The sequence below is a fragment of the Prinia subflava genome, chromosome 20 (assembly GCF_021018805.1).
Source record: "Prinia subflava isolate CZ2003 ecotype Zambia chromosome 20, Cam_Psub_1.2, whole genome shotgun sequence".
NCBI lineage: Eukaryota > Metazoa > Chordata > Aves > Passeriformes > Cisticolidae > Prinia > Prinia subflava.
In genome coordinates, this window is record NC_086266.1 from 7798039 (window position 1) to 7858986 (window position 60948).

General features: G+C 57.7%; 3 protein-coding genes, 2 long non-coding RNA genes and 1 other non-coding gene across 18 annotated transcripts; 4 read left to right on the forward strand and 2 right to left on the reverse strand.

The window, feature by feature from the left end:
* Positions 1 to 3193: 3193 nt before the first annotated feature.
* LOC134560515 (uncharacterized) lies at positions 3194 to 5776 on the forward strand. The gene is made up of 2 exons (XR_010082750.1): positions 3194 to 3863; positions 4499 to 5776. It is a non-coding gene; the product is annotated as an uncharacterized LOC134560515 (long non-coding RNA).
* A 1948-nt stretch (positions 5777 to 7724) lies between these two features.
* Positions 7725 to 7796, reverse strand: TRNAE-UUC (transfer RNA glutamic acid (anticodon UUC)). The gene has a single exon. It is a non-coding gene; the product is annotated as a tRNA-Glu (tRNA).
* A 284-nt stretch (positions 7797 to 8080) lies between these two features.
* LOC134560513 (ras-related GTP-binding protein A) lies at positions 8081 to 19117 on the forward strand. Of its 3 annotated transcripts, none has more exons than XM_063416597.1 (10): positions 8087 to 8377; positions 8918 to 8951; positions 10794 to 10893; positions 11946 to 12012; positions 12635 to 12857; positions 13280 to 13375; positions 14115 to 14237; positions 16545 to 16636; positions 17438 to 17553; positions 18638 to 19117. In XM_063416597.1, the coding sequence occupies exons 2-10, from the start codon at positions 8925 to 8927 to the stop codon at positions 18733 to 18735; spliced, it is 942 nt and encodes a 313-aa protein (XP_063272667.1). In that variant the 5' UTR covers positions 8087 to 8377; positions 8918 to 8924; the 3' UTR covers positions 18736 to 19117. The 3 variants fall into 3 exon arrangements, with proteins under 3 accessions (XP_063272669.1, XP_063272667.1, XP_063272668.1); XM_063416598.1 differs by having other exon boundaries at positions 8183 to 8314; XM_063416599.1 differs by lacking the exons at positions 16545 to 16636; positions 17438 to 17553; positions 18638 to 19117 and adding an exon at positions 15026 to 15333 and having other exon boundaries at positions 8081 to 8377.
* A 3362-nt stretch (positions 19118 to 22479) lies between these two features.
* KLF8 (KLF transcription factor 8) lies at positions 22480 to 27542 on the forward strand. Of its 6 annotated transcripts, XM_063416595.1 has the most exons (6): positions 25215 to 25405; positions 25490 to 25663; positions 25841 to 26036; positions 26608 to 26734; positions 26840 to 26973; positions 27157 to 27542. In XM_063416595.1, exons 1-6 carry the CDS (start codon positions 25328 to 25330, stop codon positions 27336 to 27338), a joined length of 891 nt encoding a protein of 296 aa, XP_063272665.1. In that variant the 5' UTR covers positions 25215 to 25327; the 3' UTR covers positions 27339 to 27542. The 6 variants fall into 6 exon arrangements, with proteins under 6 accessions (XP_063272662.1, XP_063272663.1, XP_063272664.1 ...); XM_063416592.1 differs by lacking the exon at positions 25215 to 25405 and adding an exon at positions 22480 to 22569 and having other exon boundaries at positions 25490 to 26036; XM_063416593.1 differs by lacking the exon at positions 25215 to 25405 and adding an exon at positions 24524 to 24648 and having other exon boundaries at positions 25490 to 26036.
* A 4431-nt stretch (positions 27543 to 31973) lies between these two features.
* LOC134560510 (Krueppel-like factor 5) lies at positions 31974 to 60302 on the forward strand. 5 transcript variants are annotated; one of them, XM_063416587.1, is made up of 7 exons: positions 31974 to 32248; positions 32824 to 32863; positions 33390 to 33433; positions 46370 to 46417; positions 49762 to 50659; positions 53476 to 53535; positions 57230 to 60302. In XM_063416587.1, exons 1-7 carry the CDS (start codon positions 32225 to 32227, stop codon positions 57406 to 57408), a joined length of 1293 nt encoding a protein of 430 aa, XP_063272657.1. In that variant the 5' UTR covers positions 31974 to 32224; the 3' UTR covers positions 57409 to 60302. The 5 variants fall into 5 exon arrangements, with proteins under 5 accessions (XP_063272657.1, XP_063272659.1, XP_063272658.1 ...); XM_063416589.1 differs by lacking the exon at positions 32824 to 32863 and having other exon boundaries at positions 31978 to 32248; XM_063416588.1 differs by lacking the exons at positions 32824 to 32863; positions 33390 to 33433 and having other exon boundaries at positions 31978 to 32248.
* LOC134560514 (uncharacterized) lies at positions 35587 to 46286 on the reverse strand. Of its 2 annotated transcripts, XR_010082749.1 has the most exons (4): positions 42987 to 46286; positions 40109 to 42812; positions 39838 to 40014; positions 35587 to 39671 (listed from the first exon to the last, which is right to left on the reverse strand). It is a non-coding gene; the product is annotated as an uncharacterized LOC134560514 (long non-coding RNA). The 2 variants fall into 2 exon arrangements; XR_010082748.1 differs by having other exon boundaries at positions 40109 to 46187.
* Positions 60303 to 60948: the final 646 nt, after the last annotated feature.

A 60948-nucleotide genomic window follows, 5' to 3' on the forward strand; every position in this document is an offset into this window, starting at 1 on the left:
AAAGGGAAAGAGGTGGAAAAGAGAAAGGGAAAGAGGTGGAAAAGAGAAAGGGAAAGAGGTGGAAAAGAGAAAGGGAAAGAAAAGAGAAAGGGAAAGAGGTGGAAAAGAGAAAAGAGAAAGGGAAAGAAAAGAGAAAAGAGAAAGGGAAAGAGAAGAGAAAAGAGAAAGGGAAAGAGAAGAGAAAAGAGAAAAGAGAAAGGGAAAGAGAAGAGAAAAGAGAAAGGGAAAGAGAAGAGAAAAGAGAAAGGGAAAGAGAAGAGAAAAGAGAAAGGGAAAGAGAAGAGAAAAGAGAAAGGGAAAGAGAAGAGAAAAGAGAAAGGGAAAGAGAAGAGAAAAGAGAAAGGGAAAGAGAAGAGAAAAGAGAAAGGGAAAGAGAAGAGAAAAGAGAAAGGGAAAGAGAAGAGAAAAGAGAAAAGAGAAAGGGAAAGAGAAGAGAAAAGAGAAAGGGAAAGAAAAGAGAAAAGAGAAAGGGAAAGAGAAGAGAAAGGGAAAGAGAAGGAAAAGAGAAAGGGAAAGAGAAGGAAAAGAGAAAGGGAAAGAGAAGGAAAAGAGAAAGGGAAAGAGAAGGAAAAGAGAAAGGGAAAGAGAAGGAAAAGAGAAAGGGAAAGAGAAGGAAAAGAGAAAGGGAAAGAGAAGGAAAAGAGAGATGTAAAAATAAAATTTAAACCAAAAATATATGTAAAGACAGAAAAAGAAAGACAAAGAAAAATAAGAACAAAGAAAAATAAAAAGAGAAAGAAAGAGAAAGCAAAAGAGAAAAGATGTAAAGGAACAAGAAGGTGGAAAAAATGATGCTTAAGTGTTATAGAATCTCATTTAAATTAAATCAGAAGTTTATGTTTGCTCTAGAGATGGAACCAAGGGTAATAAATGGTTCCAGGTGACAGGAGAGGAACAGGATTTTCTGAGTGATCCCTGGTGAACTGGATAAAATAATGGAGCAGAAAGGCATTTTAGAGAATATCACCAGAAACTCCTCCAGAAGGAGGAAAAAATCCTGATTAAATTCCAGCCATGGGGTGTTGTGAGGTGTTCCTGCCTCAGCCTCATCAGTCTGCTCTGGGCTGTGGGATTGGACAGAGCCAGCCCTGCAGTGCCTGGGGGCTCACTGAAAAGGGATTATTTCACTAAAAACCACCAAATGCCTCTTTTGGTGCTGGGACACCCCCGAACCCAGCTGTGGCCAGCTGTGCAGGGCAGCTCCTGCAAAGCTTCTTCCCTCTGCTGCCTGTGCTCATTCCTGGCTTGGAAAAGCCTTCCCAGGCCCAGCACCCTCCTCCCAGGCCTGATCCTGATCCTGATCCTGATCCTGATCCTGATCCTGATCCTGATCCTTATCCCGCTGCTTTGCCCAGAGACTGGAACAGAAATTGTCCCATTTTGCCATTTACTGCTCAGCAGTCACAAAAATGTCCCTGTCACCAGCGGTGTCACACACAGCACCAACTGCCTGCAGCATGGGGACCTCTGGCTGCCACTCAGCAAATTCCTGCTCTTCTGGGAGGGAGGGAGGGATGGAGGGATGGATGGAGGATGGATGGAGGGATGGATGGATGGATGGATGGATGGATGGATGGATGGATGGATGGATGGATGGATGGATGGATGGATGGATGGAGGGAGGGATGGATGGAGGGATGGATGGAGGGATGGAGGGATGGATCCAAGCACTGATCCCTGCACTGACAGCCACACCTGTGAGGTGCAGCCCACTCCAGCAGAGCATTTGGACACGTGAGGGATTTGCCTGAGTTTTCCTACCTCTCCTAATTATTCTGTTTTATATGTGCAGGGAGTTAACTTTCTCTCTGTGACTAATTTTCTATTCTAAATTTTCTATTTCTAGAAACACACGTTCTCTGGGTTAGAATTACACATTTCCCTGTCCCTGGGACGGGCACAGGAGGTGGGTTGTTTCTTCTCAGCATCCTGTGTGGCATTTCCCAATGCTTTTCCTTTTTTTCAGGCCATTCTTTGGGATGGAATTTTGCCTTTGTGCCTCATTTCAGCCCTCCCAGGGTGCTGCTGTGCTGGACCTGCAGGAAAAGCTGCAGCCCATGGACAGGGTCAGGCAGGGTTAAAAATTTGCTGGTGGCCAGCCCAGGGAGGGGTGGGATGGTGGGAATGGTGCCACATCCAGCTGGGGCCAGCCTGGTGTCCCCAGGGATCAGCACTGAGCCCAGTGCCGTTATCTTTATTGATGATCTGGGTTAGGGGATGATCATCAGTAAATTCACAGCTGGCACCGAGCTGGGAGGGATGTGGATCTGCTGGAGGGCAGGGAGGCTCTGCAGAGGGATCAGGACAGGCTGGATCCAAGGGGTGACACCAGAACTTGGTCAGCAAGGCCAAGTGCCTGGTCCTGCCCTTGGGTCTCCATGGAATGCTCCAGGCTGGGGGAAGAGGGGATGGAAAACTGGGCAGGGCCCCGGGGGTGCTGGGGACAGTGGCTGGACACGAGCCCAGTGTGCCCAGATGGCCAAAGCCAAGGGCACCTTGTGCCAGCAGCGGTGTGGCAGCAGGGCAGTGCCCATCCCTGGCACTGCTGGGGCACCTCAGTGCTGGGGACAGCTCTGGGACACTCACAGCAAGACCTGGAGGGGCTGGAGCGTGTCCAGGGCAGGGAACGGACCTGGGAAGGGACTGGAGCCCCAGGAGAGGCTGAGGGAGCTGGGAAAGGGGCTCAGCCTGGAGAAAAGGAGGCTCAGGGGGACCCTGTGGCTCTGCACAGCTCCTGACAGGAGGGGACAGCCGGGGGGGCCGGGCTGTGCTCCAGGGACAGGGACAGGGACAGGAGGAGAGGGAACGGCCCCAGGCTGGCCCCGGGAGGCTCAGATTGGATATTAAGGACAATTCCTGCATGGAAAGGGTTGTCCTGCCCTGGCATGAACTGTCCAGGGCAGTGGGGCAATTACTGTCCCTGAAGGGATTTAAAGGCTGTGTGCATGTGGCACTTGGGGACAGGGGCAGTGGTGGCCTCGGCAGTGCTGGGGGAATGGTTGGGCTCCAAGATCTGAGAGGGCTTTTCCTTCCTCAGTGATTCCGTGATTCTCTGATTTTATGGCTTCAGACAAGGATGCAAATTTGGTGCGGTTTAAACACAAGAGAGGGAAGTTCAAACACAACAGCTCTTTAATTGGCTCGGGGGGACCCTGTGGCTCTGCACAGCTCCTGACAGGAGGGGACAGCCGGGGGGGCCGGGCTGTGCTCCAGGGACAGGAGGAGAGGGAACGGCCCCAGGCTGGGCCAGGGAGGGGCAGGGTGGGCACCAGGAGGAATTTCCACATGGAGAGGGAGCTCAGGAATGGGAACTGCCCAGCGGGGTCTGGAGTTCCCATCCCCGGAGGGGCCCAAGGAACGCCTGCAGGCGGCCCCGGCGCTGTGGGCTGGTGCCGAGGCGGGGATTCCTCACAGGCTGCACTGGAGGGTCCCGGAGCTTTTCCCGCCTCAGCGATGTGAGGGGAGCGCGCGCTCCCGGGGCCGCGCCCCCCGCGGCCGCCAGGGGGCGCCACCAGCAGCGCGCCTCGCGCACGCGCAGCGCCCTCTGCCGTCCGCCCCGCTCGAGCCCCCTCAGACACCGCATGCGCGGTCGGAGGGGCCGCACTGCCCGACCGGGAACACCGGGAGCAGGGGGAACACCGGGAGCAGGGGGAACACCGGGAGCAGGGGGAACACCGAGGGCACCGGGAACACCGGGAGCGGCGAGAGCGGCAATGCCGGCACCCAGCAACGCGGAAGCAGCGGCGCTTTAGCCGCGGCAGTGCGCAGGCGCGGGGTCAGAACCGACGAATCGCAGCCGGCGGCGCTGCGGTGACGTCACAGGGGCTGTGAGGGGGCCGCGCTCCGGGAAGAGGCGCGGAAGGGTCCGGGAGCGGTTTTGGGGTCCGGGAGCGGTTTTGGGGTCCGGAGGAGTTTTGGGGTTCAGGAGAAGTTTTGGGGTCCGGAGGAGTTTTGGGGTCCAGGAGGAGTTTTGGGGTCCGGAGCGGTTTTGGGGTCCGGGAGCGGTTTTGGGGTCCGGAGGAGTTTTGGGGTCCGGAGGAGTTTTGGCGTCCGGGAGGAGTTTTGGGGTCCGGGAGCGGTTTTGGGGTCCGGGAGCGGTTTTGGGGTCCGGGAGCGGTTTTGGGGACCGGAGCGGTTTTGGGGGCCGGAGGAGTTTTTGGGTCCGGGTCTTGGGCCGAGGATAGCCGGGGTCACACGGTAGCTTTGGTGGCCTTTAGGAGGGTCAAAGGAAGGAGTCTGCGGCTGAGGGTGAAAAATCTCTGTTGAGGGTGGTGCCCTGGAAGAGGCCGGCGCTGTGCTGGTGCCGGGGAGAGTTTTCCAGGCTGGGTCTGGTTGAGGGCCGTGGGAGAGGCGGCTGCGGTCCTGGTCGTGTCCTGGAGCTGGAGGCAGCAGGAGAGGGGCAGAAACCGGTCACAAATCTTCTCCAAAGGAGAGTTAGAGGTGATCAGGTGAAGGAGCTGCTCCAGGCTGTGATTTATCCGTGGATGACATTCCCCAGATCGTGTTGTGCTGCTGGCTGACAGCTGCTGTCACACTCCCCACACTTCCAGCATGGAGAGGAGGAATGTGCAGCCCTGCCCCTGGGCTGGCGTGAATACTGTGCCGATTTACAGCCGAGTGCACGCTGAGGGTTAAAGCAGACACTCTGCTGGGCATCCGGATCTCGACAAGCTCATTAGCAGCTCTGTGCAAGCTGCACTTGCCCTGTGTAATCCTGACAGCTTTTCAGAAGGATTCTGCAGCCTTCAAAGCAGGAGATAAGATAGGAATGTTGCAGGAAACGAGGATGATTAAGGCTGGGGACGGGAGGGAATCTCTGTGTGCTGCTGGAGGCTCCCTCTGACAGGCTCCCTCCTGTGCACACACCTCTGATCATTCCCCGATTCCCTTCTTTTCCCCTGCACGCGCTGCTTGATCATTGGGAGTTCCTGCAAGACAAGACATGAGCAGCTGAAGAGGGGATTACAGGGACTGTGGAGCAGCAGAGCAGTTCCTGTCAGCCTGAGCTCTCTGCACAGCTCTGTGACATCCACACATTCTTAGGGAGTGCCACCCTGGGGCAGTGGAAGGTGTCCCTGCCCGTGGCAGGGCTAGAACTGGATGAGCTTTAAGGTCCTTCCCACCCAAACCAGTCTGGGATTCTGTAATTAATGATGTTGTGCTAATTACCCACAGCAGCACTGGCACAAAGACTTCACCCCCTCAGCCCACCTCACCTCACCTTCTTCAGAGGATTTTGCTGATTTTGGGGTGTTGGAAGGACTGAGAGCTGCACACAGGGCACTGCTGCCCTGGATTTAAATAACATTTATTGATCCCCTGTAGTCAGGGTGGGGCCAAGGAGACAAAGGGCGGCCTGGCTGGTGACTTCTCCTGTTTAAAACCACCCATAGCTCTAAAGGTGCCTCATTTCCCTTGGCATGGATAGGTGGGAACGCTGATAGCCCTTTGTGCCTGTGTCAAACACCTTCCAGCTCATTTGTGGCTCTCTTCCACAAAACAGATGGAAACATTCAGTGTGTGAAGAAAACCCTCCAGTGAAGGCAGAGAGAGCCTTGGAACAAAGAGTCTAGGCATTTGCTGAGCCCTGAGTACAACTTTATCAGAGAGCAGCGACCCTCAGGCTGCTTTTTGTGCACATTTTACACAAAATGTTTTGGTCTTCAAGTTTTGGCAGCTCAGTTTGGGGTTTTTCTCCGTGACAGTAATGATGCTGTGGGTCTCTGATTTATTTCAAAGCAGTACTGAAGCCAATTAAACAATACCTGGTGATGAAGTTATTTTTGTCTTGTGAGCTGCATTAAAAAGTCGGGATATTTTTGGGAGTGAGCACAACTTCCTGCCTGCTTTCCTGTGCTGCTGCTGGAGATGATGGGCGTGCTGGGGCCTTTATCTTTTTATCTCTGTGCAAACAGCCCTAAATCCCAAATCCAGGGCGCTCTGTCAAGGAAAGAGTGGAGCTTCCCCCCTTTCAGCTCCTTGTGCTCTGCCACAGTCCCAAAAACAGGAGTTTGAATGCTCAGAGCTTGTTCAGGGGGTGCAGTTGGCTCCTGGAGTGCGGGGTTATCTCTGCACAAGCTCCTGAGCTGCATTTCCTACAGCTTTGGGGTTGTTAAGTGAAAATTTGGCCAATAAAGCTTCAAAAATTAACTTGAGTGTGGAGGGTCTGTGAGCAGAAGGCTCCTGCTGAACAAGGACGGCTCAGAGCAGCTGCTGGCAGCAAGTGAATGTTGTCATTGTGCAGCTCAGTCAGAAACCGAGTTCCAAAATTGAAGACAAGTTGTTCTCCTACAAGAACATCAGGGAATTAGACAGATTTATCAGAATATTCCGACTTTGGACAATTTGCTTTAAAAATCTGCTTTAAAAATAGAGGAGAGGTCCAGAAGGAAGGGGGGTAGGAGAGAAAAAAACCCCATTTTATTCTTTTCCCCCTTCACAGCTAATCAGACTTGGAATTTTTTTCTGTTTAATTGGGATATCTGAGAGTTCAGCGAGAGGAACAAAGAGGTGAAATGGCTCCAAATTCTCGTGGACCTTGGCACAGTTTAGGGGACACAAAGTCATTGTCACAGCTGCTCCTGGGATTTGTTTTGCGTGAATATAAAATGAACACATATCTGACAAGAATATTTGAAATATAAATAAAAAGTGTTTGTTAAATACAAAAAAGAAGGGGGTGGGTGTTACCTTGACATCTTTCCCGGGTTTTAAAAGAGAAATCTAAATCCATTTTTATGTCCGTGTTAGCTTTAAAAGCTTTAAGGAATGGGAAGAAAAAGCTTCAAAAGATTTAAAAACCTGGAATCCTGTGGGAGCAGCACTGCCTTTCCTGGCCATTAAATAGTCAAAGGTTTGCCAGGCTGGAATTTCCTTGGAGCTGAAACTGCCAGGTACCAGGGCTGTGGAAGGGGGTGACAAGGGTCTGGGAGGGGACACACGAGGGATTGATGGCTGTGAGAAGGGTGACAAGGCTTAGAGGGGACACGCAAGGTGATGAGGCTCGAAGGGGACACCCGAGGTGATTGATGGCTCTGGGAGGGGACCCCGGAGGTGATTGATGGCTCTGGGAGGGATGATGAGGCTCCGAGGGGACACCCAAGGGGACAGGCCTCAGGGGACAGAGAAGGTGATGGCTCTAAGGGGACACAAGAGGAGAATGATGGCTCTGGGAGGGGACACCCAAGGGAATGGCCTCGGCTCTGTGGCAGCAGCTCCAGAGCTCCTGAGGAGCTCCCAGGATTTCTGGAACACAGGAAACCCCAGCAGATCTTTCCAGATCTCGAGTCCCGCAGGTTTACGGGAGCTCCCAGGAATCCCTCCAGCAATAAATGAGCCCCCACATGTATAAATCTATTTATCACATATGGATTTCTATATATTTATCTTCAGCACAATCCTATTTGCCTTGAGCAAGTCAGAGCGGTTTAAAACACACCGTGGGACACAAGCAGGAATTTTCTTGCTTGCGTTTGAGAAGCAGCCTATTAACAGCATGTCAATTAGCTGGGGACTCTGTGCTCCAAAGCACTTGAACATTTAAACAGGTGGGAAGTTGCGTTTGCAGTGACAAAGCGCTCGCACGGCTTCAGGCGTCTCCTGGCCCCGAGAAATTTTGCCGCAGAGGTGCAAAAAAACAATGCCCGAAAAGTTTTGAGGGAGAATGTGCAGAAAAACGGGAGAGGAGGGCTGGGACTTTCGGTATCCGGCAGAAAAAGTGAAACTTCCCATACCGGGAGTCGAACCCGGGCCGCCTGGGTGAAAACCAGGAATCCTAACCGCTAGACCATATGGGAGGCGCTGAAAGGCATTGCGCCCGTAAGCCGTAAAAGCTTTTACCAGCGCCGTTGCTCGCCAAAGTAGCTTCGTCAGGCCCCGCTCCGCTGTTCCGTGGGAGCCGGGAATAGCCGGGACTCACCGGGACCCCCCAATAAACGTCCCCGCTTTGCCAGGAAGGCGCTGCCCTCACCCAACATGGCGGCCGGAGCTTCGGCCGCCCCGCGCCCGCATCACGTGACGCCGGGGGGAGCGCGCGCGCGGGGCGGGCGGGGCGCGCGCTCACGTGACCGGCGGCGGCCGCCGAGCGCTGGGTCCCGTGAGCGCGGGGGGCGGGACGGGGGCACCGCCACAGGCCCGGGACAGGCCCGGCCACCGCCCCCGGCCCCGCCAGGCGGGCACCGCCGCCGCCCCCTGCCCGGGCATCGCCCCCCGGCCGCCCCGAGCCGTCCGAGCCGCCGGGCTCACACCGGCAGCGCTCCCCGAGCCGCCCTGAGCCGCCGGGCTCACACCGGCAGCGCCCCCCGAGCCGCCCGAGGTAGCGGGGGTCCCAGCGGCATCGCCCCCCGAGCCGGCCCCGAGCCGCCCATCGCCGCCGCAGGTAGCGGGGCGCGGCCCGGCCCGAGGGGCGCGGGGGCTGCGGGGAATCCCAGGGGAATCCTGGGGAAGGGGCTGGGGGGAATCCCGGGAGAACCCTGGGGAAGGGGCTGGGGGGAATCTTGGGGAAGGGGCTGTGGGACATCCCGGGGGAATCCTGGGGAAGGGGCTGGGGGGAATCCTGGGGGAATCCTGCGGAAGGGGCTGGGGGGAATCCCGGGGGAACCCTGGGGAAGGGGCTGGGGGGAATCCCGGGGGAACCCTGGGGAAGGGCTGCGGGACATCCCGGGAAGGGGCTGCGGAGGGTCTCCCGGCCCGGCCGCAGCGATGCCACCCGGGCCGGGTGGTTTCGGGAACGCAGGAGGTGGCAGTGGGAGTTCCCCATGGCCCGGAGCAGGGGGAAGGGAGCTGCGGTTGTGTCAGCGCTTCCCCAGTGCCAGGGCTGGAACTGGGACTGGGATTGGGACTGATACTGGGATTGGGATTGGTGAGCAGAGCCTGTGCTTGTGGAAAGCAGCAATCCAAGGTGGGCTTCTCTTGGCAGGTGTGTGATGCCAAGCACAGCCATGAAGAAAAAGGTAAGCACGGGGAGGAGGAACTTGTGTTTTCCTTCCCCATCCACGAACTCTGTTTGTTGTCTCCATCTCTCAGGCTGGGGCTCCAGTGCCTCGGAAGCCTTTCAGAGTCAGCGCTGCATCCTCTGCTGGAGGTGCCAGGCGTTAAAACCGGGTTTAATCCAGGCCTGGGTGTGGGCTGGGTTCATGCAGAGCCTTCCCCGGCAGTTGCTGTTCCCCAGGCGTTGCTGGGGCTCTTGCAAAACCCTCTGCCAAAGGCTGTGCACAGCCCCTGCCCTGGGAGGAGGATCTGCTCCGAGCCTGTCCCTGGGACACCCTCCTAAGGTATCCCAGGAGCCCTGAATTCGCTCAGGGCTCCCAGAAGGATGAAATTTAACACGTGGGGAAGGAGCAGCAGCTCTGGGAGTCGCAGGGGTGTGTGTGTTCCAGCAGGAGCACATCCAGAGCTCTTAAAGGAATATCTGGCTGCTTTTCCGTGGTGAGGTGGGATTGGGTTCCCTGCCTGGCTCTCTGTGCTGCTGTCTGACCCCTCTGCAAGGCCTCTGCAGCCCGAAGTTTGGGAATTGGGGCTGTTTGGGCCATGCCTCAGAGTGCGATTAGGTTTCTGCTTGGGATTTTGTGCTGGTGCTGTGAAATAAGAGCTTGGCTGTTCTCTGGGATCAGCCCAGGGGACAGCACAGGACAGGGCAGCATCCTGGGGTGGCCTGCCCTGCCTTCCTGCATGTGGAACAGCCAGGAACACCCCTTGTTGCCAAATCCTGGAGCCTGTGGGCAGCAGCCTGTGGCCAGGGTGCTCCCAGACCGGAGCTGCTGCAGGAATGACCTGAGCGTGCAGGAGTGGGGAATTCTGCCGTGGTTGTGTCCCGAGGCTGTGGCAGCTCCTGCCCTGCTGTTCCAGGCTGAGGTGGGAGGCTGGGCAGGCACTCACTGCGCTGTTCTCCTGAAATCCCTCCTGCATGAGAGACTTGCAGGGCTGCTGCCAAAAGCTGGATTTGGCTTTGTAACTGGAACTTGTTTAACAGCTGGGTTTTGTGAGCAGAGCTGTGTTGGCTGCCACTGATGGGTTTGTTTTGTTTAATTTTTATTTTTAGATCACAATGTAAAGCCTTGCTGGTGTGACTGTCTCTGGTGTGACAGTCTCCCCTCATCCCCACCCCCAGCATTCCCTACTTTTTGGCTGCCTCTTCTTTCCTCTGAGGTCTGCAGGGATGGGACATCATGGATGAGTCTCCTCTGGACAGGCATCACTGGAGCCATAAGGAGTCTCCCCTGCTCTGGGGACCCTGACCTGAGCTATCTCATCTGCTTTTCCCTTTTTTTTTTTTGGGGGTCTTCTGGCACCTGAAACTGGGAATGTCCCTGGTATTGGGGGAAAAGGAAACCAGTCATGTTGTGGGAAGAGCAGTGTTCTGCTCTAGATCTAGATCTTTAAGGTCCCTCCCAACCCTGCCTGGTTAGGACAGAGTGTTTGGGGTGGAAAACCAGGAGGTGAGGGGTTATTTCTGGTCTGGAGGGGTTCAGACAAAGCTGTTCCTCGTCTTTAAAGTCCTTGGGTGCCACCAAAGCCATCAGGTGGGACGGGCTGGGAATGGGGAGGCTGCTCCGCCTTTTCCCAAGTGCTGTCCATGTTTTTTGAGAAGAGTGACCATGGCCCAGGGACCAAGGACAGGGGGATGGGATGTCTGTCCTGCTTCCCACATACTCCTCTCTGCCTCTCTCCTGGTGCATTCCCAGCTGGAATGTGCCAGTCCTGTGTGTAGTGGCTTTGGCAGTGTCACCTCCAGGGCGCTGGGAAGGACTCGGTGATCTGTGGGAGCTCATTTTTCCTTCTTTCCCTCTCTGCAGGTGCTGCTGATGGGTAAAAGTGGGTCTGGGAAGACCAGCATGAGATCCATTATCTTTGCCAACTACATCGCCCGGGACACGCGGCGCCTGGGGGCCACGAGTACGGAATTCCCAGCCCAATTCCCACATCCCAGCGCTCCAACCCCCTCGTTAGAGGGGCGGGGCCGTTCCCTGCAGCGATCCCGGGGTCGGGTGTGTCCCTGCAGGTCCTCCCAGCTGCCACTCCCCGCTGGGAGCCTCGGGATCAGCCGGGGACAGGCAGGAAGCACAGGGAAGGGAGAGGCAGCACTGGGACAGGCAGCACTGTTGCTGCCTTATTGTTCAGCTCTTATCCTTAACTCCCTTTTTTGGGATCAGGAAGCAGCCTTTGCTGCTTTATTATTCAACTTTTGTCCTTAACTCATTTTTTGGGGAATCAGGAAGCAGCCTTTGGTGCAGTTATACCTGCCAGGGCCTCCTCTGTGTTGGTGGAGCATTCCTGCAGTATCCAGGGATCTCCTGCACAGGGATCCTGCAATGCCCCCATGGTTTTGGCAGGATTATGCAGTGGATGTAATGAATGCATTTCCTTTTTCCCTTTCCAAAGCCTCTGTTGGGGAAGAGCAAGAGGTGATCCCTCTGGAAGGGGGGGATGAGTTGTTGGGATCTGGTGCTGCTGACTGGGAAGGGCCTGTGAGGATTTAAGGTCAGGGATTGGTGTAAATTTCCTCTTTGCCACAAATTTGGCCTCTTCCTGAAGTTTACATTCCCTGTGCTCCTGGTTTATTTTGTTAAGGATGGCTTGGAGCCCTGCAGAGTCGTTCCCACAATATCCCAGGGGGCAGGGAATGTGTGATGGAAGGGGAGCACTTGCTGCACTTCTCAGGAGAGCAATGGGCAGGGAGGCCTGAATTCCTCTGGGAAATGGTGTTTTGATGGAATTTTACAAGCTGGGCTGCTCTGTGGGGAATTCCCATCCCTGGAGTGTCCAGGGCCAAGCTGGGTGGGGCTTGGAGCAGTCTGGGGTAGTGGAAGGTGGCAGGGGCTGGAATGAGGGCTCTAATCCCTTCCAACCCATTCCATGATTTTATGCTGATTTCCCTGATTTTGGGCTGCCCAAGGCCTGCCCCGGGTGTGTGGTGCAGTCAGTGAAGTCCTGCTGTCTCTTTGCAGTTGATGTGGAGCATTCCCACGTTAGATTCCTGGGAAACCTGGTGTTGAACCTGTGGGACTGTGGAGGGTAGGTACTGATTATTGCTGGCCTTTTCCAGCCCCTGGGGGAGGCTGTGGGGAATCAGGGCTGGAGCAGAATGGACTCTCCTCCCCTGGGATGGGGTGGTGCTGAGGGAATGTCCCTTCTCCTGCTGTCCTGAGGTGCTGGAATTGCTCATCTCCAGCTCGGTCCAGGTGGGATTTGTGCAGAGAGGCCATGCTGGAGGTTCATCCTGTGGCTCCTGGAAGCAGCTTTTTTCCAGGAACGCTGTCCCCTCCTCAGCTCTATGGCCTCTGGATCATCTCAGCCAGAGTTAAGGGAGATTCAAATCCTGGGATTTAAGGCTGAGCTGATGCTTTGGGTCAGGTTTCACCTGTTCCTGCTGCTGTGGGGTTTCACAAACAGCTCCTTAAAGCCAGCCTGGGGCCAGAAGCAGCAGGACATGAGGGAAGCTTCAGCTTCCTGTGGGGCTGGGGGGCTGATGCTTTCCAGGAGCATCCAGCTTTCCTTGGGAATGCTCAGGGCACGCAGCTCCAGCCTGGCCTCCCGTGTGGGAGCTGCAGTTCCAAATCCCAGCCTTGCCCCGCTGGCAGGGGGCATTTCCCACAATCCCAGCATTTGAAAGGAGTCTCGTGCTCTGCCCCCTCAGCCAGGACACCTTCATGGAGAACTACTTCACCAGCCAGAGGGACAACATCTTCCGCAACGTGGAGGTGCTGATCTATGTGTTCGACGTGGAGAGCAGGGAGCTGGAGAAGGACATGCACTACTACCAGTCCTGCCTGGAGGCCATCCTCCAGAACTCCCCTGATGCCAAGATCTTCTGCCTGGTGCACAAGATGGACTTGGTGCAGGAGGACCAGCGGGATCTGGTGAGGAGCTGGCAGTTGCCATGGGAATGCATCCCCGGTGCCGTGTGGGTCACACCTCAAGGGCAGCCTCTCAGGGCTGTTCCTCAAAGGCTTTCTCAGACGTTCTCTGAGCTTTTCCTGCCTTTTTTCAAAGTACGTCATCCTAGAATCCAGTGGAGAACAGCAGTGGTGGTTTTTAGGGACAAGAAAAGCCTTTCCTGCCTGTTTCCAGAGCTCCCAGCACACCCTGGCTGCTTCCAACCCAGACAATTTGGGAATTCTGCAGCAAAGCATCCCTGCCCTGCTGCTGCCTGGGAGGGTTCCTGGCCAGTCCCCTGCTGTATCCCAGAGATCCATGTGAAACTCATCCCAGAAATCCATACAGCAAGCGCAGCGCAGGCAGGGACATTTACACCAATCCCTAAACTCTCTTTGTTTCCCAGATTTTTAAGGAGCGCGAGGAAGACTTGAAGCGCCTTTCCCGGCCCTTGGAATGTGTTTGTTTCAGAACTTCCATCTGGGATGAGACACTCTACAAGGTTGGTGCAGCTTCCTCTCCACATCTGCCTCCCCAATTGAGCAAGAGCAGGAGGAGGATCCCTGTAGCTGCTGCTGTGTTCAACTCTGCAGCAGCTGCTTCTGCAGGGTGTCATTTCAACCCAAATTAATCCTGGGTTTAATTAGTTGATTTTTAAAAGTCAGGAGCGTGTGGTAAATATCAGGAACTTGGCAGGCAGGCACCCCAATTATCCCCCTGGCTCTGGGGAAGGGTGAGCTTGGGCACTGCCCCACACCTGGGTCAGGGAGGGGAGGCTGAGCTTGGAAAGTCCAAGTGTGGCTGAGCACAGATGTTGATCCCAGCACCCCCAGTCCCTCCTGGGCTTGTTACTGGCCTGGTGGGATAAGGTGGAACTTTGTTTGGATCAGGGATGAGCTGCCAAGTGTCCATCTGCATGCTGACCTTGCTCAGGATTAAAAATCTCTGGAAACTCGAGTGGGACAAGGAGACAGAAGCATTCTCAACTTAAACCAGGGGTGATTTAAGTCTGTTCAGCAGCACTGTAGTTTCTCTGCCTGCTGGAGAAGAACTGGAGCCAGGGAAGGCACTCTTCAGGTCTGGGCTCCCTCTGGGACCTGGGTACAAAGAGGGGAGAAACTTCTCAGCCTTGCCCAGGCTGTCAGCACCCAGAAGTGCCAGAAATCCGTCTGGGAGCACATTTCTAGGAGAGGCTGAGGAGCAGAGGGGCTGACGGGACGTTTCTGTGTCTCCATGTCCAGGCCTGGTCCAGCATTGTCTATCAGCTGATCCCCAACGTGCAGCAGCTGGAGATGAACCTGAGGAACTTTGCTCAGATCATCGAGGCAGATGAGGTGCTGCTGTTTGAGAGAGCCACGTTCCTGGTGAGTTCCTGGGATGGATTCCCTGGATGGAGCCTCCCTTTCCCTCTCCTCTGCTCTGGAGCCAGGCTGGGAGAGCTGGGGGTGCTCCCCTGGAGAGGAGAAGGCTCCAGGGAGAGCTCAGAGCCCCTGCCAGGGCCTAAAGGGGCTCCAGGAGAGCTGGAGAGGGACTGGGGACAAGGGATGGAGGGACAGGACACAGGGAATGGCTCCCACTGCCAGAGGGCAGGGCTGGAGGGGAGATTGGGCAGGAATTGTTCCCTGGCAGGGTGGGCAGCCCTGGCACAGGGTGCCCAGAGCAGCTGTGGCTGCCCCTGGATCCCTGGCAGTGCCCAAGGCCAGGCTGGACAGGGCTGGGAGCAGCCTGGGACAGTGGGAGGTGTCAGGTTGGAACTGGATGAGCTTTGAGGTCCTTCCAAGCCAACCCTTGTGGGATTCCATGGGGGTTGGGAGGTGCCAGCCCCAGGGCAGAGTGCCCTGATCCTGAAAGGAGCCACTGGGGCCCTGTGGCCCACAGGCCCATCCCAGAACTGCCCCTGCAGCAGCTGAGCTGAGGCTTGGTTGGGGTTTCCTCTTGCAGGCTCTGAGTGTTTCATGTCCCCATTGTGGTGGGACTGCTCCAAGAATCCCTCTCTGCACAGGGCAGGAACCTTTTGTAGCTTCAAAACCAAACCCTTTCACTTCCTCCTGCTGGGGCATTGGAGCTGGCCTTGACTTCTTTTGATTTTTGATGTTCTGCAAATGCAGAGCATGGATGGAGGCTCAGCCATGGGATTGTGATGCTTTTCCAGGTCCTTGTGCTCCCAATCCCTCTGCATAAGTGCTGGATAAACCCACCCCTGGTGCTTGTCCACATTCCTCATTGCTGGGCTGGGCTCTTCACACTTTGCACCAAACTCTTGCTCAGCTGAAGGAAATACATGAATTTTTTGGAGTGTTTTCCTTGCTGGTGATTTGGAAATGATGGAGGGAATTTGGGAAAGGAGCCATGACTTTTCTTCCTCCTTAAACTATCAGAAACAAACACTTGCCATGCCTGGCAAGTTCTGCTTTTTGACCTTTTGGAGATAATAAACAGTTCCACCTTGGGGCGTGTGACAGTGTGATTGTTACAAGGACATTTTTAACTGAAAGCAATTATCTTTGCTACAAAAATTCTGTGCTTAATTTAAGTGCAATGGTGACTTCTTAAAAAAACTCCTCCTTTTTTTTTCCTATATTTAAACATTCCCAGGACTCTCTTCTCTTGAAGGGAAATCTTCCTATGAAAATCTCCTTGGGAAATCTTACTCTAAAACTTTATTCTGAAATTTTGTTTAAATTGTAGTGAAAAAACCTCATCTGGGAACTTTAGGAAGGAAATGGAACACTGGGAATTGCAAGTCTGGAATGTGGCTAAAGCTGTGCTTGTGGGAATAACTGGGCAAGTTTAAAAAGTGATGGGTTGAAGGTAATTAAGGGAAAAAAGAGGAAAAAAAACCCTGAAAAATGTGTTAAATGTGACTCCCTGAACAGAGCAGTTTCACATCCCTGTGCAAGGGCTCCTGACACATGCAGTGAGAGCTGATTTTGGAATTGTGAAGAGTTCAAAGCAGCTGCCCTGAGGTTTTGAAGAGGTTCCTGTCAGGTTTGCTGTTTGGGCAGAAATGCAGCTCTCACTCCGTGTGGCTGAGGAATGAAGGGCTGGGGCCACCAGCTCGGTGGGAATCTTCGTGGAAGTGTTTCCAAGGATTCCTAAAGTCCTCTAGATCCTCGGGGTGTTGGCATCCAGGCACTCAGGGCTGCTCCTGGCTGCTGGATCTCCGGGGAGGAAGAGGAGAGAGCTGCTCTGAGCTGCCTCTGCTCCAGCTGGAGTCATGGAGAAGGAATTCCTGAGGAACCAGCTGCCTTTGAGCTGCTTTTCTTAGGGAGAAACAGCTTGATTTGACTCTGGGATCAGTGCCTGTGCAGGATGGGAATCTCCCAGCAGCACCTTAGGAGGGAGAATCTATCGTAGCACTCAGCTCGTTCCTGAGGTGATGGACACATTTTTTTCCTCTGTTTCCACCTATTTTTGGATCAAGATTTAAATTGCTGCTGAGGTGAAGCCTTCAGCCCTCAGGGGACAGTGGTGTCACCTGGCAGATCTGTGCCATCCTTTGTGTGCTGATCCTGTCCCTGAGTTTCTCCAGGAAAGCCCCACAGGAATTGCTGTAAGCACTTCCCAGGATCCAGTCAGGCAGAGGGAATCCCTCCCTGCTCCCCAGCCATTCCAGAGCTGCTGTGGGAGAGCAGTGCTGCAATCCCTGACTGGCTGTGCCCCTTCTCCAGGTGATTTCCCACTATCAGTGCAAGGAGCAGCGGGACGTGCACAGGTTTGAGAAGATCAGCAACATCATCAAACAGTTCAAGCTGAGCTGCAGGTGAGCTGCTCTCCTCAGCACTGGGGAGATCAGGGCTAGTCCAGCTTTTTCCAGAGAATCCCAGTTTGACTCCTTGGCAGCTGGAATGCCAGGGTGGAATATTGCAGGAACACAGATCATTAAATGCTAATTTAACTCCTCCTTTGCTCGTGGTGGGAGAGGTTTGGTGCTGTTTTATTCCAGGCCTCCTTCTGGATCAAGGCAGAGGAATTCCAGGGCTGAACTGATCAAAAGTGTTTCTCTTGGAAACTGGGAATGGCAGCTGGAGAGCTCTGCTCCAGCACAGGCCCTCAGGGCTGGCTGGGGAGGGCATGGCTTGGAGACACTGTTTGTCCCTGTTTTCAGTGGAAAAGTGGGAAGCTTGGCTTTGCACAGCCCCCAGGCTCCACATCAGGTTAATCCTGAGGCTGTGTGGAGCTGGGTAGGATGGAGAAGTTTCTGGGGGGTTACAGATGTTCAGATGTCTCCAGGTATTCCCATTTTATGCTTATTTGTGCTGCTCATCCAGAGTGTCCAGCTGGGAATGGCTGAGCCCTGGCATACATGGGGACCAAGCCTGGTCAGGGGGGTTGTGTCTGGAATTTCCTTCATTCAGTGCACAATCAGCTGATATTGTTCTCTTTTGGCCCCAAACTGAGGAATTTCGCCTTTCAAGCCAAGCCCAGCCAAAGCCCTGCTGTAACCACACCTTGCCAAGTGGGAATTTCAGCTCCTCCTTCTTCCCAACAGCTCAGATCAGAGCTTTTGGCCATGGGGGCACAGAGGCTCTTCATTCACTCTTTTTATTTCCTTGTTTTTCAGTAAATTGGCAGCCTCTTTCCAGAGCATGGAGGTCAGGAACTCCAACTTTGCTGCTTTCATTGACATTTTCACATCCAACACCTACGTGATGGTGGTCATGTCAGACCCCTCCATACGTAAGTCAGAACCAAGAGAAACCTGCTTGGGACAAAAAAAAACCCCACAGAAAAACCTCAGGAAAGGTGAAATTAGTGCAGTTTAAACCGTGTTTCTTTGGGGAAATGAGTTTTTAATTACAGAACTAATTGTAATGAAGAGAGAGGGATTGAGGGTGAGCAGGACCCTGCAGAGGTGGTAGCACAGCTGAGCTGCTGCTGCTGCTGTCACAGGGAGCCACGAAACCAGACCTGGCCGAGCAGGTTGTGCCTAAAACCTATTTTGGGCAGTTGGGAGCTGGCAGCCCCGGTGATTTTTGGGGAGGAAGCGGAGCTGGCTCATGTTTGGGTGTTGCTCTGGCTGCCTGGGCTGTCTCGGGTGGACAGGCTAATTTTAGCATCCTCTATTTATCCCAAGGAGGAGCTGCAGCAGTGCCAGCCTGCAGCCCTGGGAGCAGATCCCTGTTTACACAGCTCTTGGAATTCCTGCTGGGACCTCAGGGGCTCCAGGGACACTGCCCAGAGCTCCTGGGGCTGCTGCTGTGGTTTCCCTGCCCTCCTCACTTGGGCAGTCAGGGACAGTGTGGGATCCCTGGGGGGGAGGCACCAGCTGGGCGTTGCTGGGCTGGGGAGCAGCTCTGGGATGAGCAGCTCTCTCTGGGAGAGGCTTTTCCTCATGTTCTGGGATCAGCCAACAGCCCTGACATTCCTACATTAAATTTGCCCAGACCATCCCACACTAAACTTTGCCCGCACCTTCCCACATTAAATTTTGCTCAGACCCTTCCATGCTAAATTTTGCCCAGACCTTCCCATGCTTTATTTTTACCCATCTCACATTAAATTTTGCCTGGGCCATCCCAGATCAAGTTTTGCCCAGATCTTCCCCTACTGAATTCTACCCAGACCATCCCACCTTAAACCTGGCCGAGACCCTCTCACATTAAATTTTGCCCATCCCAGTGTGGATTTTGCCTGGCTTGGGAGCAGCAGGATGCATCCAGACCCTGCAGACAGAGCTGTGGAAGCCAGGCAGCCCTGAGGAGGTGGTGACTCTCACCCTCTTTAACTTCTTTTTATCTCCCCTGTCCCTTTTCCGTCGCAGCTTCCGCAGCCACGCTGATCAACATCCGGAATGCCAGGAAACACTTTGAGAAGCTGGAGAGGGTGGATGGACCAAAGCACAGCCTGCTCATGCGCTGATCCCAGGCACTGGGGCTTTGGGGGGAGAAAGAACACATCGGGACTGCTTCTTTTTAGGAGAATCTAACACTGTCCATGTCTTTGTTGGGCTTTGAAATGAGTGTGCTGCTTGTTTTTTCTCCTGATCACATTGGACACTAGAGCTGGAGGCTGGCTGGATCCACTGCAGACCTTCCTGGAATTCCCTGGCACAGGAGGGGCGGGAAGGAGGCAGGACAGGTGATGTGCCCGCAGGGGCTGTGGCAGAGCCCTTGTGGATGCGTGCCTGCCGGGTGATGGGATGTTTACTGTTTCCTTGGATGGTTGCTAGAATAAGTTTATAAAATTATCCTCATCTTTGGTCATGGAAATAAATTTTTGCTACCAGGGATTTCAGATCCGAGAGCTTTGCAAAGTGGGTTTGCTTTCTCCCAGATCCCGGGGCAGCTTTGGGAGGCAGAGCTGGAGGAGCTGCTGTCTCCGTTGGTGGTTTTGGGGGGATTTGGCTGAAAACCGTTCCAGAGTTTCACTGGGAATCGCTTGGCAGCATCTCCCTCCCTTTTTTCTCTCTTGCTGCATCAAATTACTGTGTAAAAAAGGGTGTGGTGCCTCCGTGCCTGGCTCTTCGCTGTATCCCTGCCCACACACCCGCTGGGAGGGGACAAATCCACCGGGGTGAGGAGTGGGAAGGAGGAGCTAAAAGGGCTGGAGAACCTGGGGGCCCCGGAAAAGCTCCCAGCCCTGCTCCACCCTCCTGGAATTCAAATCCGCGTCTCGCACTGCCCACCCAGCAGCTGCCGCGCCTCGGGCTGCGGGAGTTCCAGTGGGAATCATCCCCGTGGGAGAGGAGCTGTTCCCCTCGGGAGCCTCTGGAGAGCCGTGACTGCCTGGGCACACGGCAGAGGTGGCGTTTGCCGGGTGTGGTGTGGAATGCTCGGAGTGGGAATCGGGGACGAGCCCCGACACAACCGCAGTTCCCCCATGGAGCTGCCATGGCTGGGATCGGGCTGGGATCAGACCCTGCTGGGAATGCCACAGCTTCCCACACTCCAACCCTGCCCTCGGAGCTAGAGGATGATCCTGCCTTTGGAGCCTCTGGAATAGCCTCCCATCCTGCTGGGAAGGGCTTCAGGAGAGGCCACAGTTCCAGGAGATTTGGGCACCTGCTGGAGCTGCTCTGGGGGAGCCGCGGGAAGCAGGGACAGTGGGAATGCTGCCTCATTGCTATGGTGACAGGAGCTGCCACTGGGTTTCCTTAGGGATTGAACTGCAGCACGTGGACGTGGGATGATGTCAAAGGGGGAATGTGGAGTGGGGGGCAGGTGACCAAGGGCTGTGAGGGACAAGTGGCCGGAGCTGTCAGGAGCCTCCCCCTGGGCTGACAGGCCAGGCCTGGCCAGGCTGGACCTCCTGGGGTTGGGGTAAAGTTCTGCAGTTCTCCCACTTCAAACCCCTGTTCCTGGATTTGGGGCTCTTTGGGAATCAGCCTGGTCCTTTTGCTGTGGCCAAGGTGGCCCTGTGCTTGTTGAGTGACAGCTTGTGACAAACATGGGTGGCTGTGTCAGAGCACCCGCCCTGCCTGATGGCACCAAGCCGTGTCCTTTGTCCCTTCCCAAAGCAGGTCCCAGGCGTCTTTGGGAGGGATTTGGGTGGCTGCTCTGGCTCCTTCCATTCCAAGCAGGGAGGTTTGGGAGATCAGGCTCATCATCCTCATCCCACCTTCTGGAAAACTCTTCCCACTTTCTGTGACAGCTCCTGCCTTCAGAAAAAAAAAAAAATTATGCTGGCTCCAGATGTTTCTAACACAATCATCATCCCAAACCTGGATGAGGCAGCCGTGATCCAGCCTTTTCCTTCATCACTTGACCTTGGAATGAGGAGAAACTTGATGCCCGGTGTCACTGAGATCCTGAACAAATCCCCCCTTGGCCCAGTTCCTTCCCCTCAGAGCTGCTGTGGGGCCCGGGATGAGTTCCCTGGGGCAGGCTGTGCTCCCTGCTGTTGTCTTGTTGCTGTTGTCCCAGGATTTTTGACCATTTCTTTCTTGCCTTGGAGCATGGATGGCTCCGGTGGGGTCAGCCCCAGGCTGTTTCCCCCGGGATGAGCTGTGTAGGGTCAACAATTCCTGAGGGTCTCCCTGGGGATGCCTCCACTTGTTTTCTTCCTTAGTGGCACAGAATTGTCCCCTGGAGCTGCTGGGGGATGCACAAGGGGCTGTGGTGGCCACACACTGCTCTCCAGCTGGAACCGTGACCTCCCTGACATCCAGGGGGTCACGGATTCTCCAAAGTCACCCTGAACTGTCACTGCTGAATTGTGGCTTGCAGGCGCCTTGTGAGGGGCATCCACACCATTCCCTGCCCAGGGTCCAACCCCTCCTGCCCAAATCCATCCTTGGGGATGTGCAGCTGCCAGGGAGAGTGTGAGAGGAGACCTTGGGGGAACCCCTGACCTGCTCCTCCCTTTCTCCTGTGTTTTTGGGAGGTCACCTGTGCCTGTTGTTGGTCCTTCAGCTCGCTGACATTGGCGTGGGGGTGCCTTTGGGTGCAGGGCCCACTCATCCCCCAAAAGCTTTCCTGGTCCCCAAAAGCTCTACCTGAGCCCATCCTGGTGCCTCCCTGGGTGTTTCCTGGGGAGGGGAAGGGGATTTTTGCCAAAAAGAGGTTGGTTTGGTCCCAATTGAAGTGTGGTGGCTTGGCAGAAGTGGGGGGGTCAGGGGGGTCCCCTCCTCACACCTGGATGAGCTCTGTGTGTGCCACCTTGGTGGCCATGACCTGCTGCTCGAGTCACCCCCGGCAGGGACATTGTGAGTAGGGGACACCCAGCTGAGTCCCGATCCCTGGGATCTCCCCATCCCTGGGGATGAGCTGGGTCAGGGCTGGCGGTGGGGGTCCTGCATTTGGGGGGTTATAGGGTGATTAACCCAGCCTGGGCTGGCCCCTGGCAAATTCCATGCAGGGTGGGCATCTGGGGGCATCCCGAGGCTGGCGACACCCCGAGGCTGGGGACACACCGAGGCTGGGGACACACCGAGGCTGGGGACACACCGAGGCTGGGGACACACTGAGGCTGGGGACGCAGCGCTGGGAGAAGCCAGGTGCCCTTGGGACAAGAGGCTGGAAAACCAGTGGGGTACAGGGAGTGTGGGATGAGGGGGGGGTGGATTCCCACCGGCCTCTCCTCCCAGGCCAGGGGCTCCCTGAGACCCCCAGACGCCCCCAGGAAGGGGCCAGGGGACCCCCAGACCCCCTGTGGCTGCAGCCAGGACCCTGCCACCCTGGGGGACCCCACTGAGGGTGCTGAGGGGGTACCCCACATATTTGGGGGCTTACTTGTGTGCTGGGGGGGCTCGGGAGGGGCTCGGGAGGCACAGATTAGGGGGGGAGGTGCAGGCAGTGCCCCCCCCCCAGGGCACCTGTGGGTGCTCAGATTTGGGGGTGCTCCAAGCCTCTGTCGATGGGGGTGCAGGGGGCCATAGCACCCCAAATGGGGGGTGTCTGCACCCCCCATCACTACCACAAGTTCCCCAGGCCTGAGCCCTCCAGCAGCACCCCCAGGCCGATTTTGGGGTGCCCTCCGTGGGAGGGGGGTGGGAGCAGGTTGGGGTCCACCAAATCCTGCACGTTCCCATGGCAACGCCGGATGCGAGGGGAGCCGCCCATTGGCTGCCGATGATGTCACCTCAAGGGCGGGGCACCCCCACCCCAAAAAAAAGAGGGTGGGGGAGGGGAGCTCCGCCCCACGCGGCCCCTCCCCGCCCGTGGGGGCCCCACCCCGCCCCACCCGGCACCGCCCCGGGGGCAGCGGCGGCGGCGGCGGCGGCCGGGGATGCGCTCGGAGGAGGCGCGGGGGACGGTGCGTGGGGCTGGGGGCGCGGGGGGGCCCGCGGGGGGGTCTGAGGGGGCTGGGGGGGGATGGGAGCGCGGGGTCCGGCGCGGGGGGAGGGGAGAGGGGGGCAGGGAGGGGAGGGATGGAGGGGGAGGGTCCCGCCCACCCCGCGCCCCCTCAGGCCTCCCCTCCCCCCTCGCCCCCTCACGCGGGGGTCGCGCGTGGGGTGCGCCCCCCCCCATGCGCCGCGCGCGCTTCCGGGGAGGGCGCCCCCCCGCGGCTGGGAGGTCACACCGGGCGGCGGCCCCGCCCTTCCCTCCCCCCTCCCACGCCCTTTGCTCTTAAAGGGCCAGACCCCTTTGGGCTCGAACCCCCACCGTGCCCTCACCCCCGGACAATCCCCTCTCCGTGTTCCCTCCGTGTCCCCCCGCCGTATCCCGAGTGGCCGCCGGCGGAGGGTGGAGAGCGGAGGAAATTCCACGGGGGGGTGTGGCGGCGGCAGCGGGGTGTGACCCCCCACGCCCACGGGTGGGGGACACGCAGCGGGGGAAGGGGGTGGGGACACGCAGGGGACAAAGCGGGGAGCGGGGGCTGTGGAAGAGATTTTCCCACTCTCCCCCCGTTCCCCTTCTCTGCCCAAGGTCAGCCGAAATCCCTCCTTAAGCTGTTTAGGGCTAAAAACGGGGGGCACTAATTATTGCTGGGGTTTGGGGAACACAAAGCGTTGGCAGGGGTGCACAGCACCCCCAGATATGTGCGTTTGAGGAGGGGCCCCCGAGTCCCCACCCCTCACGCCTGGCTCGGTTTGGGGTGCTGAGGACGGAGGAATTCAGTTCACCCATGCGGGCGGGAAGGGTCAGCAATGGTCGAATTTAGGGAGCAGCGAGCCCCCCCTGCTCTCTCACTGCCCCATCTCGCACCCCCTACCCCGGCGGGGCTTTGGGGTGCAAGGGACCCCCAAATTTGGGTAGGAGAGGGTCCCCCAGGGGAGGATGGGGCATCCCTCTTGCACACACCCCCACCCCCCCATGTTTGTGGGGACCCCCGGGGTGTGAGGGGCTGGTCCTGGGGGGCTCTGGGGGGACATCGAGGTCCCCAGGTGCGGGGGCAGTTGGGTGTCTATCTGGGGCTGTCCCCTGCTGTGTTTTGGGGGGTCTGGCTGGAGGAGGTGCTTTGAGGACATGGGGATGTGTTGGGGGGGGGCCTGACTGAGTGCGGAATGTTTGAGGGGTGTCTCTCCTTGTTGGGGGGTGTTTTGGGGTCCCTGGATTGGGGGTGGCTATGGGCGTCCCTACCTGAGTGTGGAGGTGTTTTGGGGGTGCTGGTAACTTGTGAGTGTGTGAGGGGAGTGTTTTGGGGTTCCCTGGCTGGTTATGGGGTGTTTGGTGGGGGTCCCTGGCTGAGTGTGTGTGTTGGGGGGGCATCCCCTCAATATGTGGGTCCTGGGGGGGGGTCTCTGTCTCTGTTTGGGGGTGTAAAGTGTGTTTGGAGGGGGCTCTGTGTTTTGGGGGGTCCCCAGGTGAGCAGGTGGGTTCTGGGGAGGGGGGGATGTCTCTGGCTCTTTTTGGGGTGTGTTTAGGGAGTCTCCCGGCTGCATCTGAGGGGGAGCCCATGGTGATACGAGGGGAGCTGTGTTTGGGGGTTCCCTGGCTCTGTGCGGGGTTCGCGGGGGATCCCTGCCGTGACACACTCACTTTGGGGGGATCCGGTTTTATGGGGGCGGTGAATTCGGGGCTTCGTGTGTGAGCGGGGGGCTCCGTGCCGGTGCCGGGGCGGCTCGGTGCCCGTGCCGGGGAGGGTTCGGTGCCTGTGCCGTGAGCTCGGTGCCGGTGCTGAGGGCTCGGTGCCGGAGGGGGTTCGGTGCCAGTGCCGGTGCCGGTGGAGGGTTCGGTGCCGTTGCCGTGGGCTCGATGCCGGTGCCGGTGAGGGTTCGGTGCCCGTGCCGTGGGCTCGGTGCCCGTGCCGGGGGTGCGCTGTAGCCGCCGCCCTCCCGGGCGGGGCCGGGCCGTGTGCGCGGGGCGCGGCGCTGGGTGTGGCGGGGCGGGGCCGCCGCGCGAGGCCGGTGCGTGGGGGCTCCGCGGGCGGGGACGGTCCCTGCGTGGGCAGGTACGTGCGGGGGGCCCGGGGCAGCGCCGGGGGGGCGCGGGGCAGTGCTGGGGGTGACGAGGAGCTCGTTTGGGCAGGGGTCCCCCGCGTCGGGTGCCCCCACGCGTGCCCCGGGACGCAGCGCGGGGTGCGGTGGGGTTGGGGGTCCCGCTTGTCTCTCGGTTGTGTCGCGGTCCCGCGGGGGCGCAGCGCTGGCCACGCCGCGGGTGGGGCCGTGCCCGGTGCCACCCGCGGGGGCCGGGCCGGGCCCTTTAAGAAGCTCCACCCGCGGCCGAGCCCAGGTGGAGCCGCGGGGCCCTTCGCACCTCGGCCGCCGCGGTCCGGGAAATGGTTCTGCGGGCGGCGGGGGGGAGCTGCGGGCACGGCGGACACGCGTGGGAGCCCCGCGGGTCAGTGCGTGAGTGACCCCGGCGGGGGGGCGCGGGCCGGGGGGGGCGCGGCCCCTTTAAGGCGCGGGGGGAAGGAGCGGGGCGGGGCCGCCACCGCCCCGCGCGCGGGACACGCCCTCGCCCCGCCTCGACCGCGGGGGGCGGGGCCGGCCCGGCACAAAGGCGCGCGCGGGGGGGCGGGGCCTGCGGTTCCCGCCCTCGGTGCTCGCCGCGGCCGCCGGGAGGGGCCGGGCGGGTCCGTGAGGGACGGGCGGGCCCGGCCCCGCCTCAGGGCACGGGCGGGCCCCGCCATGCCCGGCCCGGCGACCCCCGGGTGGCCCCACGTCCCGCCGGAGCCGCCCCGAGGCGCCGCCCCGGTCGGTTGGTTGGTGAGAGCCCGTTAAAAAAAACCCTTCTTCCCCGCCCCGTGCCTCAGTTTCCCTGGCTCCTCACGGACTGCGGGTCTCTTGCAGGGCCAGGGGAAGGCGACGCCCGCCATGAGCTCGTCGGCGCTGCTGGCTGAGGGCCCCCTCGACCCCCCGGTGCTGCTGGCCGACATCAAGACGGAGCCCCCCGAGGAGCTGCTGGCCAGCGACTGCAGCCAGCCCCAGGCCGAGCCCGTCGATCTCTCCCTCAATAAATCCAAGGTGGCTCCGGCCTCGGCCCCGCCGCCACCACCCCCCACCTCGGTCCAGTCTTCCCCCATGCTGGTGGCTCCCCCGCTTCCCGCTCCCAGCACCGTGTCCATCCCGCCCTCCGGTCTCAGCTCCACCTCGGCCATCCCGGCTGTCCTCTCACCCGGCTCCATCCTGGCCTCCACGCAGGGCAGCAGCGGGCAGCAGATCCTCCACGTCATCCACACCATCCCCTCCGTCAACCTGCCCAGCAAGATGGGCAACCTGCAGACCATCCCCGTGGTGGTGCAGTCCCTCCCCGTCGTCTACACCACCGTGCCCACGGACGGCGTCACCGCCATCACTGTGCCCCTCATCGGGGGGGACGGCAAGAATGCTGGGTCTGGTAAGGGCGCCGGGGGAACCTGGGATCTGGGGGGTGGAGGGTGTCTGTCCTGCCTCGTGGAGGGGCGCCCTTGAGGGAGATCTCGTTTTGCACTGTGGAGTGTCCCTACCACCGCCATGTGCCACTTTCATACAAAGCCCCTCAGCCCCCAGCCTGTGCCCCCCAGGGGACATGGGGAGGGCAGGGACACACAGGGCATGGCACTGCCTGTCCTCCACCCATCCTGCTGCTGGCAGCCTGCCCTGCCCTTCCCACTGGCTGCCTGCTGCCAGCAGCTCTGGTTTCAGCTCAGCTGCTCCCTTTGCCCCCCACAATCCCCTTTCCCGGGACATTCCCAGCTTCCCACCTTGTCCAAGATGAGGGACCTGGGTCTGCTGTGCTCTGGGCAGAAGCAGGCAGACAAAAGTGGCCCCCTAGTTGTTTCCTCCCTTTGGGGGTTCTCCGTGTGCCCAGTTGGATTTGATTCTCTGGAGGGACGGGCGGTGCTTGGAGCACTGCTGGAGCAGGGGGAAGGCTGAAGCGGGGGCTGTCTCTGTTCTGTGCTCAACCCTTGCCTCTTCGTGCCCTGAAGCTTTCCTTTCCCGGACCCCTCCAGTGAAAATGGACCCTGGCTCCGTGTACCCCATGGACATGAACAGCGACAGCGAGGACAGCGCCCCCGAGAGCGGCCCAGCGCCTTTCCAGGAGCTCCAGAGAGAGTGAGTCTCCTCCTGCTCGTGCCTCCCCACCCTTTATCCCCCTGAAGGCCCCGTGGGCCCCCGGGGCTGCGGGGCCGTGGCTCCAGCTCTCCGTGCTCCCGGCAGGCCGGCGGCGCGGGGGCCCAGAGCCGATTCCCCGGATCTGAAGAAGCGGCGCATCCACCAGTGTGACTTCGAGGGCTGCAATAAGGTCTACACCAAAAGCTCCCACCTCAAAGCCCACCGGAGGATACACACAGGTAGATGGATGTCCCTGGATTCCCTGTGGGCTAGGGGAGTGATGCTGCTGTGTCCCTGGGCAAAGGGGCGGCCCTTTGGGAGTGCTGAGTGGGGGTGCCGAGGGATTCCCCATTTGGAATTTCTGGGGGGGGTTTGGGGGCTCACTGTTGCAGCGCTGACCCCTCGGTGCTCCCCTGGCGCAGGCGAGAAGCCCTACAAATGCACGTGGGAAGGCTGCACCTGGAAGTTCGCCCGCTCGGACGAGCTCACCCGGCACTTCCGCAAGCACACGGGCATCAAACCCTTCCGCTGCTCGGACTGCGACCGCAGCTTCTCCCGCTCCGACCACCTGGCCCTGCACCGCCGGCGGCACGTCATGATGTGAGCGGTGCCCGCCGCGCCGCGCCGAGCCGCGCTGGGGCCGGCAGCGCCTCCCTCCCTCCCTCCATCCACACCCCGCGGCTCCTGCGGGGCTGGGCGGGGACTGCGGGAGCGCCGGGGCCGAGCCGAGCCCGCTGCGGGAGCCCCGCCTGCAGGAGCCCCGCCGGCACGGGACGGCAAACAATGGATTCTGGACTGCTGCCTCTTCTCTCTTGTCCCCGGTTGTTTTTGTTCCTGGGTTTGAGCTCGCCTGGAGGCTCCTTGACTCGTCACCTGGAATTCACCCATTAGCTGCCTCAGGCTCTTCAGCCTCCTCCTCAGGCAGGACCCTCCTGTTGCCCCTCGTGTGCTCCCTGTCCCCTGCCCCTCCCAGTGGCCGGGGCCAAAATCTGGGAGCCGTGGCAAGGAGTGATGGGCCCCCATGGAGGAGCTCTCCATCCCCAGACTGTCCCAGCAGGAGAAGGGACATCAGCTCTCTCTCTGTGTGTCCCTCAGCATGTGCTGGTGCTGGGCTTCATGGGAAGTGCTGGGGGCACAGAGAGCCAGGACGAAAATGGAATCAAGAAGGGGGGAAACACAACCCAACAGTGACCCACAAACAAGACCATCACCACCACACAAAGGGAAACTTTGTGGGACATGGAACTTTTATTTTATGGAATTCTACAAGGGGGTGGGACAGGGTGGGGGGGACGAGGGCCAGCAGCTCTCGGGTTTTTTGGAAGACTCTGGGCCACTTGAGGTGTTTCTAAGTTAAACCAGCGGCTGTGGCCACATGCTTTGCTTTTTAATAATGGTTTTTGTGGAGTGTTTCTTCCATCCCCCCAGCCAAGCCCCCTGGTTGCTGGGAGGGTGTCAGGATTTGAGCTGGTGGTGGTGGGAAGGGTCACGGGACCATGACACGGCCCTTGCTCAGGGCAGTCCCTGCGGGGGCTGGTTGGGAGGAGGCGCTTCCCAGGCTCCCTCTGAGCTGGTGCCTTTGCCCTGGCTCTGTGGGGATGGGGGCACTGGTGTGAGGAGGCGCTAGGGGGCACTTCAGGGACCTGTGCCCCTGAAAACAACTCCAGCTGCTTGGGAAAGTGCTTTTCCTCAGCTTCCCATCCACCAGGCAGGGTGTGCCGTGGGCAGAGCTTGTCCCTGGGACAAGCTGAGGGGAGCCTGGTTGGGCACACGTGAGGGGCTGGGACCTGCCCTGGCCACAGCCAGCCCAGCCAGCTGCAGGCCTGGGGCAGGGTGGCTGGAGAGCTGCCAGTGGGGAACGTTTGGTCAGTTCTATTCATGGCAAGAGGCACTGGAGAAATACCATGGATCGGCCTGATCAGGGTGGGGATGTCACCTCCCAAAGGGCACAGGGACAAGGCAGAGCTGTTCAAGGCGTTCTGTGGCCAGAGGATGGACCAAGGGCGTCCCAATGGCCTGAGCTGGACGAGCAGGGCTGCAGGAATGATCAACCCCCTGAACTTGTGCAGGATCTGCTGCTCCAGCTGGGTCCCTCCAAATCCCTGTGGGACCTGGTGGGATTCATCTGAGAATCCTCCAAGAGTTGCTTAGAGGATTCTCTGATGATGCCATCGCAAAACCTCTATTGATGATTTTGGATGGTCCTGGGAATGCACTTCCACCTGGCTGGAAACTGGGGGCTGTTGTCCTGATTTTCCAGAAGGGCAAGGAGGACCCTGGAACCCACAGGCCTGTCAGTCTCATTTCAGTGCCCAGTAAAATCATGGAAAAGATTATTCTGGGAAGTGTTGGAAAACGCCTGGAGGACGACACAGTAATTGGTCACAGCTCCATGAGGGGAAAGTCCTGCTTGTCCAACCCGATTTTCTTCTACAACAGGGTGTCCCACCTGGTTGATCAAGGAAAGCCAGGAGATGGAATCTTTTTGGAATTCAGGAAAGCTGTTGATCGTGTCTCTCTCTGTTTCCTTCTGGACAAAATGTCCAGGCCACAGCTGGATAAACACACCATGGGATGGAGCAACTGGCTCATGGGTTGGGCACAGAGGATGACAGAGCGGGGTGACACCAGCCTGGCACCTGTCATTACTGGGGTTCCACAGGCTCCCAGCCTGATCCCAGTTCTCTTCATCATCCTGATGAACAACCCAGATGCAGGACTCCAAGGAGTACTAAGGAAAAAAAAATCTAAATTCTTCAGTTGAAGCTTTTTGGGGATTTTGCATGAAAGATGGCCTATTCCAGAGAGAACAATTTCAAAGAAAATATACAAATACTCCTTACAGAAGTGAAAAAAAAAGAAAACAACTTTTGGAGGATTTGGGAATTCTGTCACCTTTTGAAGGGCCCCGCGGCACCACCCGGGCTCGGCCGAGGGTGGAGCTTCTTAAAGGGCCCGTCCCAGCCCCCGCGGGAGGTACCGGGCACGGCCCCACCCGCGGGACCGGGGCACAACCGGGGGACAAGCGGGGGATAAGCGGGGGACAAGCGGGACCCCCGACCCCAGCGGGCCCGCGCTGGGGCCCGGGGGCGCCTGGGGTACCCGGCGTGAGTCCGCCATGTGACCCCTGCTCAAAGCAGCTCCTCGTCACCCCGGCAGTGACCCTCGGGACCCCCTCGGGACCCCCTCGGGACCCCCTCGGGACCCCCTCGGGACCCCCTCGGGACCCCCGGAGCTCTCCTGCACGTACCTGCGCGCACCCTCAGGGGTGTCATGGGCGTTGCTGGCACGCCCAGACAGAGCCTGAGGGTCCCTTGCGGGGCACAGGGTGCTGGCAGTGTGTGTCAGGGTTGGGGGGTTTCCTCTGGGGGCACGGGGGAGCTCTTGGGAGGTGCCCTTTAGGGGACAGGGCGCTCTTTGGGGGTGCTGTCAGCCTGTGTTAAGGTTCGGGGTGGTGCTTCGGGACACGTGGGCTCTGTGCGCGCCCTTTTGGGGGTGCTGGTAGGCAAAGCCGTGCTCGGGGGCCCCTCCTGCCCTTCATTCCCCAGCTGGGTTATGGGGTGGCCCTGCCCCCCTCCTGACCACCGCCAGCGCCGCGGGGTCCGTGTGTGTGGCTGGGACCCCCGGCAGTGGCGGGGGCTGCTGGGGCGGGTCCCCGTGGGTGCTGCTCGCACCGAAACGCGGCCGGGCCCCGGTGGCAGCGCTCGGGCACCCGGTGGCGCCAGCGGCCCGCGCTGCGCCAGGGCTGGAGGAGGAGCCGAGGGATTCCCGTCCTTCGGGAGTTTCCCTGAGCACTCATCCCCCGGTGCTCCCCTGCCACAGTGAGAAGCCCTAAAAACGCCCGTGGGAAGGCTGCAGCTGCAAGTTCCGCAAGCACACGGGCATCGAACCCTTCCGCTGCTCGGACCGCGGCCGCAGCTTCTCCCGCTCCGACTCCCCTGGCTGGGACTGCTGGCACAGGCTGGTTGGGCAGTGGGAATAGGGGCACGGCCCCCAGGTCCCGGGAGGAGCTGCAGAGGTTTGGGGGTCACACCGGGTCCTGGGTGAGATGCCCAAAGGGACATCGATGTGTGGGCATCACCCTGTGGCTGGAGGAGATGCCGAGGTCCTGCCACACAGGCAGCAGGTGCCAACCCCTCCCCAGGGGCTGGAATCATCGTCCCAGGGGATCCAGGCTGTGCTTTTTCCCAGCCCCCTCTCCTGGGTGAAGCCCTGAGGGCCTTTAATAGCTTTGAGCAGCCCCACTTGAGACTCCATTCACATCCCTGGGCCCATTTAAACTCAGCCCGGGGCCTCCAGCTCTGCCCTGGGCTGGAGCTCTCTCAGCCATTTCCACAGCCGTTGACCCCCCTGGCGCTCACCTTGGACCTGCCCCATCCCTGGGACTGTCCTGCAGCTTGTGCCAAGGGCAAGGTGAGCCCCAGGGAGGGCGGTGCCACACCTGCTCTGGGGACAGGTGGTCCCTGAGCCTCAGCAAAGCCCCGTGGTGGCTGCCAGATCCCGTGGCACGAGGGGCACATCCAGATCCTCACCCCTGGGAGTTCTTCAGAGCCTGTGTGGGATTGTGCTGCTGCCAGACCTTGTGGCAATGGGGACAATCCAGCTCCACATCCCCTCGGAATTCTCCAGTGCCTGGGGTTGTGCTTGGTGGAAGCACAGAAAACCCTCCTGGTTGTTTTCCACGCTTGGCAAAGGTCCAAGGCTGGGTTTTGGGGAGAAAAAAGCCGATACATACCATCCCCTTCCTCTCACCCTGCCTTTGTCCTGGAAACTCAGCCTCAGGCCCTTCTGCTTCCTCCCCTCCCTCCTCCTCTCCCAGGACTGCCTGCAGGAGCTGCTCCATCTCCCTGCCGGGGGCTGTGATGCTCCCAGCGCTCCCCCATCGCCCGACTGGGGATACCGGGGGCTTCCCCAGCTCCTCGGGGCTCTTTGCCCATCACCTGCCTGCACTTTTCCGTGGCTGGGACAAGAGTTTAGCAATCCCCAAACCGCTTCCCCGCTGAACGGGCAGGGACTGGGAGGGGTTCTGCAGCCTGCCGGGGGTCCTGCTGGCCGAGGGCACCCCCGTGTCCCCGGGCCGGGCAGCGAGGTGGCGGTGCCCTGGCTCTGGGCTCACACGGACGCTTCCTTGTCACTGTCCCTGCCGGGGCTGCCGGGGCCTCTCCCGCCCGCCCGCCCGGCACTGCTCAGACTGGTTTAGCAAGTGGATGGGCTGGGGCGGCCGCTTTTCCTTTGAAGGGCTCCCGGGAAGCATTTGATGGCTGGAAACCTCCCGAGGAGGAGAAAGGGAAAGACAGAAATAGGTGGTTTTGGGTTTCGGTGGGGGAGCGGGGCAGGCGCGGAGCTGCTCCGGCAGCTCTGCAGACCTTTGTGTGCCGGGCGTGGGACAGGCGAGCGGTGTCCCCCTGCCCAGAGGGACCCCGGCACAAGCGGGAGCTCTCGGGCCACACCCGGGGTGGCCTCGGCCCAGGGAGGCAGAGCCGGAGCGGGATGTCCACCACGGTCCCGAGAGAGGTGGGTGCTCCGGTCGGGGAGGCTGGGTGGGTCTGGGGTGGCAGCAGGGAGGGGAAGAGCTGCTGCAGGAGGAAAGCAGGGCCAGAGACCCCCAGGCAGGGCCTGACCCCTTCCCCAGCCCCCACCTCCGGAGGGGGACCCTGAGTGGGGGCTCTTGGGGGTCCCTTGGGGAGCCAGCCCAGGGTGAGGTGTGAGGGTGGATGGGGATGCTGGGGGTGCCTCTGGCTGTGCGGGGGTGATCTGGGGAGTGGGAGCTGAGGTTTGCTTCCCAACCTGATCCAGGTTTCCTCAAAATTTGGTGCCTTTCTTAGCTCAATTCTCTGTAATTCGGGGCTTCACCTGCCTCCTGCTCCCTCATGAGAGGAGGACCTGGCTGTCCTTCCTCACCATTCCCATGGACCTGGTGTGCTGGGATCTAGGACCAGGGACTGGCTCCCCAGTTCTCCCCCAGAGATCCCCAGCAGCCCCAGCCCCTGGCTGGGACCCCCTTTCAGCTCCCTGCGGTCCCTCCATCTCCCCCTGCACAGGCTCTCACTTCCCAAACCCTCTTCAGCCTCTCTGTGTCGGCTTTTCAGAAGGGAATTCTGCGTGGAATGAGAGGAAAACGTGAGGAAGGTGAGGAGGGTGGCCGGGTCACAGGGAGCTGCCCTTATCTCTGTGCCATCGTGGGTGGCACGTGGGGACACAACGGGACCGGCGGGGCCCCCGGGGCAAAGTGCCGGTGCAGAGATGGGCTCAAGGCCGTTCTCCCGGGGGAGATAAGGGCATTGCCTGGATTTGGCCCTTCCCTGCAAGGAGAGGCAGCTCTGCCTTGGGAAATCATGGACTGTTCCCTGCTGGGCAGGAGCAGCCTGGTGTGAGCCCTGCAGCAGGAATGGGATTCACCAGATGCAGATGGGAGAGAAAGGGAGCTCTTTTGGCTTTTGTAATTTATCATGGAATCATGGAATCATGGAATGGTTTGGGTTGAAAGGACCTCAAAGTCCATCCAGTCCCAGCCTCTGCCATGGCAGGGACACCTTCCACTGTCCCAGGCTGCTCCAAGCCTCATCCAACCTGGCCTTGAACATTTCCAGGGATAGGGCAGCCACAATTGCTCTGGGCAACCTCACCACCCTAATTATAAACTTCCCTCCTGCAGGGTTGGTGACACATCCCCTGTCCCTGCATCACCTGGGAGCCCTGGTGAGTGCTCCAGCAGCAGCACAGCTTCCCTGGAAAATAAAATCCTGCAAGGCCTGAGCTGTTCCCAGGTTTGCTCTCCCAAGGGCTCAACAGGCTCCACTCTCTGGGATGCTCAGCCACCCCAGCTGATGTTCTGGGTCCCTGGTGTGGGTGGCAGCTGTGACACCAAACCTCTGCTGTGACTCCTGCTTTGAGCAGTCACAGGTCTCATGTGAAGGCCCTGGAGTGGCAGGAATCCCATGTTCCCCTTCCCTGGCAGCACTGGGGCTGCTTTCCCTTTGGCCGGGGGGGAGAGCAGCCTTGGCCCCACCACTGCCTTCCCCTACTCTGTAGTCCCCTGGAGCTGCTGGGATGTCCCCAGGGTGGTGACAGCAGCATCCCTGCCCATGTGGGACCCTCCCTGAGACACACAGGGAACTGGGGAATCTGGGGCTGGTTTGGGATTGTGAACACAGAGAGGGGGAAGATCCAGACTCGTCCTTGGGGAGGAGCCGGATTAGGACAGTCAGGGCCGGATTATCTGGGGCAGAATGGCTTTTGTTTTTTTAGTTCTGTGTCAGAAGGGTGATTTTTATTCCCCTATATCTCTGCATCTGTACAGTTCTTCCTTTCCAAAAGTGAAACTCAAACACAGTTGCCTGGTGTCTCCATATGAACCCTGTGTCCTCCTGCCTGCCTGTGTTTTTCCAACTGTTGCTTTTCTTTTCCTTCAGGGTTTGTGCCTTTTGTTTTTGATCCTTCCCTTTTTATCCCTGGGAATGAGAACTGTGAACAAACAGGACCCTCCTCTCAAAATTAGTTTTGGTGCAAAATTGATCAATTTATGGAAAATGGCATTTTCTCATTGAAAAGTACCCATGCCTGTAAAAAATGGAATATCCCCCTTGTTTCAGTGCAGGGGACTCAGTCTGGGGTCAGTGGCGCAGCTGGGGGGTGTTCCAGGCCCCAGGGCTGGGGACTGACCCCTCCATCCTGGCGGTGCTGGAGCTGCCTGGGCACCGTGGAGGCTCCTGGAAGAGGTCAGGATTTGGGACTGGGATTGAATCCTGGAGTGCTGGAACTTCCTGGGCTCCTGTGGGAGCACGGCTGGTGACAGAGCTTGGGGCTGGGATTTGGGATCAAATCCTGGGGTGTGGGATCTTCCTGAGCTCTGTGTGGGAGCGTGGCTGGTGATGGAGCTCCCGGCCACCTGCTCAGAGTTGGGATTAGGGTTAAATCCTGGGGTGCTGGAGTTTCCTGAGCACTCTGTTGGAACATGGGCTGGTGATGGAGCTTGAGTTTGGGATTGGGGAACAATTCCTGGCATGCCAGAGCTTCCTGAGCTCTGTGTGGGATCATGACTGGTGGCAGAGCCTGGGCTTGGGGATCAAATCCTGGGGTGCTGGAGCTTCCCAAGCACATTGAGGGACCACAGCCACTGACAGAGCTCCCGGCCACCTGCTCGGGGTTGGGATTGAACCCCGCGGTGTGGGAGCTTCCCGAGCTCCCTGTCAGAACACACCCGGTAACAGAGCTCCCGGCTTGGGTTTGGGATTGAATCCCGGGGTGCTGCAGCTCCCCGAGCTCCCTGCGGAGCTCCGGCCCCCTCTCGCCCTTTTATGCGCGGGTGTCCCGGCGGGGCCGGCGCCGGGAGCCTGATTGGCTCCACACCCCCGCGCCGCTTCCAGGCGTGTTCTCCTCCGGGCCAGGTAAAGCCTTCCCGCGGCCAGGTAAAGCCTTCCGACCCGGCCTCCCAGCAGCGCACCTCGCTCCGGCTCGCCTCAGGGGTTTTTTTTTGCCTTCCCCTTCCTCGTTCCCCCCCTTTTCCCCCCTTTTTCCCCGTTTTGCGGGCCGGGCCCGTCCCCGCGGGGGGATGAGCGGCGGGCTGGTGGACGCGGCGGTGCTGGCCCCGCTCAAACCCGTCAGCATGTCCGGGGACCCCCACGAGGACAGCGCGGTCTTCGAGGACATCAAAGGCCCCTCCCGGCCCCTGGAGAACCCTCCGGACCTGGCGCAGGTAAGCGCCGGGACGGGGCCGCTCCCGCCCGCTCTGGTGTGCGGAGCCTCCCGAAAAGCTCCGGGTCCGGGCTCGATTCTGTTTTGTGTTTTCCCCGTCCGTGGCTTGGTGGGCTCCCGCTTCCCCCCTCCGCTGGGTTTGCTTCTGGGCGTGTTGGGTTTCGTTTGGGATTTTGGTTTGGGAATTTTTTGCCTCCTGCCTGCCCTCAAACCTCGCCGCCCTCCGTGTGGGCTCTGCTCGCACTCCAGGGTTCAATCCGCCTCCCCTGGACCGGCAGGCCAGGGCGTGCCCAGGGGCTCTGCCACTGGGAAAGGTTTTGGGGTTCGAACGGCTGTGCCTGTGCGTGCCGGACGGGAAACGGGACCTTATTTTCCTTTTTCTTTAATTCTCTGTATTTTTCCACTGCCGCGGTGGGTTAGGAATGCTTCTTGCGATCCCCTGGCAGCATTGCCTCTAGGTAAAGACCTGCATAAGTGGCTTTGGGATGCCCCTGCAGGCCTACCCCCGCCGGGGGGACGAGGCTCCGAGGCTCCGTGTCCCACCCTCAGAGCCTCCGGCCGCCCTTCCCGGCGGGCAGGCGGGTGAGGCAGGCCCGGCCCGGGCTGGAGCCCGGGGCTCCCCTTTCCCCGCTCCGTGGGGCCGGGGTGCCCTTGGTAATGATTAACGCCGAGCCCCACGGCCCAGCGCCATTTTAGTGCGGGCGGGAACGCCCCGGGCCCGGCGCCGGGGACACGCAGGGACCCCGATCCCGGCTGCTGCTCCTCGGGAATCCCCCGGGGGGGATCCCGGCACGGCTGGCACCAGCCAGGGGCTGAGCTGTGTGCCCACGGCCGGGGCTGTGTGCCCACTGCCCCTTCTCTTGGCCCGTGTCACCCACGTTCCCAGGGCCATTTTGGGGCTCTGTCCCTCAGGGAGGGGAAGGCCGTGTCTCCATCTCTGGGTTTCCTGCAGGATTTCCAGGACCCACAGGGGCTGTCAGCAGTGTTCGTGGGGTCAAACACGGGAGCCATTTCTCGGTCTCCTGTGGGTTCCCGCTCCTCCGTGCGGGGTTTGGGGATCGCGTGGGTCAGAGCCGGGCAGGGGCTCTTGGAAGGCTGGGATTATCTCCGGGGCCTGTCCCCGGGGGAAAAGCTGTCACCTCCCTCCCAACCTTCCCCTGAAAGGGCTGAGGGAGGGTGAGCTTGGCCTTTTTCCCTTTTCCAGCCAGGTGGGATGAGGCAGTGTGGCCATGGCCACTGGGGAGCATGGCCATGGCTGGCCCTGAGCCACTCTTGTCCCCTCATGGGGACACCCATGGCTGGAGCCACCTTCACCCCCACCCCGTCCCTGCTGCTCTTCCAAGGGAAAGGCGCTTTGTCCTCCCAGTTTGATCCCACTTTGCTCTGGGGTGGTGGCAGCTGAGGGGGGCCTTGGAGGTGTCACCCCTTGGCCACTGTCCCTCCTTGTCCCTCTCTGGGCAGTGGGGATCCCGTGGATCCCCAAACCCACCCAGGGCTCAGGGCTGTGGCTGGGACACCCCAAGAGCCCCGGGCTGGACCCCACAGCCCCCGGGGAGGAGTTTTCCATGCCCTGGCTCCTTTCTCCTGGCGGATTCCAGAGGCTGTGGGAGCCGTGGCTGGAGGGTGGAAGAACTGGAAGGCTGCAGGGCTGGGAAGCCTTTGCTCCAGAGGGTTTTTATCAGTTTGACAAGGCTGGTGCCAAAGGCTGGGACCTTTCAGGTCCAGCTCGGGGCAATTCCCTCTGCTCTGCCTGCCCGAGCTTGGGAAGAGGCAGGAGCAAATGATCGCTGTGCTTTCAAAGTCCCATTGCCATATATCCTCCTAAAATTGCTTTTCAGGTGGGAGCTCTTTGCTGTCAAAAATTTTATTGGATTTGACTCAGGTGGAAACAGATCCTTTGTGGAATTTCCAATCAGTTTTTCCCTTGCCTTGGCTTTTCCAACCAAAAAAACAAAACAAAACAAAAAAAATCCTGAGAAAAGAGGAGGGAAAAGGGTTCATGGGAGGAAAGGACTTTTCCTTCCCGATTTGAGTCAGATCAGCCAGAAAAAGCATTTTCTTCTTTAAATCTCCAGCAGCTGACGCTGGAGGGAATAATAATAACAATCATACTAATATAAAAATGATAATAATAAAGTATGGCACGTCCAGGGAACATTTCAGGAGAGGAGGAGCTGATCCCTCTGTGTGGCTGTCAGGTCCCCTGGATGAGTGAGGGGCCTGGGGTATTTTATCCTTGCTCCCACCTGGTTGCCACAGCATTCCTGGGCACCTGAGGCTGGAGAAACATGCCGGGATCACCCAGGGCCTGGGAGGACAGGGCGGGAATTGGCTCCTCCAGGCTTCCCTGCAGCTGTGGGGAGGTGGCTCTGCCAGCACTGTCCTTGAGCATTTGGGAAGGCGATCCTGTCTCTGTGGCCCATGCTGGGAATTCCGATGTTGGAGGCTCCGGGGCTGCTGAGAGAGGGCAGGAGCTGCTGGGAAGAGAGAGAAGGACAAACCCCCAGCCTGTCCCTCGGTTTAACCCCTTCCTGCCTGTGCCAGGCCCCAGTGCAGTTGTGGTGGGGCTGGTGAGCCCCCAGTGGGGCTGAGCCTGTGGTGGGAAACAAGGAAGATCCTGATGAGTGTGGAAAGGGATTTTCCTTGGCTGTAGGCTGAGGAACAGCAGCAAAGAGCTCACTTTGTGTCCCCTGATCCCAGTTCCTGTCCCACAGGAACTTCCCCACCCTGTCCTTGGCTCCCTCTGGGCTGGGGTGGGGGCTCAGGAGGAATAAAACATCTCCAGCATCTGGGAGGTGCTTGGACACATCAGATGGGATCAGGAAAGTGTTCCCAGAGCTTTTCCTGGCACTTCGTCTCCTCAGTGCTGGGAACAGCACTTCCCAGACGCGTCCAGCAGTGTGGAGGAACTGTGGAACAGGGTGGAAGTGCTATGGTGCTCCTCTGACTTTATCTTGGCAGGGATTTTGCCTCTGGATCACATGAGAGCCTGGATCCAGCATTTTGAGGAATGCTCCAGCTTTCAGGAGCTGTTTCAATCCTGCCCTGTCCCTGTGCCACATCCTGCAGCTCCTTTGCCACATCCTTGTCATGAACGTGGCTGTGGTGGCTTGAGGGTGGCTGCCCATCGAGCAGGGATGGCTTTTCCTGCTCCAGTGCCTTGCACAGCCCAGCTGGAACCAGGGAGATGGATCCTGGTCAGTGCCAGGAGAGTCCTGCCTTCCATGAATAAAGCTCCTTTATTTTTTAGGAGAGATGTTGGAGTGCCCAGCACAGCTCCCAGGGGATGATTCATTTCCTTGGGATCTAAGGAGCTGCAGGAAGGGAATAAATTTGGCTTTTCTTCAGGGAAGGGGGAGATGGCCACTTTGGAATTTTGCTCTGGAACTGGAATGAGATGCTTGAGGAGAATCTTCTCCCTTGGGGATCCTCCTGGCTTTGGAAAAGGGTTCAGAAATTCCACGGAAGTGTGCAAAATCCATTTCCAAAGGGTGCTGGCAGTCCGGGCAGGCTCCAGGGATGGGGTGGAAGAGATGGGAAGTTAAACCTTGACAAGAAGGAAACACCTGATCCCTCTGGCATGAGGATGGGTTTGGGAGCTGGTGGAGCCTTGCACGAGGGATCTCCAGAGGGAGGGATCCTTCCTCTGTTTTGCTTTGGGATCAGCTGATCCCAATGTTTTCGGGACCAGCCCGTGGATTTGCAAGTCTGATGTGCTTTGTGCCTGCAGGCAGGTGTCTGCAGGGCCACAGTGAATTGGGGCAGATCCCCAGGAGGGATCCCATTTATCCGTCTTCTAAGGAAGACCCTTAGGAGAGTCCCCACCCCAGCCGTGTGCCAGGGCTTGGTCCCACGGCAGAGCAGCTCCGGAGCCTGCAGGAAGCTCTGGGTAAAACCAGTGAGCCAAAACCCGGCACACGCGGGGGTTCACCCACAATATTCGTTGTTTTATTTATCTGGGTGCCCAGAACCCCGCCGAGTTCCCCGGGTGGGTGCAGGAGGGCGTGAGGAGCAGGACGGAAGGAGGAGCAGGATGGAAGAGCCGCACGGAGTTGCTCGGCCGAACTTTGAGCCGCGGAGCTGCGCGGCTTTGTCCCGGCGGGACAAAGGCTGATTGTTCTGCCCGGGGAAGTTTGGCGAGGCAAGGGGACGAGGATTCCGAGTGCGCCGTGCTCGTCCTCCTCCCTGCGACCTGCCCTCGGCTGGAGAGGCGCCTGGTGGGTGTTGTTTCCTTTTTGGAAACCTGCAAAAGGAAAGGAGGGAGCGAGCGGGGAGCTGCGAGCGCCGCGGATTTTCCTCTGCCGCTCCTCCCGAGCAGCAAACCCCGTCACCCGAACTCGCTCCCCGGGCTTTGGGGAATGCATTTCTGCCCCCTGCATCACCGCCCGGGAGTTTTCCCCCTCTCAAACCTGTTCGGTCACCTCCCGGCGCTGTTTTGTTCTCCTTCCCTGCTCCACTGAGTTCTTTTATCCAACCCATCCACTGCAAATAATCGCACTTACGAGCGTCTTGTGAGCTTGATTACAGTGTTTGCTTTCCCCGTGCTCCATTGGCGAATTCCCGCAGTCACCGGGTCCCGCCGGGCTCTGGGGATTGGAGAACTCGTGTTTACAATTCAGATGTTCTCAGAACTTGAGCTAGCATGAAAACCCTCCAAAAAAACCCCCATGGGCTGTTTACCGCATCAAAGAGCTTCAGCCCCGTTGAAGCTCGGCTTGAAACTCAAACAAAGAATCTTTCATTGAGTTCAGAAATGCTGCGAGAATTCTTGGAAATTTATTGTTTTCTCAGCGTGATGGGGAGGGACCTTCAAGTTCCCACCCAGAGCAGGAGTTGCAAGTATTAAAATGCGTTTCAGGACCTCGCTCTTTGTAGGATTTTCAGTGCAAGTAGGAGAAGGGAATGGCATGGAATTAATCCCAGTATAGCTGCTCTGAAGACTATCCCAGGTTTATCCCAAAACCCAGGCTATTATCCCTTATCAGATCCCTCACACCTGAGGTAACTTATCTCGTGGATCTGAACCCATCCTGGAGAGGCCAGGGGATGTGGATGCTCTCCAGCCCATCTAACCATGGGGTTTTTTTTGTGTATTTATTTACCCCAAACATTGTAATGTTGTCTCTATAAAATCATCATTTTTTCTGCTTTTCAGGGAGCTAAACCCAGGAATGGCTGGGTATATTAAAATTCTTCACAATGCACAGGTTTGATTTTCTCTGAACTGTGGAAAAGCCCCAAATTTGTTGGGAAAATCAGGGCATCTCCCCAGCTGCTCATCCAAAACATTTCTGAACCTTTCGTTCTGGCCAGCTTCCAATATTTGGGGCTTTTGTGGTTCTGTGGCATGGGAGGAACCCAAACCCATTATTTTGGGGTTTGCCATCCCCTCGGGGATCCCAGGAGTGTCCCAGTCCTTGTGTTTCCCAGGGCTGGCAATGCCCAGGCTCCCAAATGCTCCCGCTGGAGCTTCCCCAGGGCTCGGAGCCCTCTCCTGGGAGCTGTTATTGGCCTGTGCCATAATCAGCCTCCCTTAATTAACAGGAACTGGGGACTCCTTTATACACAGGGAAAAGGTGGAAAGAGAGGGTTGGGGTGGAAGGCCCTGGATCTGAAGGAAACTCCAGATTTCTGCTTCCAGGACCACACCAGGAGCACAGAGGTGCTTGCTTATGGCAGGATGGGGAACGAGGTGATGGTTGAGGTCCTTTCAACCCAAACCATTCCATAATTCCATTAAATACTCAGGACAGGACTTGTGGCAGGAGTGGACCTGCTCCAGTGTCCCCCTCCATCCCTGTTTTGGCAGGACCTTCCTGGCCTGGGAATGTTCAGGCTTGGAAGAAGAGTTGGCCCAACCCAACTCTCCCAGCCGCCTCGGGGTTTGTTTTGTTTTATTTTCCCAACTGCTTTTATTTCCCCAACTGGAGGAAGTTGGGGCTGCCGGGATGGGGGGATTTGCTGTCTGCAGGTGAAACCTGACCTTGCTTGGGGTCTGCCCTGCTGGTTTTCCTGGGAAGAAAAGGAATTGTGGCCTCTTTGATGGGCTCTGGATGCCAGGAGGGCTCCACAAGCCCCAGCAAGCAGCCAGTGACTCATTCCATTGTCAGCCCCTTGGGAATGTGCCTTGGAGAGGAGTGTGAGCTGCCAGGGGGATTGAGGGAGGCAGAGTGAATCCCACCACTGGGGAGGATCCCTGGGAGCTCCAAAGCCTCTCCCACAGCACGTTCAAGACTTGGGGCAGGGATGTGTAACTGGGGGAACTGGAAGGCTCAAAGACAATCGCAGCATCCTGGGGCCAGGAACAGAGGGGTAAATTTGTCCAGGGAATCCTGGGGATTGTGACATCCAAGAGTCAGGGAGAGGCAGTTCTGGGATGGAGCTGAGTCCAGAAGGAGCAGTGGAGCTGCAGGGGCCCCCTGCTCCTAATTCCAAATCCAGCACTGATTTGTGCCTGTTAAACCCAGGGTTCCTTGAGTTCTGCCATGCTTTTGGCTGATGCTGGAGCAGCTCCAAGCCTCTGGATCTTCCAGGAATTGAAATGACATTAAATAATTTCATTTTTTCCAAAAAACCATCCAAGGGGCTGTAGCAGCTCACACCAGGAATCAGCCCAGATCAACTTCCAGGAGCTTTGGTGGAAAACCTCAATTCCCTTTCAGGGGCTCCAGCTCAGCCTTTGCTGGGCAGGAGCAGCTCAGAAATTGTGAAATGGGAATATCCTGAAAGCTGTGAAGGTCCAGCTCCCTTAAATCCTCATGTCCTCCCTTCCCACACTTTGAGAGTTGTCCTCACACCGGGTGGAGCAATGGGAGAGGGGAGAGGCCATGCCTGATTCCCACCTTCCTTCCAGCTCCATCCAGGGCTGGGTTCTGCAGAAGTGGGATCTACCCCCAAACTGTGGATCAACCCCAAAGTCAGCATGGGACCCCTCCTCCCTCACCTCTGGCTGTGCTCCTGTGTCATTCCCTTCCCACTCCAGGCTCTGTGTCCAAGATTTTGTTATTTTTCAATCCATTTATGGCTTTATTTTTGGAAAGGTTTCTGCTTGCTGCTGGAGCCTGGCTGTTCCCAGCATCTCCTCTTCCAGCCCCTTGACCTTGGAGTTGGATGAGGGTGTTTTCCCTGGCTCCCTTGGCCTTTGGGATTGTGGCATGACCCCGGTGATAAATACCTGAGCTGGATTGCCTTTGAGGGAGCCTTTATCAGCTGCTGGAGGGAAGGAATTGCAAACACAGCCAGCAAGTCTGGGAGTGGGGCTGGATGGAGATCGCAGCTTCCCTGGTTCCTGGGAAGTCATTAACTGCTCAGGGAGTTCCAACACACAGGCAGGAAAGAGCACTGGGATAACTCCCCGTCTCCTAGGCCATCCATGGACACAAACCTGGGGAAAGAATGAAATTCCATCAATGATTTGGGGGCAGCACCTCATCCTGGAGTTGCTCTGAACCCCCAGGTTTGGGCAGGGTGGGGTCTCACATCCTTTTTCTGGCAGGGAGCCGAGGCAGGAAAAGGGGAAATGTCTGAAGTGGATGATGTAAACCTTGGACTTGATCACCTTAGAGGTGTTTTCCAACCCAAATAATCCATGGGTGCTTCGAGGGCAGCCCCTCACCCTGGAGCTGCTCCTGTGGGACCGAGCAGGGGAGCACATCCAGGGCCTTCCCGGGCCCAGCACATTCCCACGGGAGCTTGGATTCAGTCTGGGACACAGCTTTGTTGTTTACAGCAGCCAAAGAAGTTAGGCACTTGAAAGGAAGAGTCCCGGGGCTTTCTTTGCTAATCCCGTTTTACAGAGAGTTCCAGGAGACTTGAGGAACAAACAGAAAATAACGTCGATCCAGGTCGGTATCAAACCCAAATCATCAGAGGAACAAATATTTACCCAGGTCAATATTTAACCAGGAGACAATAAATGCTGATATTGAACCAAATCTGGATATAAATACAGGCTATTTATAAAGTGAGCCTGCAGCGGGGCACTGCCGGGGCCGTGCCAGGGGGGTTGATTGATGATTATCCTGCCCATTGTTTGCTGATTCCCTTGGAGGCTGGAGTTTCGTGCAGGTGCACGGAGGAGAAAGAGCCCAGGCTGGGTTGTGGCACGACCGTTGTGCCACACCTGCGCTCCCGGGGTCCCTCGTGCCCAGGACAGGCCCCCCCTTCCCGCTGGAGCCAGGTCCTGCTGTTCCCCCATTCCCTGAACCCCCACGTCAGAGGATCATCGACTCATGGAGTGTTTGTGTTGGGGGGGACATCAGAGATCACCCAAACCCGACACCTCCCACTGTCCCAGACTGCTCCAAGCCCTGTCCAGCCTGGCCTTGGGCACTGCCAGGGATCCAGGGGCAGCCACAGCTGCTCTGGGCACCCTGTGCCAGGGCCTGCCCACCCTCACAGGGAACAATTCCTGCCCAATCTCCCATCCAGCCCTGCCCTCTGGCAGTGGGAGCCATTCCCTGTGTCCTGTCCCTCCATCCCTTGTCCCCAGTCCCTCTGCAGCTCTCCTGGAGCCCCTTTAGGCCCTGCAGGGGCTCTGAGCTCTCCCTGGAGCATTCTCCTCTCCAGGTGAGCACCCCCAGTTCTCCCAGCCTGGCTCCAGCCCTTGGAGCTCCATGGCCTCCTCTGGATTTATTTCAGCAGTTGCACATCCCTCTGATGTCAGGCCCCAGGGCTGGATGCTCTTGGCTGCCCAGCAGGGACACAGGTGACATTTTCTTGCCCCCTGTCCCCAGAGCTCTTTGCAGCAGTGCCAGCACCACACTGGGGCTGGGTGTGAGCAGGAGCCCGGGATCAGCCGAGAAGGAATCTCCTGGCTGGGAGATGGGCTGGGAGCTGTGGCCAGGCAGGAGTGAGCCCAGGGCAGGTGAAACAGCCCTGCTGTCCCCCAGCCCCTCCCTGTGCCACCCTCAGAGCTGCTGCCTGTTTAGCAAACACTGATTTCCCTCCTGGTCCCCTGGCTCTGCCCGGTGGTGACAACACCTGATGTTCCTGGGGCCGTTTGTCATTTATCACCTGCAGATTAGGAGGTGTTTAATCAAGGGACAGCCACGTCTCAGCCCAGCTCCCCGTGCTCGTGGTTAATCCGGGTTTCTCTGGGGCCTGCCAAGAAATGTTTGTGTTGGACTCTGCTTGAATCGATCTCTGTGCTGATAACGGCTCCCCCAGCCTGGGACATCTGATCCAGGGATAAACCCCCGGCTCCTGCAGGATTTGTGGGAACTGGCAGCAGTGGAGGGGCCCATGTCCACCCCTATGAACCACTGGAAAATCCTGGAAAATCCACTCTGGAGACGTGGGATGGCGTTGCTTTCTTCATCTGCCACTGCTTTTACTGGGGCTGGGGGCTTCACATCCTCCAGCTCTCCCAGGGGCTGGTCCTGAGGTTATCCCATCCTCCAGGGAATTTGGGTCACCAAGTTTGGGTGTGCTGAGTGTAACACTGCTGGTCCAGTGACACAAACTGGTGAGCAGTGGCCTTACTGGAGTGGACAAAGTGCTGGTTTGTGCCGTCCCTTCATTTTTATTTTGATTTTCTTTCTCTGCCAAGTTGGGGAGATGCTTCTCCAGGATCAAACTTGGGTGACTTTGGGGGAAAAATCCGTCTGGAGTTCACTGTTTTGGCAGTGCGAGAGGAGTTTCTTGCTGGCATTCCCTTCCTGGACATGTACAGATGGCTGCAAATCAAAGAGAGTGGGTTTAGGTGGGACATTGGGAAGGAATTCCTGGCTGTGAGGCTGGGCAGGCCCTGGCACAGGTGCCCAGAGCAGCGGTGGCTGCCCCTGGATCCCTGGGAGTGCCCTAGGCCAGGTTGGACAGGGCTTGGAGCAGCCTGGGACAGTGGGATGGGATGAGCTTTGGTGTCCATTCCAACTCAAACCATTGTGGGATTCTGTGGATGATCCCAGTCCCTCTGGACTCCCAGAGGGTTTGTTGGTGTTTCCCCTTTTCCCTGAGCTGCTGATCCATGGCTCCGTGGTGGCTGCTGCAGCCTGCGGCCGTGCAATGTTGTGTGGTGCCCCCTGCCCTCATCCCGGCCTCCAGGGATGGCCTGGCCAGTGCCTGTGGGGGAAACTGGGCCTGTGATCCCTCTAAAAACCTGGTGGCTCTTCATCTGCAAGGCGCTGAGGCCTTTCCCCCTCAGCTCACACCTCGTTGGGATGAGCTGAGCACCCCATTTGTGGGATAAGTTCAATCCTTCCCCAAAAGAGGCAGGAAATGGTTCATTCCCTGCCTGTGGCTGGCGGGCAGGGAGGAAGGGATGGGCTGAGCATTCCAGGTCATTGCTGTCCCATGGGTGGGGGACAGGCAGAGGATATGGGGTCTCCAGCTATGGGATCTGAAGTTCTCCTGGAAGTGAGAAGGAGAAGGATGTGGACTGAGAATGAGCCCACAGGAGGCTGGTAAATACTGATTTGAGATTTGGAGGAATCCCAGATCTCTTCTTGGTGCTGGAGGACAGTGGCCTGTTTGGAACACTGACCTTGGAGAAAGGATCTGGGTCTGAGGGATCTGGGAGGAGCCCTCAGCCCTCTGAGTGAATCTGGGAGAGGCAGGAGAAGGGAGAGGTGCAGGACATCTGTGAGCACCTTGTCCTCCGTGTGGGGATGAGAAAGGGATTTGAGGTGCCGTGCCTCAGTGTCCTCGGGAGAGCTCTGTACTTCCCATTTGTCTCTTCTGTCCAAAGAGGCTTCCCTCGTTCCTCCTTGGACAGGCTCCAGCCATGGTGGGCAACCACCAGCTGCTTCCATGTCATGGCGTGGGAGGAGACACCATTGCCAGGGGGGACACCTGGAGGCCCTGGGAGGGCCCTGGGAGGGCTCTGGGAGGCTGTGGGAGGCTCTGGGGGGTGCTGCCCTCCTTGGCAGGGGAATTTGGGGGGGTCTTTGGGGTGAGCAAGCTGGGGAGGACACCCCACTAACCCAGCCCTGCCTCCCACAGCTGCACCCCATGAGGATGGACCAGCGGATGCCGCCGCTCATCCTGGAGGTGAGTGCCTTCCCTCCTTCCTTCCCCTGTGTCCTCCTGCTCCTGGTGGGAAGGGGGAGCACAGAAGTCCCCAAGAGACTGAGCTGGGACATTCCCCCCTCCCCATTCCCACTCCCTCCCACTCCCTCCTTCCATCCTTCCAGCTGGGACACGTCTCTCTGTCTCTGCCAGTCCCCTGTGTCAGTTTGTCACTGTCACCTCCATGGCCTGTGTGTCCCCATGGGACAGGAGCCATGAGTGACAGCCGGGAGCACCTGAGCGCTTGAGGGCACTTGGTCACCTCAGTTGTGCTGATCCTGAGCTGAGCACTTTGTAGGATCACAGAATTGTTTAATTTGGAGAAGCTCTCCAAGACCATCAAGTCCAACCATTCCCCCAGCACTGCCGAGGCCACCACTGCCCCTGTCCCCAAGTGCCACATGCACACAGCCTTTAAACCCCTTCAGGGACAGTGATTGCCCCACTGCCCTGGACAGCTCCTGCCAGGGCAGGACAGCCCTTTCCATGCAGGAATTGTCCTTAATATCCAACCTGAGCCTCCCTGGCCCAGCCTGGGGCCGTTTCCTCTCCTCCTGTCCCTGTCCCTGGAGCAGAGCCTGACCCCCCCCTGGCTGTCCCCTCCTGTCAGGAGCTGTGCAGAGCCACAAGGTTCCCCTGAGCCTCCTTTTCTCTAGGCTGAGCCCCTTTCCCAGCTTCCTCAGCTGCTGGATTTGGATAGGGCACTGGTTGGGAAGTGCTTTGGGGTCGGAGGTGCCAGCACCAGGCCAGGCAGTGTTTTCCAGGTGTTTCTGGGCCACAGACAAAAGGTTCCCATTTCTCCCTGTGGGAAGGATGCTGGTGCTTGGGATTCCTGTGGAACTGTGGCAGGGATTCCTGCAGAAATGTGAATAGTGGAGCATTCCATGGGGTGGGATTGTTGTTGTCCGGGTCCTGCACACACACACAGAGCAATGGGCAGGGCTGGTGTCCTGACCGGTGACAGCCACTGCTGTCCTTATCACCCCTTTCTCCAGGAGCCTGAAGGGGAATTACTGTGGTTTTTTTAATGGAAAGACCAGGAAAGGACTGTACTCTGCAGGGAGGGGTGGTTCTGGAGGAAGGGAGGTTGGGTGACACCCAAGAAGGGCCCTCCATGCAAATTTGGGCCCTCCATGGAATCCTTTAGTGTGGAAAGGCCCTCTGAGCTCCACAGCCTTCCCCATTTGTATCCCTGCCTGGTCCCCTTCAGCAGAAGGACCTTCCCTTGGGAACTGGAGGTGAAAAAGTGAAATGCCAGAGATAAGGGAAGTGTGGAAGCAAAAGGCACCCAGCACCTTGCTGCTGCCAAGTGGGGCTGTTCATTGCTCAGGAATGTGTGGCATTCCGAGCTGCCCGGGGTGAGCTGATTCCCAAGGGAACCTGGCCCGTGCCAGCCTGGGTGCCAGCAGTGCCCGGGGCTGGGCTCCAGGGCTTTGCCGTGGTTCTCCCGAGGGAGGGAACCCAGCAGGGAGGGACTCCTCGGGGCTTGGAGCTCTCCGTGAGGGTGGGATGGAGGTGCAGCTCTCTGAGCTCCCTCCCTGCCTCCTGCTGATGCCTTGGGGTAAGGAGGGAGGGCAGGCACCAGGGACAGGCACCAGGGAACAGCTGGAGCTGTGCCAGGGAGGGTTAGGGTGGATATCAGGGAAAGGTTCCTCATCCATCCTCATCCTTATTCCCAGGCTCCCCAGGGAGTGGGCACAGCCCCGAGGCTGCCAGGAGCGTTTGGTCACTCAGGGTGGAGGTGTTGGGGTGTGCAGGGCCAGGGGTTGGACTGGATGATCCTTTCCAACTTGGGATATTCCATGGCTCCACAAGTAGCTCAAGGCTGTGCCTGAGCGAGGGCTCCTTCTCCAGAGGGGCTGTTTGAGCTCCCTTTAACCAGGACAGGAACTTCCAGCACCTCCACGTTTGACAAGGGTAGACATGTCATGGTTGGACTCGATGACCTTAGAGGTCTTTCCTCACACAACAATTCCCTGATTCTGCAGGATTCCCAGCACGCTGTGTGCGCACAGTCCCAGCGTGGCCCTTCCCAGCACGGCCTCCCTGAGCTCCCTCCCGAGTGGCAGAGGGTGGATTTGTGCTGTCCCCGTGCCTGGGTGCCAGCCAGCTCAGCCATGTGTTGCCAGCAGGGCTCCCAGAGGTGCAAAGGCTCTTTGAATGAGCTGGAAGCTCCGTGATCCTTTCCCTGGAAAGGGCGAGGAAATCTCTTGGCTCCCGCCCAGCTTTGTTAAGAGCCCTGAGGTGGCAGCAGGGCTGACTTTGGCCCGTGGCACTGTGGTGACACAGTTCAGGGCTGGAAACCTCGGCTCAGGGCGTGGGCTGAGCTCAGCTCCCACTCCTGGAGTGCACTCCAGGCTCTGCCAGGGAAACCTGGTGGTTTTCCAGCTGCTGTCCATAGGAATGAGGGCTTTGACACTTGGAGATCCACCAGTAATTAAGGGCTGCAGCTCTGCACGAGAGCTTTAGTGCTAGGATCTGCAACCACAATGAGCAGAACCTGAGTCATCCAGCACCAGAAGATGAATTTCCTCGAGGATTGCTCCATCAGGGTGCTGGATTGTTGGGGCTGGATCCAGTGGGGTGCCCCAGCAGGCAGGAACCAGGAAGGGAAGGAACCAGAGCCAGAGGTTCTGGGACCTTGGAGGAACCAGGCTTGTAAAAACAGCTCTGTAAAACCAGAACTAACCCAAAGGTTAGCCCAGGGCTGAGTCACTGCCCAGGTGAGGCAGGAAGGCAGGAACTGTTCTCATTTTAGGCTCAGAACACACTGAATTTGTGGCAATATCACTTAGATTTCTAGGCCCAAATTATTTCAAATTAATTAAAGATATTGTCCTAGAATTCCTCAGTTCATTAAAGAGACTTTCCCCAGAATAAAACACTCCCCAGGCTGCTGAGTTTAAAGGAAATCAGAGCCAGCATGTCCAAGGTGGGCTGGAGATCCAGCATGCCTGAGGTGTGATCCTGGCTGGATCCATCCCATTCCTGGTGCTCACTCCTGCTGTTTGTGGGCCCAAAGCTTTGCACCCAAAGCTTGCTTCCCTTTATCAGGTTTAATTTCTGTCCTGCCTGCATCCTGTCCCGGCTGCCCAGTGTTATCGGGGAGATAGGGAGGGGGGAAGTAGGGCAGAGGATGCTGATTCAGCCCTGGGGAGTCTGGCTGAGTCAGACCCGGAGCTAAATCACCTCAGCTCAGGTTCCCGGGCTGTTCCTGCTGCTCCCTCCATTTCCTGCTTGCTCAAATCCCCTTCGAGCGTTGGCCTGCCCCGTGCTGGGTGTCAGGGTCACCTTTCCCAGCTGCCCTGTCCGTGTTCTCGCCGCAGGCGCGCTCCGAGATGGACAAGTACCTGCCCAGCGAGGCGCCGCCTGTGCTGGTGGACAAGAAATACCGCCGGGAGAGCGCCTCGGTGGTGGACGAGTTCTTCTCCACGGAGAAGCCCAGCTCCACGCCCTACAGCGTGAACATCAACGTCATCCTGCCCGACACCACCCACCTGCGCACGGGGCTCTACCGGCCCCCCAAGCCCGTGGCCCCCTTCCCGCAGATCAAAACCGAGCCCGGCGCCGGCTTCTCCCAGCCCTGCTCGTCCTCCTCGGGCGCCACGCAGACCCTGCCCGACTTCACCAGCGTCTTCAGCATGCCCCAGTCGGTGGCGGTCAACAACATCTTCATCAAGCAGGAGATGCCCGCCGAGGTGCCGCTGCCTGCCCACCCACAGCCGTCCCAGCTCTTCCAGCTGCCCCTGGGTGCTGCCGGCGCCGACATCCCCGCCCTGGCGTCCTCGTCCAGCAGCACCACGGCCGTCAGCTGCCTCAGCGGGGTCACCATGTGCACAGGCTCGGTGGCTGGCATGGCACACAGACCCGTGCAGCCAGCAGGGCCCCTCAAGCAGTACCCACACATGGCCCAGGGACAGGGGAGCTTCGGGAACATCCCCGGGCAGTTCTACCCCGCTCCGGGGGTGACCCTGCCCCCCTCGCCCCCCAACTCGCAGCCTGGCAGCCCCGAGAACCAACCCGAGCTCATCAACACCATCTCTCCCCCACCCTCCTATGAAGCCACTTTTGGACTGAAGCTGGTCCAGTCGTCCCAGATCCCCCCAGTTCCCAACGGCGTCGGGGGCCTCTCCCAGGGGCACCTCGTGATGCAGCCCCCCAAGTACAACCGGCGTAACAACCCCGAGCTGGAGAAGAGGAGGATCCACCACTGTGACTACCCAGGTGTGCTCCTCACTGGGGGAGTCTTGGCACCCCGAGGATGGGTGGGAGCCTCCAGGGAGGATAAGCTGAGCTCCTTTGGGGATGAAGCTGTGGATGGAGCCCCAGGGAAGTGGGAGGGAGTAGAAGAGGTTGATCCCACCAGCATGGTGTGGTTCCTGTTTTGTCCCCTTCCCTCTCCCTTTACACTCTGGCAAAAGCGACTCAGCAAGGTAGAGAGCTTCTGCAAAACCAGGGATGCTCCTGGGGATCTGCTCCTGGGAATTTGCTCCTCGGGGTCTGCTCCTGGGGATCTGCTCCTGGGGATCTGCTCCTGAGCTGTGCCTTCGCTCTGGTCTTTTCCAACCCTGAGCAGCCACATGAGGCCACTCTGCCATTGCCACTGACCCTTCCTTTCCCTCTCTCTCACAGTGGGTGGAAAACCAGCAAGGAATTCCCACCAAGAGCATTGCTGGACTCTCTCTGAGAGTTCTGATCTTCCAAAGAGTCAATGAGCTGAATATCCCTGTGCCACCCTTCCGTGGCTCCATGTGCTGCAGCAGGAGCTGTGGAAGGGCAATCATGGAGTGCTTTGGGTTGGAAGGGATGTTTAAAGCCCATGTCATCCCACCCCCTGCCATGAGCAGGGACACCTTCCACTGTCCCAGTTAGCTCCAAGTCCTCAAGCTGGGGATCAGCCCAGAGCAGCTGGGGCTGGATCCCTGGAAGTGCCCAAGGCCAGGCTGGACAGGGCTTGGAGCACACTGGGATAGTGGAAGGTGTCCCTGCTCAGGGTGGGGATGAATGGGATGAGCTTTCCTCCCAACCCAAACCAGCCTGGGATTCCAAGGCACACACTGGGGAAGCAAATCCCATTGAGAGATGCCAGTGAGAGCCACCTGAGGGCTTGGAGATGGCACTCCTGGAGCCAGGACACACCTCCCACTTCCTGGGCTGGTCCCCAGTGCTGACTAGTTGTGGATTAGCAGTTTTCCCGTGGGGGTGTGTGAATGAGGAAAGTCACTTCCTAACTGCCTCCTGTGAGATTTATGGACACTTTCCATGGCTTGGGAGTGGCTGGAGGTCAGCCCAGAGGCTCTGCCTGCTCCAGATCCTGTCTCCAGCCATGATGCCAGGAAGAACAGGACAGGCTGAGAGAGATCTTTCTGTGCTTACACCTTCCCATTCTCTGGCATCCTGTGGATCAGGGACTTTCTGAGCCAGAAGCTGCCAGTGGTTGATGGCTTGTGCTGAATTTTTAACCTTCTGCTGGTCATGGTGAGGACATGAAAGGTGGAATTAGATCTGAGGCAGATTCTTTGTGTCTGACTGCTCAGAGGCTAACCCTGCAGGATTTGCACCAAGGCAAAACTGTTTTTAGCAGGATTTTGGTCTGTGGTGCAAAAAAAATATACCCCAATCTGTGCTGAATAAATTCTGGGTCAGTACGTGCAGAGGTGGAGCAGGGATCCATGTGATCCATCCCTCAAAGGATCAGCTGGAGGTGACTCCAGTCAGGAATAATCGTGAGGAATTCTGCCCAACCTGATCTGTGTGGGGAAGTGAAGGGGGCTTGGAGACTTCACACCTGGAACCAGATGAACATGGGAGACCTTTGTAAAGGCCTCATCCAGAACCTAGAGAGGCTCCAGGAGAGCTGCAGAGGGACTGGGGACAAGGGATGGAGGGACGGGACACAGGGAATGGCTCCCACTGCCAGAGGGCAGGGCTGGATGGGAGATTGGGCAGGAATTGTTCCCTGGCAGGGTGGGCAGGCCCTGGCACAGGGTGCCCAGAGCAGCTGTGGCTGCCCCTGGATCCCTGGCAGTGTCCAAGGCCAGGCTGGACACTGGGGCTGGAGCAGCCTGGGACAGTGGGAGGTGTCCCTGCCCATGGCAGGGGTGGAATGAGAAGAACTTTGAGGTCCCTTCCAACCCAAACCATTCTATGATTCCGTGATCTCTCTCCCAAATGTGAGGGGCTGCCAAAGCCTGAGAGCACCAGCAGCAAAACTGAACCACCCCTTGTCCCTCCTGCCAAAGAGGGGAAAAGCAGCTCCTGCCCCATCTGAGCAGGACAGGATCAAGGGCTGATCCTGGGCAAGAGGCTCCTTTGGGCTGGGTGGAAACACTGGGACGAAAAATGTCCCCGTGTTGCTTGTGTAGGTCATAAAAATTCAAATTCATATTTGAATATCCTCATCAAAACACAAAGTGGCAGGGCCAGAAAGGGCAGCAGAGGCTTCCTTAAGCTTTATCCAACTGAAACTTCAGAGGAATTAAACCTGACTCATTCCTGAGACACCTGCTGTTGGAACTTTCCCCAGTCATGGTGTCTCTGTTCAACCCTGTCTTTGATGAAACCTGTTCATACTGATCTTGTGAAAACGCTTCCCTCTGGCTCTGTTCTGGGACCTGGAAGCCAAGCTGTGGCTGTCCCTGGCTGCTTCCTGGAACATTTGTACCCTGTCTGCTGGGCTAGGACTGTTACAAAACCCAGCCTTGCAAAGTGATATCAGCTATGACTGGAACCCAGAGAGGCAAAGGGCACCACAGAGCCAGAAATTGGGGGGAATTGAATCTTTTCATCCTGGTGGTGGAAGGGGGGGTTTGAACCTCTGTGCTTGACTGTCCCCACCCTAATTCCCAGCACAATTCCCATGGGTGGCAGGAGAAGGTGTTCAGATCTCTCTGCCTAAGAGTAAATGCTCTTCAGTTAATGCTGAGCCCAAGCCAGGCTTATTTGCATGGCCCAGCCCTGTCCCCCCCTCAAATATCAGAGTTTGTTTGAGCAAGGGCCCCTTTCTCACAGGGAAATTGTGCTTTTTTCTGTCCTTGCAGGTTGCTCAAAGGTTTACACCAAGAGCTCCCATCTGAAGGCACATCAGAGGACTCACACAGGTAAGAGCAGCTCCAGGAAATGCTGCCAGCCTCAGGTACCAACCCCCCTAAAAAGGGCAAGGATAGGTGGGATATTGGGCAGGAATTGTTTCCTGTGAGGGAGGTGAAGCCCTGGCACAGGGTGCCCAGAGCAGCTGTGGCTGCCCCTGGATCCCTGGCAGTGCCCAAGGCCAGGCTGGACACTGGGATAGTGGAAGTTACCGAGGTGCAAGATGAGCTTTAAGGTCCCTGCCAACGTGATCTGTTCTTTGATTCTTTGATTTTTTTGTCACTCTGAGCTCTTCCCTTGATATGTCCCAAATCCTACCCGGGGCTGATCCTGCTGATCCTACAGGAAGGTTGTGTGGGGCCTGTGTTGCATGTTTAGGATCTCTGAGGAGACGAGGGCATCTCCTTTGTGTCAAACCCACCCCACCAGGGCTCCTAAGGAGAGGGAGGAACCCCTCGTGTCCCACTGTGTCCCACTCCCTCTGAACCCACACAGGGAAGGGCTCCCAGTCCATTCAGGGATGGGCTGTACCCTCCTTCCCAAGGGTGCCACGGTGCAAAGAGGGAGCCCAGCTGGGAGCAGCTCCCAGCACAGCTCCCCTGGGCTGATCCAGCTCCGTGACACTCTGCATTCAAGCCCCGGCGCCCTCATTAAGGCATTTATTATACCTGAAATGTTATCAGATCCCCAGGTAGTCCAGGAACCATCAGTGCCCTCATAAATCTCTTTTATAGGAGGGCTGATCTTTACTGAGAGCAATTAAGCTGGGCCCAGAGTTCACTTCTCTTTTTTATGAACAACGACCAAACCCCATTCTGTGGCTGGGAATTGGTTCTTGCTCTTGGCTCTGTTCCTTTCTCCTCTTATCAGCCCTTCAAACAAAGAATTTCACTTTGTGCGTGAGCCACGACGTTTCTTTGGCGGGGACTGGGGAGGAGGGGGCTGGAAAACATCACGGAAGGGATAGAAAAAAGGGAACAGGAAGGATGTTGTCCCAGAGCTGGGTGCTGATAGGGATTTATCACAGTCTGGGATCAGGGCTTTAAAATTAAATTAAATTAAATTAAATTAAATATCTCTTGTCCCTTCTGTGCCCAGGACAGGGTCCATGAGTTGGGTGCCTCCTTACCTATCACATACAAAGATGTACCCAGGAAAACTTGGATGGGTTTGAAATCCAAGAAAACTCCAGTAGTTTTTCCAGGTTTCCCAGTAATCAGGCAGGAAATCCAAGTGGCTTTGCCTCCTTCCCTTCCCTTGCCTGTTAGAGGGAAGGGTGGAGAAGTGAGGAAGGACATGAGCTGGGGGGTCAGGAGAACTGGTGGTGGTGAGCAAAAAGCAGGGAATCCAATCCAGAACCAGGATCTCTGCATCCAATGGTTTTAAGCCTCGTGTTTTGTTTTGGAGGCCTTGCTGAGGTCATCACCAGAGATCTCATAGTGACACCAGAGCTGAAAGAGCAAGGACTCACCCCAAATCCTGCCTCAGCTCCATCACCCCAAGGGTTAAAAGTGTCCCTTCTCCCATTCCCTGCCTGAGAGTCCATGGTCTGGGAGCTCTTTCCTTGTGGTTTCCCGTTGCCATGGGGCGGGTGTTTTCCTCTCCCGCAGCCACCGTTCATTTCCTGGGTGCCATTGTGAGGTTAAACATAAACCCCCGGGGCCGGGAATGCCACCCTGGATCCTTTGTTTGAGCCCGCCCTGCCGTGCTGTCCTGGGAGAGGCAGCCAGCTCCTGGGACAATGGGAAACCTGGGACAATGGGAAACCTTGGGATTCTGTCCTGGACATCAACCTGGCATTGTTTGAAAGCAGAGGGCTTCAGTGGGGTTGACCCAGCCAGGTGACCTGGAGGGGACAATGTCTGGCCTGCAAGGGGCAAATCCTGCCTTTGGGAAAATCCTACCTTGTCTTGGCGTGTCCCAAGTCCCATAAAACCCCCACCAACTCCTTGTAAATCCTCTGCAAGTGCTGTGTTTGCCTGAGCCATAAAAATCCCCCTCCCTTTCCCACAGAGCAGCATCCAGGGGTTTTTGGAGGAGCAGTGTGTGCTCGTGCTGCTCTGCCTCCTCCAGGTTCATGTATCCATGGGATTGTGTTTTATCCACTGTTTTATCCACTATCCAGCCTTGCTGTGGCTGATTTCACTTCCCTGGCCAAACGGGGCATTCCCAGCCCTGGAATTATTCAAGGCCAAGCTGGACAGGACGTGGATCTAGTGGAAGGTGGAATGCGGTCTAGTGGAACCTGGTCTGAAGAAGATGGGCTTTGAAGTCCCTCCCAAGCCAAGGCATTCCAGGATTCCCTTGCTCTGTGGAGCAGTCTGTACAAGGAAGGGCTCCCTGGGAGGCATGGAGAGGAAGGAATCCCTAGAAGTTGATGTAGGAATCCCTGGAAGTTGGTGGAACCTGATCTGGGCATGGTGGAACACGAAGGGCCTTAAGGTCCTTTCCAAGCCGAGCTGTTCCAGGATTCCCTGGTTCCATGCAGTATCCTGTGGGAGGAAGGGCTCCCTGGAAGCATGGGAAGGTCTCCCTGGAAGCCTGGGGAGGAAGGAATCCCTGGAAGCACGGCAGGGTAGGGCAGGGCACACATGCCTGTGCACGCGTGCTGGTGCGGACGTGCGCTCCCGCTGCGCCGCTGCGCCCGTCAGTTGGCCCCGGAACGGGTAAATATTTGAGGTCGGGAATGTCAGCACATTCCCTGAACTCTGCCTGCTTGTTCAGGCTGTTAAGAGCAGCACTAATATTTGAGAGCACCACGCCCTGCGTGGGGACAGGGCTGCAGCCAGGGTTCAGCCCCGTGGCCTGGCTGGAAGCGGCCGCGGGCTTTTCCAGCCCCGTTCCCAGCTGGCTGGGAAGGCGCCTGGTTGAATGGATTTCAGTTGGGAATGGGTGTGTCTGGGAGGGAGGGGGAGAGGGCACGGGGATGACATCACCTGAACGCTCCCAGGGAAACACAATGCGTTGTGTACAGAGCTGCTGGTGGGGGAGCTTGGAGGTGTGGAGCGTTAGGTCATGGAATCCTGGAATGGCTGGGCTTTGGGAGGGGTCTTTAAAGGCTGTCTGATCCTTTAACGATGCCTTCCAGCAGACCAGGTTGCTCCAAACCCCATCCACCCTGGTCTTGAGCACTTCCAGGTGAAGCCACCCACATTGGAAGGCAGTTTAAAAAAATTTCGATTTTTCAGATTGAAATTTAGATTTAGAGCCCTGTCTTCCTCCTGGTGCCTCCCACCACTCATACCTTCCTTAAGAATTTTTGGCTTTTTATTTAAAAAACCCCACCTAATTCACAAGTTGTTTTTAGCCTTTAGCATTTAGAAATGCTCCAAAACCCAACAGGAACTCGAAGAGCACTAGAAGGCAAAGTGGAAGGGGGTGAAGAGGGGCAGGACCTGGTTGGTGCAGCTCAATCCCTGGGTGGTTCTGGGCTGACTGTGTCCTCTGGAGAGCCCTGGCAGTGCCAAGGAAATTGGGAGTCTCCCAGAGGCTTGGGGGTGTTTTTGGGAGGTTGGGTAGGGATGAAGTGGGACAAGAGCTGTGTGGTGCAGCTCGGTCCATGGTGGATTGAGTGTCTATGTGCACACTGGGGAGCCCTGGCAGTGCCACGGAAGGTGGGCACCTCCAGAGGCCCGGGGGTGTTTTGGGGGCTGGGTGTGAGGTGTTTCTGTGTGGGAGGTGTGACCTGTGGCTGTCCCTGGGCAGGTGAGAAGCCCTACAAGTGCACGTGGGACGGCTGCGACTGGCGCTTCGCCCGCTCGGACGAGCTCACCCGGCACTACCGCAAGCACACGGGCGCCAAGCCCTTCAAGTGCCCGGCGTGCGGCCGCTGCTTCTCCCGCTCCGACCACCTGGCCCTGCACATGAAGAGGCACCAGAACTAGGAGCCGCCGCCCTTCCTGCCTGTCCGAGAGCAGCTCAAAGCCTTCCCTCCTCCCCGGGAAGAGCCTGTACATAGGAACGACCCCGCGCCACCATCGACCGGGGCGGCAGGAGAGCCCCTGCCAGCCTGGCCCCGTCTGTGGTTTCACAAGAGACTGAAACCCACCCAGCTCATTTCAAACGAGCCCTGGTCACAGACTGATCTCCTGACAAGGCTCCTGGTGACAGCGGGGCCATGGAGCTTGGATTCCCAAGGGCTTTCTTCTGGCAATCCTGCTATTTATTTGTCACTCAGGAGCGACTTAGTGTCTCAAGGTATTTTTGGGATGGGTTTTGCCTCTCTGCTGAGGCCCAGGAGGATGTGACAGCTTGGCTGTGACAGATCTCACTTGGAGACTCTTGGACACTCCCATGGCATAGCCATGGATGTGACACTGTGTGACCATGGACATGGCACCTTGTCCCATGGTGTGACCATGGATGCAGCACTGGTGCCATGGAGTGACCATGGCTATGCCACCTGTCCCATGGCATGGCCATGGATATGGCACTGTCCCTCATGGTGTGACCATGGATGTGGCACTGTCCCCCATGGTGTGACCATGGATGTGGCACCTGTTCCATGGTGTGACCATGGATGTGGCACTGTCCTCATGGTGTGACCATGGATATGGCACCTGTGCCATGGTGTGACCATGGATGTGGCACTGTCCTCATGGTGTGACCATGGATGTGGCACTGTCCCCCACGGTGTGACCATGGATGTGGCACCCGTGCCGTGTCAGAGCAGGAGCTGTGCCCAGGGCTGTCGGGGGTGACAATCCCCATCTCTGTGGGGGCATAGAAGAACAGACCTGTGACAGACTCACCCTTCAGACAAGGGGCAGCACAGAAGCAGGTGACAAAACGTCACTGAGCCCATTCCTGGCAGCCAACTTGGGACTGTGAACACCTGCCTGGCCTGGCCAGGTTTTTATGGTTGTGTCCTTAGCATTTCTGCTTCCAAGAGGAATTTGGACTTCAGGTGTGTCTGGGAGGACCAGCGTGGGTTTGAAACCAAACAGGGACAGCAAAAGAGCCACTGCTGAAGGTCTGGTGTCCCAGAATCCACCAGTGGTGCCCTTCTCCAAAATCCTCCCGCAAGGACTCGGTGGCTGCTGGTGCCACCGGGCTTGTGCTGTTGCCATTCCATAAGATGGGGAAAAAAAAAGGGAAAAAAGCATCTTGGAAACAAATTCTAATGAATCCTGCTGTTCAGAGTGGAATCACGTGACTACCTCACAGGTTCACCACCTCTGGCTCCCTAGGCTCCTTCCCCCCGTCCTGTGGGATGCACATCCCCGTTCTCCAAAGCCTTCCAGGGGTTAAATTTGGGCACAACAAGAGCCAGTTCCAAGACCAGCTGTGAGAGTTATAAATAAATCAGGACCAAATAATGGGCCTGCTGTGTCCAGCAGAGTATTGATTTGTTCCACACCCTCCTCCTCCTCTCTTGTTTTCCCTTGGATAAATTCAGGTGACGCACAGATTGATGTGTGGGATGAAGGCCACGCTGGACCATGGCATGGTCAGGCTGGAATTTGGAGGTCACTCCTCTCTGCTGTTGCCAAAGCTGCTGCTGGGTTCCTGCCTGGCCTTTTCCTTGGATAAGCAGCACCAATCCCATCGGTCTGTGTGACAGGAGAGGAGGGCAGGGAGGATTTGGGGTCCTTGGTGTGCTGTAGACTTCGGGATGGACGATGGCCCAGCTCTGTGGCGACTCTTCCCTGTGGCTCTTTGGCCAGGAGCCTCCTATGCCACCAGGGAGGGTGGGAATGGAGGAGGGAAAGGCCATGGAATTGTTGGATGATTTTCCCAACAGTGGGAACAGTTTTCCAGCCCTCAGCACCAACCTCCACACTCCAAGATGATTTTCTAGGGCGTCGCTTGTGGTTGAACCTCCCCAGTGCAGGAGCCAAACCACAAGGCACAGGGTCCCGTGTGTGTCACCATCAGCCCCACCCATGACCCTGTCAGAGGGGTCTCTTCACCCCCCTCTGCCTTTGGAGAAGGAAACCTCCTCTTCCCATCCCTGATTCTCCTCTTTCCCCACCCTGTGATGCTGATGGAGCCCAAAACCAGTTTCCTAAAAACCAGTACAAAGCCAAATGGACCAACAGGCAGCTTGAAATCCAAGGGGAATTGGACATAATTTTCCTGCTAATCTTGGGAATCCTTTTCCCTACAGCCTCTACTTGTCCTCCCCTGGACTCTGTGTAAATATATAAATATATATATATTGTTTTTTATTATTTGATAAGGGGCAGAAGTGTTTTAGCACCCACCCACTGCTCTGTATGCAAACTCCTCACATGCAAATGCTTCTCTATGCAACCATTTTTTTTGTTTTTAAAAATGAAAATCATGGCAAATCCTTGGCTTTTATTCCTTTATTTTTCTATGAACAGAGTGGACAGCTCTGGGTTTGTATTGGTGGCCGAGGGCAGCTGTTTTTGGGGAGAAATCCGGGGAAAGGGGAGTGGTGCTGATGGAGCCACGTGACACTTGTGACAAATGAAGGTGCCTCCATTCCCCAGTCCCCTGGGACGTTTTGGAAAAGCTTTGCAAGGAGTGGATCAAACGCTGGAATGTGGGTGCCTCACCTCTCTTTGATAATGGGGAGAAAATCTCTGTAAATAGGCCAAAAGTGCTGTGTGACTTTGTGGGTTCTTCCAGGTGATCCTTTATTATCCAAGATGAACACAATTGGGAAGAAATTGGGGCCTGGAAAATGTGTGGGGGAGGGAAGATTTCTTTTCCTGTGATGCTGTGTTTGTACAGAACCCCTCTCCCCCCACCGAATTCCCCAGGAATACTGATCCATCTCCTATTTTGTAATAAAATTTTATCACCTGCAGACCTGGCTTCTGGTTCTTTTTGCTCCAAGAGCTTTTTTTTGCCTTCACCCTCTGCTTTTCCAGGCTTAAGGAAAAGGGGAAATTAAGGTTTTTTGTTGGGGAAATGGGTGCCCAGGTAGGGAAGGATCCATGAATAGTGTGAGCTGGGAGTGGGTCCTGTCCCTGTCCCAGTGCCGTGGGAAGGGGAAGGAGGGACATAACCCTTGGTTCTGGTCCCCTCACCTTCATGGGCTCCCATTCTTTATCCTGAGGAGGGAAATGAGGCATCCACGGATCCCGGAGGGAGCTGGAGCAGAGCCAGGAGGGGGAGAGGGACAAGACAGGGATGAGACACCTGAACATTCCCTGTCCCTGGGGACACTGCTCCCATCACAGAGATGTCAGACCTGGCTGAGGTCTCCTCGGGCCAGCTCCTCCCTGGAACATCCTCCTTGAGCGGTGGCAGATCTGGGACAGGGCTCAGAGCAGAGATGGAAGTTCAGAGTCACCCCTCAGTGGGGTCTCAGCAGAGAAGGGTCCCCAAAAGTCCTTCTCCCTTTCCCACCCCATGGCTGCCACTCCCTGCAGTGCCCCCAGCACTGTCCCTGTCCCGGCCTTGTTCATGCCCATGGTGAAGCAATGGCTGTAAAAGCTGGGTCCATGCAT

Bases quoted from the DNA above. Each gene is read 5' to 3' on its own strand.
- LOC134560513 (XM_063416597.1), top strand. From the start codon at position 8,925: ATGCCAAGCACAGCCATGAAGAAAAAG. The intron at 12,858-13,279 runs GTGAGGAGCTGG...TTTGTTTCCCAG, and splicing joins AGGAGGACCAGCGGGATCTG to ATTTTTAAGGAGCGCGAGGA. The intron at 17,554-18,637 runs GTAAGTCAGAAC...TTTCCGTCGCAG, and splicing joins CATGTCAGACCCCTCCATAC to CTTCCGCAGCCACGCTGATC.
- KLF8 (XM_063416590.1), top strand. From the start codon at position 25,328: ATGCCCGGCCCGGCGACCCCCGGGTGGCCCCACGTCCCGCCGGAGCCG. The intron at 26,037-26,607 runs GTAAGGGCGCCG...CGTGCCCTGAAG, and splicing joins CGGCAAGAATGCTGGGTCTG to CTTTCCTTTCCCGGACCCCT. The intron at 26,974-27,156 runs GTAGATGGATGT...CCCCTGGCGCAG, and splicing joins CCACCGGAGGATACACACAG to GCGAGAAGCCCTACAAATGC.
- LOC134560510 (XM_063416586.1), top strand. From the start codon at position 35,286: ATGAGCGGCGGGCTGGTGGACGCGGCGGTGCTGGCCCCGCTCAAACCC. The intron at 35,430-46,369 runs GTAAGCGCCGGG...TGCCTCCCACAG, and splicing joins ACCCTCCGGACCTGGCGCAG to CTGCACCCCATGAGGATGGA. The intron at 53,536-57,229 runs GTAAGAGCAGCT...GTCCCTGGGCAG, and splicing joins ACATCAGAGGACTCACACAG to GTGAGAAGCCCTACAAGTGC.